The sequence below is a fragment of the Capricornis sumatraensis genome, chromosome 5, assembly GCF_032405125.1.
Source record: "Capricornis sumatraensis isolate serow.1 chromosome 5, serow.2, whole genome shotgun sequence".
Taxonomy (NCBI): Eukaryota; Metazoa; Chordata; class Mammalia; order Artiodactyla; family Bovidae; genus Capricornis; species Capricornis sumatraensis.
Genome location: NC_091073.1, coordinates 30,108,042 through 30,180,130, shown reverse-complemented (window position 1 = coordinate 30,180,130; position 72,089 = coordinate 30,108,042). Strand labels below are relative to the sequence as shown.

The following is a 72,089-nucleotide window of genomic DNA, read 5'->3' as shown; positions in this document are numbered from 1 at the left end:
GGTGCCGTTCTTACAATCTTATTCCTGAAATCAGTGATGAAAGAAAGTACCTTTAAAATAACAAGTGGTTATTTAAATGGCTACTTTTTATTAAGAATAGAGAAATATTTACTTGGAAAACTGATTCCAAAATTGCATTTAGTTAACTGGATCACATGTATTTAGTGAATCTCCTGTAAAGTAAATACATAAAAAATTAAATAAAATGATAGATATGGAGGACGGATAGATGGATACACAGACAGACACTGGACTATTTTCCAACAACCTTAGAATTGTTCAATTACTTTCCAAAATAGCAATTTCTCCGCCTAAATGTTATCAAATTCTTCCTATTTTCCTTTTTTTCTCCTCTCCTGACTGCCAAATTTAAACTTCCAAATTTCAAATATACATTTCACACAGTCTTAATTCCATGAGCTACTGAGTGAAATAAGGATAAGGGATACCACACCCTGTATCGTAGATATTCTCAAGAGCATAGCACTGACTCCTGAGAAATCCTGCACTAAGGAAGTCTGTTTAGGTACATTTAGTCAGCATGTTCTAAGCTGACGTGACCTTGGAGCTCTCTTTTGGTGGATATTTTGAGAAAAATGGCTCTTTTCTACCTAACTTAGGTTTGCAGAGATTCACTTCTTTCACACCAAAGCTGTCTTATTTAAAAGGAAAACAACATTAAATACATTAGCACAGGTGTGGACACATGTTTTTTTTCTTTCTCCATGATTATTTGTTACTATTTTTATAAAGTAATACATGCTCACTGTAAAACAATTCAACTAATACACTGCAACTAAGGATTCCTGATTAAATTCCCTCCCCTGAATACCTTCAGATAAAATCTGATCTAATCAGGTCCATTTGGATCCTGGTCCCACCCTCTTCCAAACAGCAGTGTGAGCCAGACATGGTGTGCACGCTTTCCTGAAACCAGACAGCAAGGGAGGCAGTGCTCAGGGGCAACACAGCACAGCCAGGCACACCCCTGCGGCAGGTGAGGGGTAAACACAGAGATGCAAAAGGCAGACAGAGGAACTGACTGATTCATTTTCAACACTAATGAAAACACTTTGATTCAAATTGAACAAAGGAGCTTCAATAATCCAGCAGGGTAGGAAAGTCATCAGAGGGGCAAATTTCTTAAATACATATATATATGTTTTCCTCTTAAGCAATACCTTTATTTGATGATGATAATATTAATAACAAGAGCCTTTTATAATTTGTTTTGTTAAAGCAATATATGTATTTTTTAATCAAGCAGTATAAAAAGATCTTAAAATAAAAAGCAACAGTCTCACGTCCCACCCCTACCCACTCAACCCCACATACCACTTCCTATTTCTGCTTTCTGCTTGTTTTTACTACTTGTCATTGTTCCCTATACCACTTATAGCTTAGAGCATAACTTTTTGATGGAAACATTTAAGTCATTATCTATTTCTGCTCTAAGAGAATTTTAATTTAATTCTATGTTACCTCTAAATATGTTAATAGTTATCTTTAAATATTTTTTTATTCTATTATCTTAAACATTGATAATATTTTTGTTGTGTTCTTATCACTATTTTTTACATCTTTTCTATCTTGCCCGTAGGCCGGTTCTAAACACTGGAAATAAATTAACTGATATTATCCTTGGTAGGGGATTTTGCATCTAGCTAACATGCATTCCCAATCTGTTCTCAATCTGTCTGCTACTGCAGAGGTGGGACACCTCAAGCCACATTCCCCTGATGCCCCCTTGCCAAGAGGGTTCTAGAATCATTTTGGAGTGGTTGAGTAACATGTACTGAGAGAAATTTTGGAAGGCATAAAGGGAGAGAAAGCCCTATTTTTCTGGCAGAGGCGGTGGCTGGCATTAACAGGAGTTTGCAGCAGCCGGCTAGGGGCCATGGTTCCTGTTCCTTGCCAGTCCCCTGGGGACTGGCAGAGTTTCTATTAACTTCTGTGATGATTCTCTACAGCTCTCTCCCCTCTGGGGCAGCTGCAGCTTCCAGACATTTTGATCCCACTTGTCAATGGAGAACCAAAGATTCTACAGTGGTGGCTTCATTTTCACTCCTCCTGTCCTTTCAATGATGATCAAGCATCAAACTCCCTGCCTTAAACTCCATTCTTCTTAAAAGACTTTAGTATTTTTCCCACAGTAAAATCTGACTGGTACGTGTTTCTGTATATTTAATTCACAGAAGAACCAAGTAATGTGTTAAGAGTACAGTTACTTCTCTCCACAGGTCAATGTCATCACCTCTACACCACTCAAAAGAGAAGACTCTCTTCCTTCACTTCACTTGCTCAGAATCACAGCCTACTAATGTTTGCTGCACACTTGAGCCATGGTTTTGTGTATCCTGCAACTGGCCTATTTTCTTGAAGAAAATAGCATACGCTTCTGTCACCATGTCAGTATCATCTAGCATCTAAATCATGTTTCCATTTTCTTCTTTAATATAATATGATCCACTCTGTATAATTATTGTCCTCCAGGCTTGCTAATACAGCTACGATCCTACAACTAACTCACACCAATCAGTGCCACTATTTATCACATCCCTTCCAATTCTCCCTCCATCCCTTCCTCATTCCTCTTCCTTTTCTTTTCCTTTTTTTCTTTAGCACATTTCTTGAGGAACTTTGTACAAATAAAGGTGCCTGGAAACTACATTTTCTAGGTCCTTGTGTTTAGTTTGCTTTCTATGTGATTAATGGTTTGGCTGAACACAAAATTCTAGGTTCAGAGTATTTTTCTCAAATGTTTTATGGCATTCTATGTTGTTTTCTGGTGTCCGTGATTTCTAGGTGGTTCTGATTCTTCCTAACATAAGTGAGCATTTTCCCCCGAATCTCCAGAAGAATTTAGGACCTCTTTCTCCTTAGTATACAACATGTCACAAGTGTGAATCCAAGTGTCTTCACTGATTCAAGCCACCTCTAGCCCCTTTACTCTGCAGACTCAGTTCTTTCTTTAGTTGTGGGAAATCCCTCTCATATTTCTTTGAAAATATCCACCCCACGCTTTTCTTTGTTCCCCATTTCTGGATCTCCTCTGTTAAAACACACAGACTGATTTTTCTGTTTTATCTATTTTTCCAAGTTCCTTTATTTTTGTCACTGTTTTATTTTCTCGGCGATTTCCTCAGTGTTATCTTCAAACTGTTGTTTGGAAGATTTTTCTTTACTCAAGACATGTTCAATTTCTAAACTTTGTTTGTTTGTTGCTCTGGTTTCTCATGGGTCCTTAATCTCCATGATCCTCTGCAATCAAATTATCAGTTCCTATTAGAAGCTATCTAATTTCTTCTTCTTGGTTTTTCTCTTTCATGCTGTGGGTATTCTTCATATATTTTAGATGTTTTTCAAATTTGAGAATGAGGACCTGGGTTGTGCATTCCAAGTAGCTGGTAAGAATCCTCTGCCTGGGATGTGTTGACTTCCTTCACTTGGGAGTATAAATATATGCATTTTATATTTAACCCTAGTTCTTATCAGTGTGTAGGGATGTCTTAGGACTGTCTGGCTTTGCTTGGGTCCTCAGATGAGGAATCAAGCTGTATGTAAGGAAGTCTTTCAAACACCAGAATGGAAAGGGTTTCGATCTGGGACAGAGATACTCACCCTGGGACACTTTTATCTTAGAATAGAACTCCACATTTTTTGCCTGCTCTGAACCCAATGACAGGAATAGGGGAAGGCAAGGGACACAGGAAGCAAACAGATACAGAAAAAATTCAGCTCTAGCTAGTATGCATGTCTAGAGGGAGTTTGGGTTGGAGAGAACACCACAGTCAAAAAACCTCAGACATCCTCGATAGATATGGATGAGAAATGATGTGAAAAGAAAAGGGGTTCCCTATGCAACAAAATACGAGGAAGCACTCAACAATTTCAATATTCAGTAAATAATAAGCGAGCAGTCCCACTACACTTAGCCGTGTTCAACTGTCATCTATTTAACTTGATTGGCTCACTGACTATAGGCAAATAATTCTTCCTACTCCTGTCTTCACCTATCAAAATAAAGAGTTTTCTTCCTGTTTTCTGTCTCTCAGAAAATACAGCATGGCTAAATGTAGCCTAGACATGTCCTCACCCGCCAGCTTGACCCTGGCAACTGGTAGAGGCAGAACCTAGGCATGGTTGACATTTACATCACCATGGCCTTCAAAAATTGAGCTCAACAAGGAAGTTGGAAAAATCAGAGCCAGTCCAGGGAACATTCTTGATTCTGATCATGTCATGTGTACTTCCAATTACATGCACTATTGGTACACTATGCAATTATTTTAATGGCATATAAATGTGTAATGATTTTTATAAATGCTTTCATATACAGAAGGTCTCCATATTATATTTTTATTATAAATATATGTTTATATTATTTTGCTGACTCCTTAGTCCCTGGAAAACTGAATGGATATTTTTTAACTAAAATTTTTTTTTCCTAAGTCAAAGTTTTACAAAGTATGGTCTGTGACTCAAACCACCAGGGATGCCTGGTAACAAAGCAGTCTACAGGGAAGCTATTCCAAACCCCACACTATTAAAAATGAACCTCCAGGTATTTGCATTTAAACATGTTTCCCCATGGTGATACACTGGTTCTTAGATCTTCATGTGCACAATTAAGTACTGCAGGTGAGGCAAAAGAAAACTGTCCTGGAGCACCCCATGTGCTGCAGGGATGGACACTGGCAGGCAGAGCCCACCGTCATTTAACGTCAGTGCAGAAGGAGCGGCAGTAACAGCTGGACAACCTCCTGACTCCAGGGCCCTCAGGCATTTGAAGTCGAGATCCCAGTGTGGGAATGTAAACTCAAAGAAGCCCATTGGGATTGAGTGAGTGTTGGGTCCAGGTTTTGTTTAAGAAGAGCCTGGACAGCAAGGAGAAAAACCCTCGGTGAGTATTAGTGTTGCCAAGTTCCTAGTTAGGAGGCCATAGTTCCGCTTTAATACTTCACCTTAGTATAAACTACACACACACCAAGTAAAATCCATTCCTTGCTGTTTGCCAAGTGAGCTGGCATGTTACATTTTCCAAGAGCGACATGGGTAGTTTTCAGGACTGCAAGACGGTGTGTGTGTATATAAGTGTCTGCATATATACATGTATGTATATATACACATATAGAGAGAGATTGAGAGAATTGAGTAGCTATATGCGTGCTCAGCCACGTCTGACTCTTTGCAGACCCATAGACTATAGCCCGCCAGGCTCCTCTGTCCATGAGATTTCCCAGGCAAGAATACTGGAGTGGGTTGCCACTTGCTATGCCAGGGGATCCTCCCAACTCAGGGACTGAACCCGCACCTCTTGTGTCTCCTGTACTGGCAGGCGGATTCTTTACCACTATTGCCATCTGTGAAGCCCCAGTTAACTACATACCAGGGTGGACAAATACTCCAGAGGATAGCAAACGTCTGCAATTTTTGTTTATATGACCATGTTGATATATATTGATTTTCTCCCATAAAGAGTAGAAAAGAGGTTTGTTTTAAGAGCTTATGAGTGCTGAAATGTAAACATGAATGAATAGCAAGAAGCCCCCTAAAGGTGTAGTCCAAAAAGTATCAGCAAAAATGGTAGGTTATTTTAAGGTAGAATCTAATGGAAGTGAGTGAACATTTTAGAGTCCCAACAACAATATTATATATAAATAACTGGTCTTTTGAAAGCATTAGACTTCCTAGTTAACAAGTGTGGATTCTAATGAAACACAAAAGATTGTTTTTTTTTTTTTTCAAATTTTAATAAAGTATGAGTCACGAACATGATGGATAGAGGAAGAGAGGAACTGCGCTTAGGAGGAGAAACCAGAAGGAAAGAGGAAGCTGAAAGTCAAAAAGAGAAGCAGCTGGAGAGGAATGGAAAGCATGGAAAGAGACAGCAGAAGAGAAGAAGTAGCTGTGCCGACCCCCGAGCCCAGTCATCCCCCTAAGAGGCAGACACACACGCCCCAGCTGAGGCACCGGTGCGCTAAGGTCCAGATGCTGAAAAGTACATCCATCTCTGTGCCTTTCCCCCACGTCACCAGGAACAGTCACTAATTGCCCTTTTGGTTTAAGACCCACGGAAAATGGCACCATGAAAACATCTACTGTTTTGATGTTTTCTGACTCCGTAAAAACCTGCAAGAGCCCCCACGTAGAAGACTGGAAGTGCTCTTTGGTGTTGCTGTTCAACCTTATGGTTGGCAGGATCAAAGCAAACAGAGCTGAGGCTTTCTTTGCTGAGACAGTTGGGACACTTATTCCGATCTCCTCACACTGGTCCCCGAAGTTGAGAAGCGAGAAAAAGGCAACACAAGAACAGAAACAAGGGTGTAGAAAGCTCCATGTCTCCTCGTCCTCAGGAGTCTTTGCTCATCTGGTCTCATCACTGACTTTGCAATATTCTAATACAGATGTAAATTCTAATCTAATTTACTTGCTTTTTTTGTTTTGCCATCCTTCTAAGGTAGAAGTCACCACTTTTTTTTTCCCCCTCGACTTGTGCACAGAGAGAAACCAACTCATCCAGCCCTTTTTGAGAAATACAAGGCATATTTCTCCTGAGACAAATAAGGAAGAAATGAATTCTGTTTTTAGCTCATTTCCAAAATAAATTAGAGTACTATAGGGCAGAAAAAAAAGAGAAAGTCATATCAAACAAAAATTAACTCACAACAGATCTTGCGCTACCTTTTCCTATCAATGTAGATCACTATCTCCCCTTGGACAACCTTCCCAAACTAATAACATTACTAAAACTTGTGTTTACCCAGCTCTGCCCTGGTAACAACATAGGAAAATATCCTCCCACTAGTCAGAGTGAGGCAGCTGCACAGAATACCCAGAGAAAGGCAAGCTTCTGCCTAAAAACAAGCATGGCCACCCCGAACAGTTTAAAGTACATTGCACTCAGTGGTACTACTTAAACACAAAAGACATTATATTCTTCGTTCTGTTTCAAGCATATATAATCATAACCAGGACGTCCCTCATAGCTCAGATGGTAGAGAATCTGCCTGCATGCAGGAGACCCGGGTTCAATCCCTGGGTCAGGAAGATCCCCTGGAGAAAGGAATGGCAACCCACTCCAGTATTCTTGCCTAGATAACCCCATGGACAGAGGAGCCTGGCAGGCTACAGTCCATGGGGTCCCAAAGAGTCGGACATGACTGAGTGACTAACACACACAGTCATAACCAACTTAAAAATTCAGAAAATACTTAGCATCTCCAATGTTAAATTCAATTAAATAAATTAAAGAAGAAACCTAAAGCATTTGCCATCTCAATCTGTACCTTAAAAAAATGTTAATACTATTATTTAAATTTTAAATATACATATATATTGGACATGAGTTTGAGCAAGCTCTTGGAGCTGGTGATAGACAAGGAAGCCCAGCGTGTGCAGTCCATGGGGTCACAGAGTCAGACATGACTTCGTAACTGAACAATACACGTTTATTATACAACATTTTAGAAAATGTTTAATTTTATGTAAAAGATATTTGCTTCTGTCATATCAATGGGTAGTTTTATTATTATTCTGAATCCTATCCATGGTACATTCTGAAAGTAATGTTAAAATCAGAACACAATAACTGTTTAATATTGAGATTCCTAAATGAATTGAAGGGTTTGGGGGGAAAAAGAAAGATAAATTTCAAAAACTTTCTTCTGTCTCATGCATCCACTTTAGCAAGGGTGTCAATATTATATCTGTAGCTAAGGGTTCAGTGGAGAATGGTTGAATTATTGTCTTGTGATATTTCATTCTAATATCAGTAAAATGGGCTATGTCAGATCAAGACCTTCAGGAAAAAGGAAAGGATGGGATTTGGAAAAAAATACTTCGAATAAGGAAGGTAGAAGTAAACTCCTATTTAGGATGACAAGAGAGGGCTTGGAATAGGATGAGAGCCCTGGGTAATAAGAAATCACTGGAAAGAAGTTTCTGGAACACCGTCAGCTCTGAGGGACAGTGAGAATTAGAGAGGAAGACCAGGCTGGGAAAGACTATCTCAAAGAGCAGATAGGGAATTAACAAGTAAGATTCCAAAGTAGCCTGGACAGTCAAAATGCTACACACAGCCAACTTAGGGAAAGCATTCATTCTCTAAGGAATTTAAAGAGCAGATGAGGAAAGTCGTACCACCTCATTTATGAAAAGTTCCAGAATTTGTGGAATCAGATAGCAGAACACAAACATGAAATGCCGGTAACTCAGGTTGGCACCCTTCGGCCCAGAGCTCTGGTGAATGTCTACCTTTTCTGAATGCTCAGCATGGCTTTTTCTGCCCACTCTGAGCCCCTTACATGTTCATCTTGAAGCGTTTACCTCTTTGGACCAGTGTCTAAACTTCCACCACCAGACTTGTATATTCGGGGGGCTTCCATGGTCTTCTATCTCTGGACGACCAGCCTTTATGACAGAGGGAAGTGGTGTGTGTTTGGTGTTAGTGGTATCCTTAAAACGAATAACGGAGAACATTATATCTTACTTACAAAGAAATCTTTAGAATTAAATGTTTGCTATTCAGTAGATGTCCAATGACTGAACTGACTACTTTGACTGAATCTAGTTGAGAGATTTAAAAACCTAAGTGGGAGAGAGAAAAAGGTATGTGCACCGCATCAAATTCTTGGTAAAGTTAAGGTGATGGGATCAAGATATGGCAAGTACTATATATACAGTGTCATCTTCTCATCCAAGTGCATTTAAAAAGTGAAAGAGGGAATATCTGTGCATACATACCAGACTGAAAAGGAATTTGAGAAAATAAAATTTAGGTGATAGGACTTTAAAAATGTAGTTCTTTCAAAAACTGATTTGGCCACAAAACATCTCAATTACTACCAGTAGATGAAAGGGTAATAATCACTAATGTATTTATTGCTAAGACTCCCTGTGTGTATGATTCTGGCAAAGTCTCAAAGTCTTTGTACACATTTTTAAATTCATCCCTTTAACAAACATTTTCAGAGCACTTTTTCCTGGGCACTGTGATTCATGTCAGGTTCCTACATATAAGCAAGGCAGACACAAGTCCTGCTTCCTTGCTAGAGAGGGAGACAGATGATGGTTATGAATTCTCACTGATTCACTCGTGTCCCAGCTGTTCACTAAGTCCCTAAGAATCACCTCTATTGGATCCTTGAAACATAGCAGTGAACAGAACAAACTCCTTTCATGGAACTTAAACTCTACAGAAAGAGATAACATCAAGAAAATGTTACAAATAAAATATGTGTAATGTTTTAAAATGCTATGAAAATAAATAGGGCAATGGGACAGGAAAGGGGATCCTGGGAGAGTCTGGCGTGAATTTATGTAGGATGGTCAGGGAAGCCCTCCCTGATGGAAGGAAAAGAGGAAAAAGCACAGTCAGCAGGGCAAGAACATTCCAGAGACGGTGACTGCGACAGCACTAATGATGACTGACAGGTATTAACTGACTGGCCTTGTCATATGCCAAGTGGTGATCTACACCCTTCACATGGATTAACATTTTTAGGCTTCACAACAACCCTTTGAGGTAAATATACCCACTTCACAGATGAAGAAACTGAGGTGTAGAGAAGTCACATGATTAGTCAAGGTCCACAATTCACAATACAGAGAACGACAATCTGAACCCAGAAGTTGCTCAGTCATGTCCGACTCTTGGCAACGCTATGGACTGTAGCCAGCCAGGCTCTTCCGTCCATAGGATTTTACAAGCAAGAATACTGGAGTAGGTTGCCATTTCCTTCCCCATTGAACCCAGATAGACTAAGACAAATTTCTTATAAAAACAAGTAAACACAACAACAGAAATCATTACAAGCTTTGCTAAAAGGATAAATGTTGTAGGGGGAAAAATACAAAAGCAAACATCTGAAAATAACAGGGAAACCACTGAAGATAAGGTAAAGGGGAAGGCCTCTCTGAGGACACTGACATTTACCTGAGAATGGAAGGAGGAAGAGAAAGAGGAAGCGCTGGGGCAGGGCTTTCCAGAAAGAGAGAAGGGCATGTGTGGATGTCCCACAGCCAGAGGATCTGGGAAAACCAGGGTCTCTGGAGCGGAAAGAATAAAGAGAAGGGTCCAGAGAGAACGGGGAAGAAATACAGGCAGAAGCCACACCACGCTGGCTTGATAGGGAGTGTGGATTTTATTTCGTCACCGTGCGTGTTAGTCCCTCGGTCGCATCCGACTTTGCGACTCCATGGACGGTAGCCCACCAGGCTCCTCTGTCCATGGGATCTCCGAGGCCAGAACACTGGAGTGGGGTGCCATTTCCTTCTCCAGGATGTCACTGAGAAGCCATTTAACGGGGGTTTTATCTGGTGTTGCTTTTGTAAAAATATCACTTTGCTTCTTTGTGAGGAAGGAATTCAATTTTCATGGAGAGTTGACAGAAAATATTCGGGGGGTGAGGTTAAAGCTCACATTTTCTCCAACAATGGCACCCCACTCCAGTACTCTTGCCTGGAAAATCCCATGGACGGAGGAGCCTGCTAGGCTGCAGTCCATGGGGTCGCGAAGAGTCGGACACGACTGAGCGACTTCACTTTCACTTCTCACTTTCATGCATTGGAGTAGGAACTGGCAACCCACTCCAGTGTTCTTGCCTGGAGAATCCCAAGGATAGGGGAGCGTGGTGGACTGCCATCCATGGGGTTGCACAGAGTCGGACACGACTGAAATGACTTAGCAGCAGCAGCATACAATACAAAGATACGGAAAAAGGCAAAGAGTTTCTCTGGTTATCAGAGATGCATACACATAATATCTGAATCCTGGTGTCCAATATTTACTTATAAATAGATCAAGACTGTTATTAGAAAAACTGCTTGGTTGCGCTCATTCTGTGCTTTTAAACAGACCTCATGCAAGAGAGATACTCTGCCTATGGATTTCTGAATCCCTGCCACGGTCAGATATACTGACAGCGGAAGGGAACGTTCTTTCTTCCTTGTGAACTTTATTCTTTAATAGTGACCATTTTTCTAACCAGAGAAGGTCATTAGAACTCAAGCTACGGTGTGCTTAGTGTTAAAATACCTTTCGGTCACAGGTTGTATTTCTAATTCTGTTTGTGACAAGAGGGTGTTGATGGAAGATTGTTCTGGAACAGTACAAATGGACTCCACCTCAAACTTTTCTCAGGAATGTTCAATGCTGTACAGCACACTGTGGTTTTGAATTTAGGATCAGCTTTGGAACTGAACCAGAACTAAAATGTCACAGCTGTGACGATGGGTGTTTGTTTGTTTTTTTTTTTTTAAGAACAGAGGGTTGCCCTGCCATGAGCACCACCAAGTGGCCCGTGTAGATCTTACAATCTTCCCAAGACGCCACTTGATTACAAGGTTCTAGTCAAAGACTTTGACCAGTTGTTTACATGGAGAATTTTTTTTTTAATTTTTTACACAATTTTTAATTTTACTACCAAATATTGGCTCTATTACTCCCTGCGCTGCACAATGCAAGCATATCTTTTGAGAGTCACTCAGAGAATCCATCTGTTAGAATTTCTCAAAATTCAACCAGTGAACAGAAATCACTGCTGGTGTCTGAAGTCCCAGACAGAAGTCCCAGCAGTGAACAGAAATCACTGCTGGTCACTGGTCCAGCAGCTGGTCACTTGCTGGTCACTGTCTGGTCACTCACTGTATTATCAGAAGTAAGGATAGTGCCCAACACTTTGAGGGGATCTCACCCCTCCTACTGATCCAGGCACAGAAACTCATTCCTGTCACTTCCAGGGGAATAACCCATCTTTCCTGAGCAACTTCAACCTAGCAACAAGAAGATGAATTTGCATGTTCTCGGTTCACATTATAACATTTCTCATACCAAATATGGACACATATAAGGTTTTGCACATTTTTCACTTGATATCTTGTCTGATTTTTTTCTTCTTCAGTCTCCAAAACCCAGGTTCAGAAACACTGGAAAATGTAGTCTCTGCTCTGGAGAAGATGGTCTGCAAGGGGCAATACAATACTGTCATCCCCTTTTCTGGTCATAGACGTCAACTGGGTCGGTCTGGGGTGGGAGGGGCTATTGCCCGAGCTCTGGGTGGATTTAGATGAAGAGTGTTGACTTGAAAGCAACACCTCTAAGACTGTCTCCTAGAGCCTCAAATCCTCAGCTCACTCCATTCACACCTCACAAAATTAAAACAAACTTGAATAGGTCAGGATTTATTCAATCTTTAGGAATATTTTTTTCTAATTTAGGGTCGAAGAATGTTGTTTGGAAATTACTTCTGTAAGTCATCAATAAAAGATTAAGATTTCAGGAACCAACTAAAAACAAATGTCCTTATAGTCAAAGAAAAGCATGTCACAACGTATGTCCATCATATAAGAGTCTGAAGCATTGCAGTCATTAAGAAAAAAACATATATGCCAATGTACGTGTATATGTCCATATAAACATTTCTAAATAGATGGCTGATTGAAAGTACCCTCAGACCCCAATAAGGAACTGGCAGCCTAACAAGTGCCTGGTTCGCCTGAGGACAAGGGAGCAATAGACTCCTCTAGGCCACCTTTACATTCATGTGGGGTTTTGCAGTTTATAGGATGCTTCCAGCTCGTTTTCTTTCTTTCATCTGAGCCTTACAAAAAAGGGATGCATCATCACCCCCACTTGGAGCTAAGGACACCATGATTCAGAGAAAAATAATTTGTTAGAGGCTGAAAGCCGTGGACCAGAAACAAGCTGGATGTGTTTCACTCTACAACAATCTGCAGTGACATTATCATTTTCAAAACACTATAGAGCTTCATTTATTTCTCCCAGGGATGTCGCGAGATAGGAAAAGAGGACATCATTCCTAACCAATAGGTAAAATGACTGGCATTAAAGGGGGAAGTGGCTTGCCCAAGGTCGAGCAAAGCTAGAGCTGGGATGAGAACCAAGTCTCTTGCATTCCAACCCAGTTTCCTTCTTTTGATTCTCTCATGACACCTTCTACATTCAAATAATGATCTGGTAGAAGAATCAAACTGAAGAGACTGAGCGCCCCAAAGAAACAGGAAAACATATTTGGATGACAGTTTTCCAAAGAAAAAGTGGGCCCAGGAAAGCGGATTATTTACTTTCTGAATTATTTACACGCCGTCATCAGAAGGAGCCAGAGAAACACAAAATGCACAAAAGTCATACTTTAAAGAAGCATCTCCGGGAAGAGTTGCGAGTTGGAAGACAGTAAATGAGAGGAGTGGGAGGTTTGAAATTCTATCAGTGAATTTAGACCTTAATTGCTACATGTCATTTTAATCGCTAGTACTGACCTGAGACATAAATACCCTGGTCTCTAAAAAAGCAACCAGCCTGGAGACTTTAAATTTAGTAGCAAAAGTATTGACAAAAGATGGAAATTCCAGAACTCCATCTTCCCGTCTCATGGATAACTAGGTTTGAAAGTTACACTTGCACTTTCGTGTAAGGCAAAGGAAGCTGATGACAGACAGCCCTGGACAGTGGGAAGACCCTCGCAAGACACTCACCGTGAGACAGGGCTGCAGAGATCTTTCATAAACATGGTCAGACATTCTGTCCCCAGCTCAGCTCTGTCACTCCAGAGTTAGTCAAATATTCTCCGCCTCAGTCTCCCCAGCTATAAAGTGGTGTAACTCCTGAACATGATAGCAGTGAGCTTATTTACCACCCAACCCTTCCCCGGCATTCCCTCCATCACTCTGCATACCGCCCCATCACGCAGGTACCATGCTTATCCCCATTTGGCCAAATCAAGGTCTAGAGACCAGAGGTACCACTGGCCTGATTTCAGAGACCACTCCCTTCACCCATCTGATTGGAAATGACAGTTTTTTTGTTTTGTTTTCTTTTTTCATGGTAAAATTGTACACTGGCACTCTGATTTTACATAGGAGCCTTCCACGATTCTTGTTTGTAATCCGGTCCCTAAAAGTCCAGCTCCGAGAGTCATATCAAATTTCTAATGCTTCAAAGCTCAAGACAGAATCCAAAACTATGGTAACAGTGAGGCTATTGTGTAATTGGCCAGGGAGCCAGTCACTGGAGGCAACGCTCTAGGCCTATTTCCAGTTGAAATTTTGGCATCTTCCATCATCCCGCCATCACCTTTTATAAACTGTAGAGAGAGGAGGAAAAGTGGTGAGGTCCAAGCTGAGTTCCCATTCCCAGGCTGGGTGTGTTAGAACCCACATTTATCATACAGAATTGCCGAGTTAAAGAAAGTCAGCACCTTGAACTTATACTTTTGATTAAATATCCTTGAGACCTCAAAAGCGATCATAGGAAGGACAGAAACAGATTCATTTGCCAGAAAGGGAAATATAAACTCAGCTTTGGGACGGACCCACGCTACCATACTGTACCTGCATTGCTTAGAGAAGGGATCTAGGCTGAGGAAAGCAGAACGTCCTGGTGCTACAATGAGGCATGCTCAGACTATCCACAGGCAAAGACCACCAGCTCCCTTCTGTTTGCAATAGACATGGATTTACAGACCAAAGAAGTCCCCTCCCATTCCTCCTACGAGAGCAGAGAGAAAGCCAAGTTTTGCACGCCCTGTTCTGGAGTCAGGTAGGTGAAGTGTGGGGAGGACAAAGGTGGCCAAACTGAAATGATAGGTGATATGTGTGTCTGTGTGTGCATATATTTTAAAAAGTGTTTATTGGGCTAGAAATCCTGTAACTCTGGGCAATCAAGGTGGGGTGATATACAAGCAGAAAAGAACTTAATCCTTCCTGAAAGAAACACTTTGAACCTATCAGGTATTTCAGGTAAAATGCATTTCCTAACACTCCCTAGGCAAATATTTAAAACAAATAGAAAAAAAAAGTGTTTTAATTTCCCTTATATAGATAACACTCCACTTGATTTCTTCAAGACAGGGTGGCTGTAGAAAGGTCTAACTAGTCAGAATGCCATACAATTTGTATAATTTGACTGTTTTCTTCACAGTTTGGGGGCTTGGGCTATTTGTTTGCTTGTTTGTTTTTTTAAGGCAAATTATGTGGGAAATTATCTGCTTCAGAAATGAGTTACCCTCATTCCAAGCGTAACTTCTGGGACTCATGACTATGTACACCCTTTCAGAAAGAGAGGAAGCTGGACTAGCATAGGACACTTTGCCTCATGCAGGATGACATGCAGGATGTCCTGTCAAATATTCATGAATCCACAGGTATGAAGGACTCGTGGGGTGGCCTAATTGCTTTTAGAACTGCTTAATTCCTGTGAGTAAGCCACTCCAGAGGTAACTATTTGCCAAGCTATAGCTACTCTGGGTTCGACCGTTCCTGGCCCACTTTCAAAACAGCAACAGTATTGTTTGCAAACCCCAGTCAAATAAGGCACTGAAAGAAATCTCAGAAACTGAATGACATTCACTTGCCTACACTGAGCCACTTACTGTTTAAAAGACTAAAACCCCTTGGTCTACAGGGTCTAAGTTTTTCCTTATTATGACTTTGGCATAGACCAAATAGCAACCGTCCCCCAAAGATATCCACCACCCTCATCCCCAGACCCAGAGGTATTATCTTGTGTGGCAATAGGAACTTTGCAGATATGATTGAGGGAAGGGTCATGTGACAAGAACAGTGTGCTGATTATCCATGTGGGGCCAATGTAAACACAAGGGTCCTTAAAAGAGAACATAGGCAATTCAGGTCGAGGAGAAGGCAAGCTGATGATGAAAGCAGAGAGCCGAGTGATGTGACCTCAAGCCAGTGAATCCGTCAGCCCTTAGAAGCTGGATGAGCCAAAGAACAGATTCTCCCTGGAGCCTCCCCAAGAAACCAGCCCTTCCAGCACCTTGACTCTGATTCTCTAAAACCCATCTCAGACTTCCAACCTCCACAGCTCTAAGATAAGAAGTGTGTGTGGTTTAAAACCACTGAAAGTACGGTCACTAGTTTCACAGCAACAAGAAAACGAAACTGGATCCACTTGGAAATGTCTGAAAAGTTGAAACATTATAGCCAACAGCCCATGAAACAGCCTCAGCCACTTTGAGCACAGTGCTCAGACAACTCCTTAGGTAAAGCTGTCCACTGGCTTGACTACATCTGATGGGACCACCTACAGCTACATGGAAGAAGGCCCGAGTCTATAAGGAAGCCATGGGAAAGGAGTCTGCCCAAAGAGATGCTCTATTATGGATGCGCTGCGCTAAGTTGTTCAGTCGTGTCCAACTCTGCAGACCTATGGATCGCAGCCTGCCAGGCTCCTCAGTCCATGGGATTCTCCAGGCAAGAACACTGGAGTGGGCTGTGATGGCAAACTCCAGGGGATAGTCCCGACCCACAGATTGACCCAGAGTTGCTTACATCTCTTGCATTGGCATTGGCAAACAGGTTCTTTACCACCACCGGTATGGATGGTGACCAAGCAGGGAATCAGACTCTCTCTCTGGGAGTTTTGAGTGCAAGACACCCAGAAGGCAGTAAAACTACAAGGAAAAGAACAGGAGTGAGTAAACTGGGGAAAGGAAACAGAGAGGAGCTGATGAACAAAGAGGACAGATGAGCAGAAGAAGGAGCAGTGGACATCACTCTGGGGACCAGGTTGTCCCACGTCTCCAAGGTTCCCAGCGCCTACAACTGCCCTGCCTCGGGAAGAAGTGGGGCCCTCAAATAACTGAATGGATGAATGGTCATCAACTGCATCTCATTCTTCAAGAGACCAGGACTGCTGCTCAGATTGGTTCTTGGGCTTCCTTCCCTTCCTAACTTGCAGTTACCACAACCTGCCTGAGATGACTAGAGTAGTTTTCATCCTCAACAATCTTACAGAACCTAAACGCAATTCTGTCTACCCTAACCTCATCCTTTGAAAAGAGCATGGAGGGCAAAGGGCTTGACATTTCTTCACAGAAAATATAAAAATGGCCAACAAGTAGCACTTGAAAAGATGCTCCATGTCATTAGAAAAATGCAAAATCAAAACTGTAATTGCTTCACACCCATTAGGGCAGCTACACTCAAAGGTGAAGTATGTAATGAAACTGGAAACCTCATACATGGCTGATGAAATTTAAAATAGCACAAACCATCACAAAAAACAGTTTGGTGATTCTTCAGTAAGTTAAAGAGAATTACAATATGACCCAGCCACTCCACTCCCCAGGTATGTACATAAAAGAATCTAAAAAATAGATGTTCAAACAATAACTTACACATGAATGGTTATCGTGTAAGCTATATTCACAATGGCCGAAAGGCAGAAACAACAAAAATGTCCACCAGCACAGATAAAGGATTGTTGGTATGTGTGTACGATGGAACATTATTAATCCTTGTTGATATGTGCCACGACACAGAAAAATCTAAAATTCATTATGTCAAGTGAAAGGAGCCAGACACAAGAGGCCACATATTATATGAATCCCTTTGTATGAAACACCCACAGTAGGGAAATCCACAGATACAGAAACCAGATTAGTGCTTGTTTGGGGTAGTGGAGAAATGGGAGCAAGTGCTCAGTGGGTACTAAGTTTCCTTTGGGAGTGATAAAAATGTTCTGGAACTTGACAGTGGGGATGGTTACACAACTCTGTGAATGTACTAAAGGCTTCAGAAATGTGCATTTTAAAATAGTTAAAATGATGAATGTTATATGAATTTTACCACAATAAAAAGATTGCTGATGAACCGATCTGCAGGGCAGCAACAGAGACACAGACATAAAGAACAGACTTGTGCACATAGAGGGTGATGAACTGTAAGTGTGGCATTAAAACATACATATTACCTATATAAAACCAGACAGCTAGTGGAAACTTGCCGTGTGATGCAGGAAGCTCAAATCCAGTGCCCTGTGACAACCTAGAGGGGTGAGGTGGGATGAGAGGGAGGTTCAAGAGGGAGGGGACTTACGTATACCTGTTCATATATAGGTATAGGTTGGTTTCTGCCATATATCAACGTATATATCATAAATATATCATATATTTCTGCCATATATCAACAATTATCATAAAGCAAATATCCTCTAATTAAAAATAAATTTTAAAAAATATTATTGGAAATATATTTCTTGTAACATATTCATTTATTTGCCACATTTTATAGATATTCACTTTAATTTATGGTGATGCTGGCAGATACTCCAAATCCTGCTCTGGTTGCAAAAGGCTTTTGGAGCTGGGTTACTCCTTCACTATCAAGGGTCCCATGTGCGATGTAAAACAGATATCTCTGTGCGACTTCTCAGAATCGGACTCAGGACTCCAACCACATGGACATCTGTTGTCAGCCTATACTCTGCTGTTAACATGCAGCTTGCTTTGTAATGACAACAAAAATGTCAAAAGCGAATGAATGCCATTTGGCCAGATTAATCTGACCTTGGACGAGTCTCTGAGTGAGCAGGAAAAACCATACAAAATTTAGGTTCACACAGACCTTCCATTTCTAATATAAGATCAAGATACCTTAAAATAAAGAAACTCATCATGTTGAGATTCATTTTCTCTCTACCCTTCTAGGTTCTTGACTGAGACACCCCCTCATCTCCGATAAAAGATTAATAGGAGAAAAACAAACAGAAATTTAATAATATGTATGCCTACTGGGAGAGACCCAGAAGAACTGAATAACGTCCCCAAATGGCCCCAACCTTCACCTTAAGTACCTTCTTCAGCTAAAGGCAAAAGAAAGATGTTTGGGCAGGAAGGGGACAGTTAATGGGAGGTGACCAGGAAAAGCACCATCAACCGGGGTAAGGTTGTCCTGCAGATCTAAGACTGTGTCTTCTCTAAAGAGAAGTGTTTCTAGAGACAAAGGCATTCTTCTCTTCCTGGTACAGAGAGAGGGGCACTGCTGTACATGTAAACGTCTCCTGCTGTTGTTCAGTCAGTCAGTTGTGTTCAACTCTCTGCGACTCGATGGACTGCAGCACACCAGGCCTCCCTGTCCTTCACCATCTCCCAGAGCCTGCTCAAACCCATGTCCATTGAGTCGGTGATGCCATCCAACCACCTTACCCTCTGTCATCCCCTTCTCCTCCTGCCCTCATTCTTTCCCAGCATCAGGGTCTTTTCCAATGAGCTGGCTTCTTCACTTCAGGTGGCGAAAGCACTGGAGCTTCAGCTGATTGTCTCTTCAAAAGGGTAATTTCTACACGGTTTTCATGGCTTCTCTGCTGTCCATTGTTTCTTTAAAGTGACTAGGAGAAGGAAATGGCAACCCATTCCAGTGTTCTTGCCTGGAGAATCCCAGAGACAGCGGAGCCTGGTGGGCTGCCCTCTATGGGGTCGCACAGAGTCGGACACGACTGAAGCAACTTAGCAGCAGCAGCAGCAGCAGCAGCAGCAGCAGGCTGAAATAATCCTTATGCCAAGGAAGTAATTTGGAAGTGGCAGATTCTGCCCCCTTCAATCCCTTGCTAATAACAGTCAGTCACTAAGTGGATTAAGAAGTTAATAATGACACCATTAGAGAATCATTTTCTTAGAGACTGTGACTGATACTTCCAAAGAATGTTATGGCTATATGTCATCAGACTCTTCAATAAAATTAAATTTTCCAAGTGAAGAAAATGACACATGGGCCTACCCTTGTTTAAAAAAATACAAAAGAAGACGGTTACATTTCTTGCTTCGCAAAATATTCTAGAAGGGTTTGTTCTATCAGCAGATGGCGCTGCCAACATATTGCTGAAATTAAAAAGATGACAATGGCCATTTTCTTTAATCCCTTTATTAAATAGTAAATTTGGAATAAGTTATTAATTTTTTGTCAATGTCATGCTTGGAGTAATTTTTGTCATTGTCATGCTGTATCACTCTTGGTATTAGTGGGCCACCTCCAAAGTTCTAAAATCCTAAGTTTAATTAAATTATTAAATAGAATGGCCTTTTAAAATATTATCTTTATTTTTATTAATATTAAGTAATAGTATCTTTATAATGTATCTTTACTATGAACTTAAAAATTATTGCAAACTATTATTAATAATTAAAATATTTATTAATGATAGTAACATTATCTTTATTATTATTAATATTGACTACCATGGATGGGGTTATTTTCTAAGGGGTAGGGACATTAGTGGGTTTTCACAGAAGCTTCTTATTTAAGCTGAAATGGTGTTACTACCTCCATTTCACAAAGGAGAAAACTGAACGGGAGCCAAGGTATATTCTTTGCTCAAGGCACACATCTCTGTAAGAGATAGAAACAGGGTTCAACATGAGGTCTGATCCTTTCAAAGCGCATGTCCTTAAGCATGCTGACCCCTGTGACACAGTGCCACGGTGCTACAGTATTCCCAGGACTGGGGGAAAGACACCTAAAAGATAGGTTTATAGATAAACACAGATCATCTTAAACCAAACACACAGATGGCCCTGAATCACATCATTTAAAAAGCAATTTAACTCCTAATTCCTTGTATCCAGAATCCATTCAAAGCTTAAAACAAGTCTGACCCCATTTCTGTTTTGAGAAAATTAAGAATGAAAGGTGATATCCCATTGAGTCAAAGAGAACAAAGACCGTGAACAACATTCAGCATAAAAGGCAACCCGAAACACAGAAATACTGCAAACTCTATTCAGTGCGTGAGCAGAAAGGAGCCGAGTTAATGAGACAGTCTGCGTGGTAGTGCAGAGGAAGAAGTAGGTTGTTTGCATATTTAAAATTTGACCTTTTCACAATCAGATATTTTTCTGAACTGCAAAAGGGAAAAACCAGAACTTGCCTGTTGAGATACTATTCTGAGTACAAAGTTAAACAGGTAATGACAGAGCTGCAGAAAAAGCAAGCAAGACCCAGGCATAAGGATTCTATGTTCTTCTCACAGACAAATCCTACATGTTGATGTATGAAGGTTATCTGATAAAAACAAACTTAACACAGCAAGAGTTTGTTCTTCAATCTCAAAAAAAAAAAAATTATTAGTCATATCTAAAGTCAAGATAAACTGGAGATATAGAAGCCAGCCCTCCATATCCCATTCAGTTCTATTTAAAACCATCATCTCTTGGGATGAGAAAGAACACTCCCGGGTCATGAACACTATTTTACTAAATTGAGTAAGGTTTTCTTCCAAGTGCCTGGGATGGACCCTGGTGTGCTAGATCAGAGCCTGTAGTTCCTCTCATCTCCCTGTTATAACAGAAAAACCAAAGGACTCCCTTTATCAGAAGCTGTAACTGAACATTGGCCCCTGGCATTTTACCTTTTCAGGAGCAAATCAAGACAAATCTGAGATACAAGAAATCTCTCTCAGGCTTTTCCTGAGGATGAGACCATTTTCTGCATGACGGATCACATAGATTGCTTAGGAGAAATGCAAGGACAAGGACTAGAGAGGCCCGTCACACAAAAGCATAGCTCGTGATTTATTCAGCCCTCAAACTGTCCTCCCCACTCCAGCTCCACAGCCGAGCAGCTTTCTTCCTTTCCTTACTGTTCCTGGCATGCTTACCAAGCACAACTTATATTCAAAGACACAACTTTCTTTTGCGCCCCTCTTGCACTTTCAGGTGTGTCCAGCGGGGACAGTCCTTCCCTGGGCTTCTCGGTGGCTCAGATAGTAAAGAATCCGCCTGCCAATGCAGGAGACACAAGTTCGATCCCTGGGTTAGGAAGATCCCCTGGAGAAGGGAATGGCAACCCACTCCAGTATTCTTACCTGGGAAATGACATGGACAGAGGAGCCTGGCGGGCTACAGTCCATGGGGTCGCAAAGAGTCAGACACAACTAAGTCACTATACAACAACAAACCCTTCCTTGTTCCTGGATAAAGAGCAAGTCCTGTGCTTTTTCTGCTCACCCTTAGGTAATACACAGTTCTACACACATTGGAAGGTGCCAACAGATTCATTTTAAAAATGAAAACTTCCAGTTCAACATATTAATCAGAACTCTTTTGATCAAACATCAGAATCTTCCCCTCTTCCCCTGACCAGCTCCAGGAGTATCGTACATAGGGGAAAGAAAGAAAGCACAGCTGGAATCTTCCTCCTCCCAGGGCACATCTCTCCTTCCCTGTTTCCTAGCTGTTTTCTCCTTCCTTCTGAGAGGGGTGAGCGTGGGGGGGAGAAGGATGTGGACAGGATGTGACAGCAAAGTATAGAAAACGCTTGGGAGATCTCTCACCTGAACTGCAACTATTTTAAGCTGGCTTCCCACACTGCAGGTCTGGCAGTATTTTAGGGTTAACTCTCTCACAGGGACACGGTTGTAGGGTCCTCCGACAGGCTCCTCACTGGTGCTTTCTCCTCTGAAGTTCCCTTGACTAAGGCAGGTACTTCTCCATGCTTAGGTGGTCACTCTCAACTCCTTCCTCAACCCGTAGGTGTTGGGTTTCTCTCCCAATGCCTTGCTGCGCCCCTCCAGGTTGCTCTCTATGTACACAAGATGCCTTAATCAGTTGAGCCCATATCTAGACCATCTAGGCCACAGGAAATGACGATGCATTCCATGTCATCCCAGCAAACCCTGGGGTAAGGCTGGGCCTATTGCAGCAGCAGCCTCAGTGTCAAGACACAGACCCCATCCAAATACGTTGTATTCATGAAGGCACCAGGATTCCAGAATCACAGAGCAGGTTCTGGCCTATTCGGTACCCACAGTCTATGGTGCATGTAAGCAACATCACACATTTTAACACTCTGTGACAATGCTCTGGGAAATATTGTAACCAGTTCTTCAGTTCTTCATAGTAAACAGTCTTGGCTTCTCAGAAATTGTTGTAGTAACATAGTGAAGACTGAAACCACTCTGGCTTTCAGATTCCACATTTTTATTTACTTCATGAAATAAGTCAGCATCATCGGAGCAGTAAAGGGAACATCTTTAATTTCAGCTCAAAACAGTAACAGCTACCAAAGTTAACACAGTTGAAACCTTGTTCTACTTTACCGTACCTTTCACAGACATTCTTCCCCAATAACTTAGATCCTAAATAACCAGAATCTTAAAATAGAGACTTTGAGAATTATTGTACCTCAAGAGTATCTTCTGGTGACAATGGAGCCCTTGAAATGCGAATGCAAATAGTACAAGGCAGTGAACACTTGGGAATAGCTGAAAGGACCTAGGCAGCCCAGTTTTCTTGATGATGGAGCTGCTCTTCAGAGCTAGAGGAATTCTCGCTAACATCAACAGAGGCCGTGACCCTGGAGAAATGTGTGCATGGGGATGGAATGGAGGAGGGGTGGCACTCATGCAGTGTATTTACCATCACCAATCTAGAAGCTGAGTATACGGTCAGATACACACAGCGGCAGAGAGTCTCTGCTGCCCTAGAGAGATGATCAGAGACAAAATACAAAGGAAAAGGAAGAAAGACTAGGTTTTGGGGTTTTGCCAGTTTAACAATCAATCTTAGTTTTCCATGGTCTCCCATCTGTAAACTTAAATTAACCTGGAGAACTCTATCAAGAGATATGACAGATTAATATAATATATATCAAAATACTAAGGGTAACTGGACAGCTACATGTGAAAGAATGAAATTAGAGAGCACTCCCTTACACCATACACAAAGATAAACTCAAAACGGATTAAAGACCTAAATATAAGATGAGACACTGTAAAACCCTTAGAGGAAAACATTGGCACAACACTCTACAACATAAATCACACCAAGATCCTCTATGACCTAGAGTAACAGAAATATAAAAGCGGGGCCTAGTTAAACTTAAAAGCTTTTGCACAGCAAAGGAAACTATAAACAAGGTGGAAAGACAACCCTCAGCATGGGAGAAAATAATAGCAAATGAAACAACTGGCAAAGGATTAATTTTCCAAAATATACATGCAGCTCATGCAACTCAACACAATATTGTAAAGCAATTATCCTTCAATTAAAAATAAATAAAAAATTTTAAACCCAGCATTAAAACAATCTTAAAATTTGTAGGAAACACAGAAGACTCCAAGTAACCAAAACAACCTTGACAAAGAAGAAGAGAGGTGAAAGAACCATAATTCCTGACTTCGTACAACAAAGCTGCAGTAATCAAAGCAATATAGTACTGGCACAAAAACATACGCATGGATCAATGGAACAGAACAGAGAGCCCAGAAATAAACCCACGATTAATGTATAACAAAAGAAGAAAGAATATATAATAGAGAAAATACAGGATCTTCATTCAACAAGTGGGGCTGGGGAAGCTGGACAACTACATGTAAAAGAATTAAATTAGAACTTCTCTAGCATCATACACAAAAACAAACTCAAAATGGATTAAAGACCAGAATGTAAGACTGGATGCTATAAAACTCCTAGAAGAAAACACAGCCAGAAACGTCTTTGACATAAATCACGGCAGTTTTTTAAATCTGTCTCCTAAAGCAAAGGAAATAAAAGGAAAACTAAATGAGACTTAATTAAATTTAAAAATATTTGTATAGCAAAGAAAATAAACAAAACACAACCTATAAATGGAAGAAAATATTTCAAAAGACATGACCAATAAGGGGTTAATATCCAAACTATATAAATAGCTCACACAAAAACATCAAAAAACTAAACAACTCAATTTAAAAATAGGCAGAAGACATATTAATAAATAGACATTTCTCCAAAGCAGATACACAAATAGCCAATGGGCACATGAAACGATGCTCAACATCATTAATCTTCACAGCAATGTAAATCAAAACCACAAGATATTGCCTCATATCTGTCAGAATGGCAATCATCAAAAGGAACACAAATAACAAATGCTGGTGAGGAGACAGAGAAAAGGGAATTCTCATACACTGCTGGTGGGAATGTAAATTCATGCAGCCACTGTGGAAAACAGTATGGGATCCAAAAACAAAAAACAGAACTACCATATGACCGAGCAATTCCACTCCTGGATATATTTCCAAAAACACTCATTCAAAAGAATACATGTACCCCAATGTTCATAGCAGCATTACTTAAAACTGCAAAGGTATGGAAGCAGCCTAAGTGTCTATCAACAGACGAATGAATAAAGAAGATGTGCTATACATACGTTACAGAGCTGTTAGGCATAAGGAAGAGACATTATGAAGGCAAAAAGGCAAAATGGCTGTCTGAGGAGGCCTTACAAATAGCTGAGAAAAGACAAGACGTGAAAGGCAAAGGAGAAAAGGAAAGCTATATCCATCTGAATTCAGAGTTCCAAAGAATAGCAAGGAGAGATAAGAAAGCCTTCCCTAGTGATCAGTGCAAACAGAGGAGAACAATAGAATGGGAAAGACTAGAGATCTCTTCAAGAAAATTAGAGATACCAAGGAAACATTTCACCCAAAGATGGGCATGATAAGGGAGAGAAATGGTATGGACCTAACAGAAGCAGAAGATATTAAGAGGTGGCAAGAATACACGGAAGAACTGTACAAAAAAGATCTTAATGACCCAGTTAACCACGATGATGTGATCACTCATCTAGAGCCAGACATCTTGGAGTGTGAAGTCAAGTGGGTCTTAGGAAGCATCACTACAAACAAAGCTAGCAGATGTGATGGAATTCCATCTGAGCTATTTAAAATCCTCAAAGATGATGCTGTTAGAGTGCGGCACTCCATATGCCAGCAAATTTGGAAAACTCAGCAGTGGCCATAAGACTGGAAAAGGTCAGTTTTCATCCAATCCCAAAGAAAGGCAATGCCAAAGAATGTTCAAAGTACCGCACAATTGCACTCAATTCACATGCTACCTTCCCTGGTGGCTCAGACAGTAAAGTGGTAAAGCATCTGCCTGCAACACGGGAGGCCCAGGTTTGATCCCTGGGTCAGGAAGATCCTCTGGAGAAGGAAATGGCAACCCACTCCAGTACTCTTGCCTGGAAAATTCCATGGATGGAGGAGCCTGGTAGGCTACGGTTCATGGGGTCACAAAAAGTTGGACACAGCTGAGTGACTTCACTTTTACTTTCACATGCTAGCAAAGTAATGCTCAAAATCCTTCAAGCTAGATTTCAAGAGTATGGGACCTGAGAACTTCCAGATGTACAAGCTGGATTTAGAAAAGGCAGAGGAACCAGAAATCAAATTGCTGATATCCTCTGGATCACAGAAAAAGCTAGAGAATTCTAGAAAAACATCTACTTCTGTTTCATTGACTACACTAAAGCCTTTGACTGTGTGGATCACAACAAACTGCGGAAAATTCTCCAAGAGGTGGGAATACCAAATCGCCTTACCTGCCTCCTGAGAAATCTGTATGCAGGTCAAGAAGCAACAGTTAGAACTGGACATGGAACAACAGACTGGTTCCAAATTGAGAAAGGAGTACGACAAAGCTGTATATTGTCACCCTGCTTATTTAACTTATATGCAGAGTACATCATAAGAAACGCTGGGCTAGATCAAGCACAATTTAGAATCAAGATTGCCAGAAGAAATATCAATAACCTTAGATATGCAGATGACACCACCCTTACGACAGAGAGCAAAGAGGAACTAAAGAGCCTCTTGATGAATGTGAAAAAGGAGAGTGAAAAAAACTGGCTTAAAATCCAATATTCAAAAAAATGAAGATCATGGATTCCAGTCCCATCACTTCATGGCAAAGAGATGGAGAAACAATGAAAACAGTGAAAGACTTTATTTTCTTGGGCTTCAAAATCACTGTGGGTGGTGACTGCAGCTATGAAATTAAGACACTTGCTCCTTGGAAGAAAGGAATGACAAACCTAGACACTGTACTGAAAAGCAAAGACATTACTTTGCCTCCAAAGGTCTAAAGTCAAAGCTATGATTTTTCCAGTAGTCATGTACAGATGTGAGAGCTGGACAGTAAGAAAGGCTGAGCACCGAAGAACTGAAGCCTTTGAACTGTGCTGGAAAAGACTCTTGAGATTCTCTTGGACAGCAAGATCCAACCAGTCCATCCTAAAGGAAATCAACCCTGAATATCATTGGAAGGACTGATGCTGAAGCTGAAGCTCCAATACTTTGGCCACCTAATGTGAAGAGCTGACTCAATGGAAAAGACCCTGATGCTGGGAAAGATTGAAGGCAGGAAGAGAAGGGGACAACAGATGATGAGATGGTTGGAGGGCATTACTGACTCAATGGACACCAGTTTGAGTAACCTCCAGGAGATGGTGAAGGGACAGGGAAGCCTGGTGTGCTGCAGTCCATGGGGTCACAAAGTGTTGGACACGACTGAGTGGCTGAACAACAACAACAATCACAAAGAATCATATCAATAAAATTGATGTAAATTATATAGTCACATTCCTTGAAATACACAAATTACAATGACTGACTGAAAGGATAGAAAACCTGAAAAAATTACACCAATTAAACAAAACTGATTTTGTAATTAAAAACTTTACATTCCACTTTTGGAAACATGGAATAGAAATACTCTTTTCCATTGTTTCCACTAGGCACAACTAAAAACTCTGCATATTATAACAGATAAGCTAATGAACTCAGGCCCTGAGAAATGACATGGTAATAAGTTTTTTGGATTTTCTCTTTGCCTCTTGTATCACAGACATAGTGCCCAAGAAGTTGGCAAGCAAAAAACACCAAAAAGTATAAAGCAAAAAGAGTCTCAACAAAAGACCGTTCACTCCAGCCAAAAGCAGTAAAGGGGAAACCTGGCTAGAAGGAAAATACCCATTTTACTCCAGCCAAACATCACAGAAAAAAAAGGAAAAAACAAAACAAAACGATTCCTACCAACAAAAGCTGAGTGAGGAATTAAACCATGCCAGACAGGAAAAAGGTACCTCACCTCACCTATCAGAGTGATGTTAGAGAAAGCCAAGTAGGGACCTGGATTTTGATATCCATGAAGTGATAATGAGGCTCATTCCTACAGTGTTGGTGGATGTCACACAGGGAGTGCGGATCTCCATACCCACCAGGTGGTAATAAACTATTCCTCCCATTCCCTGTGGGGTTAGTGTCAGAGGCCTATAGTCAGGACATTCACTATCACCCAGTGGTAATGGGTCCATCTCCCCTGGTGCATAACTGAAAACCACAGGAGGAGATGCAACAAAGACCTCCCACTCTTCCCAGGCAAGATGGTATTAGTGGAGGCATTACGGAGAGCTGGTCCTCTCAACTCAGTTGTCAACTGGAGAAACTGGACTTCCATCTTTCCCTGGAAAGAAGGGGCATTATTCCTGAACTCCTGCCCCCTTTTGGAATGGAGTCAGATAAAAATAGCTAGAGCAGAAAATTGAATATGGTGAAGGTTCTCAAATACCAAATACATCCAAGTTTCAGAAACAGGGAAATATCTACCTGAATTAAAACAATCCAAAGAACATCACTGAGATGACAAAGATGTTAGAATTATCTGAGAATGATATTGAAGCACTGAAAATTATTCAAACGGCAATAGCATGAGAAAACAAGCAGAAAAAGTAGAACTACCTAGCAAAGAAAGAGAAAGCCTCAATAGATAAATGAAACAGAGAAAAAACCAAACCCAAATGCTACAGTTGAATATTACAGTAGTGCAAATAAGAACTAACTGGAGAGCCCAGTAGAGCAACATGGAGAGAAAGAGGAAAGAATCGGTCAACTTGCTGACAGAATAAAAGTAACTAATCTGAAATACCAAGAGAAAATGAACTGGGAAAAGAAAAATGAACAGAGCTTAAGAGATTGTTGAGACCATAACAAAAGATCTAATATTCATGTCACTGTAGTCTTGGAAGAAGAGGACAAAGAGAGTGAGGCTGACAAGTTTTCAAAGAAACAATGGCTGAAATTTTTCAAAAGGGGTCAAGACATAGATTCAAGATTCTGAGTGAACCACAAGCATAGCAGGCCCAGAGAAATCCATCCCAAGACATACTGTAGTCAAAGTTCTATACAGGGACTTCCCTGGTGGTCCAATGGTTTAAGAATCCGCATGCCAGTTTTCCCATACAGCTTCAATGGAAAACATCAGCTGTTCCCAAAGGAAGCTCTGAAACTGGGGTGACCCCTCTGTCCCATGCTGGGGTAAGAAGGCTGGGCCTTTATTCCTCTGTGTAGAACAGTTATGTGATTCTGGTTGCCAGGGAATAAGGATGCTAGCAAGCAAGCAAGTGAAAGTTGCTCAGTCATGTTCAACTCTTTGTGACCTCATGGACTATACAGTCCATGAAATTCTCCAGGCCAGAATACTGGAGTGGGTAGCCTCTGCCTTCTCCAGGGTATCTTTGCAACCCAGGGATCAAAACCAAATCTCACATATTGCAGGCAGATTCTTTACCAGCCAAGCCACAAGGGAAGCCCCCCAAGGATGCTGCTGCTAAGTTGCTTCAGTCGTGTCCAACTCTATGTGACCCCATAGACGGCAGCCCACCAGGATGCCCCATCCCCGGGATTCTCCAGGCAAGAAAGCTGGAGTGGGTTGCCATTTCCTTCTCCAACAAGGATGCTAGACTTGACAAATAAAAACACTCAACACGCAGTTGAATTTGAACTTCAGATCAACAAGGATTTGTTTTTTTTAGTATAAGTGTATCCTATATAATATCTGGGGCACACCTTTATGAAAAATTATTTCCTGTTGATCTGACATTGAAATTTAACTGGGTGTCCTTTATTTTATCCGGCAACTCTTCCTGAGGGGGAGCATGGTCATTCAGAAAAGGAGAGCCCTCTGGAAGAGGGTGGTATCTGAGCAGGGCCCTGATGGGCAGGCTGGATTTGGACAGGCAGAGAGCACAGCAGAGGGTGCCCGGGGGTCACTGCACACTTGGGCCAGGCACACATTGCCTCAGTGATTCCCAAAGAGGCTGACAGTTGAGGCAGGAACGTGGGCAGCACTTCCAGGAGTAGAGGGGCATAAACCCTTCAGCCTTTAAGAGGATCTAGGGGCATGTTACAGCATCCACCACAGACACACGTCGCTTCCCACTGTGTGCTGTCGGGAATTATCTGTACCTGAGAGTCAGGTTGGTGGGCACGGGCTTTTACGAATCAAATCATATTTCACAGGAATAAAACAGAGAGGTTTTATGGTTTCTCTCACTTCAAAAAAGAAAAAAAAAAGGACCCATTCAAGTTGAGATTGGTGAAATGACATCCCCAAATCCAAGCCCTAGAAAAAGATCATCTCCTGGATGCTCAATATATAGTTTTATTATCAACAACCATGACAACTTGATATGGTTGACAACTTGAATTGACAACTGATTCTGTTACATAATAGTTTCAGGAAGAATTGCTACAGAGCATCATTTATCAAATTAATGTTTTTAAATACATAAACATCTATCCACATTTAAATTCCTAATGGAAAACATCCCTATCTAGCAAGCTAACTCATTTGCTTACTTCAGTGTACATTTTGTGATTAGAATATACTGAAAGGTTCTCTCACTTTCTGGGAGTCTTACTAAGATGTCATGTGGCTCAGATGAACACATGGGTATCCTGCTTTAAATTTTTTCCAAGTGAAGATCTTTTAAGGCTATTAATCTATACATTTGGGGCCAACATCATATTGTTGTTCAGTCACTCAGTTGTGTCCAACGTTTTTCACCTCCATGGATGGTAGCACATAAATGTCTTTATGTTGACATGGGCACCTAATCTCTTTCAGAGAAAAATCTTGGCTCTGGCTGGGGTTTATCTCTTGGCCTGTCTCTGCAAGTATCAAAACTTACTTTCAGGAATACCTCCTTTTTAGACTTCTTGTTCTAATTCCTAACTCAGCTTAGTTGAAACAAACCATATTGCTGAATCCTTAACAAGAACATAGAAGAGCTGTTTGCAACTGCTTTCAGGAAATATAACCCCAACCTGCAGCTTCATCATAAATCCTTATTTAAGAGTTGTCCAAAAACATGCAATTTATCGATTGCTTTAGGTGTTTTGAAATTCATATCTTGACTGCTGAAAGCTACATTCTCATGCCACATTATTTTGACTTCCACAAAATTGCTTTTACAAAACTGTGTTTTAATTTTATCCTCTGTTCATCTTAAAGAATATAATACAAAAGAATTCTGTGAATTCTGCTAATAACAATATGTTGATAATAATAATGGTAATACTCATTATTAGTTATGTGATGACAATTCATGAATTCACTCATTCAATAAATATATATTAAGCAAAAGAAAAGAATCCTCCTGCCAATTCAGAGGACATGGGTTTGAGCCCTGGTCAGGGAAGATCACATGTACTGTGGGACAATTAAGCTCATGCACCACAACTACTAAAGCCTGCACGCTCTAGAGCCCTTGCTGTATAACAGGAGAAACCACCACAATGAGAAGCCCCTGCACCACAACTTAGAGCAGCCCCCACTCGCTGAAACTAGAGAAAGCCGCACAGAGCAATGAAGACCCAGAGCAGTCAACAAATACATAAACCAAATACAAAGAAAAAAAATCTTTAAAGGAGAAAGGAAATTAAACATCAGATAAAGGTTAAAAAACTGAAATGACAGCAGACTTATTATCAGAAACCATGGAAGTCAGAAGGAAATGGACATCTTTCAAGGAAGAAAAGAAAACTATTAGTCAAGAATCCTGTATCCAGTGAAGTACCCTTCAACAATTAAGGAGAAATCAAGACTACCTCAGATAAAAGCAAAGTAAGAGAATTTGTTGCTGGTGGACTGACCTTTAAAGAATGCCTAAAGAAAGTTCTTCAAACAGAATAAAAATGATTTAAAAGAAAAAAAGGAATATTAGAACATCAGGAAGGAAGAGAAAACAACAGCAAGAGAAAGAATACGGCTAAATGCAACAGACTTTTCTTTTAAACTGAGTTTTCTAAGTTACATATGAAGGTTAAAACATTACAAAACTTCATGAAGTAATTCTCAACTTACTTTTAATATAATTATTAAATTAATATAAGTAGGGAGGGGAGAATAAAGGGCTATAAAAGGAGATCAATGATTGGATACAGACAAGGAGAGCCCTCTGTGACTACAAAAGGGCAGCACAAGGGAAATTTTTCTGATAGGATATTTCTGTACCTTGACTGCAGTAGTAATTACACAAATATACACAAGTGATAAAAGTACACAGTACTATACTGCACACCTTATATGCCATGTCAGTTTCCTGGTATTGACACTGTACTATAAGTAAGAAGATGTGACTACTGTGCAAAATGGGATGAAGGCTACACAGAGCCTCTCTGTACTTTCTTTGCAATTTCCCATAAATATATAATTACTTCAAAATAAAACCTTGAAACATTCTTTAAACTTTCCACTTAAAAGTTCCAGGTTCAGGAGGATTTATGGTGATTTCTACCAAATATTTAAAATGGAAAAACAATACCAGTTGTTTGGGAAGTTTTTCAAAAAAATAGAGAAGGGAATATGTTGATTCTTTTTTATGTTCTACTCTACACCAATACTAAAAGGAACACAAAATTACTAATCGTTACACCTTATAAGTATAGATGCAAAAATTCTTTAAAATATATTAACAAATTGAATCCAACAATATATAAAAATAATATATCATGACCAAGCGGAGTTCATACTAAGAATGCAAGGTTGGTTTACCATTTGAAATTCAGTGTCACATATTTAACAGAAGAAAAAAACAATACACTTAATGATCATCTCAATAGATGCAGAGAAAGGTATGTGAAAAATTTCAACACTCATTCCTTATGTAAAAAAATTCTCAGGGAACTAGTAATAAAAGAGCAGTTTCTTAATCTGATAAAAAGTCATCTATAAAAAATTTATAGCTAACATTTTAATTATGAAAGACTATATGTTCTACCTTAGATAAAGAGCAAGATAAACATATCTGCCTTCACAGCAACCATGCAAACACAATAAAAAAGAAAAGGAAATAAAAAATTGAAAAGGAATAAATAAATCTGTTTTTTTCATAAATCAAATATTTATGTGGATAATTGAATTATCTACCAAAAAGCTACTAAAATTACTAAGTGAATTTGGCAAGGTCACAAGGTTATAAAGCCAATATCCAGAATCAACTGTATTTCCATATTCTAACAACAAGTAATTGGAAAGTGAACTGATTTTTAAAAATGTTTTTCCAATGTCATCCACAAATATGATACATTTTATATGTGTAACAAAATACATACAAGATCTGTATACTGAAAACCGAAACATGAGCAGGTAAACACATCGAGGTATTTTATGTGATGGAATAATATTCATCAATAACAATCACCCGAGGAATTGAGGAAGACTTGAAGATACACAGATGAACAATGTTTCTAGATAAGAAGATTCTATTATTTTTTAAATGCCAATCCTTCCCAAATTGATGCATAGATTCAAGGCACTCTCAATCAAATCCCCACAGGTTTGTTTTGACTTGAAGTTTTGCTTTGCTTTGTTTTTTGTATGTGTGAAAATTGACAACCTAGTGTTTATATGGAGAGGTAGTTTCCAGAAAGGCCAAAACAACTTTGAAAAGAAATAAGATTTACAGTGCCTGATTCCAAGACTTACTGTACAGGTACTGCAATCGAGAGTATAAACATACAGGCCAGCGGAGCAGAACGGAGGGTCCAAAGACACACCCGCGTCTATAAGTTCAATCCATCTGCGACAAACATGCCAAATTCAACAGAGAAAGATTAGTCTTCAACAAATGATCCTGGAACAACTATGCAAAGAACATAAACCTCCACACTTCCCTCACACCAACTCAAAATTCAACTCAAAATCGGTTATGGATCCAAACATAAAAGTTAAACCTATATAATTTCCAGAATACAGAAAAAATTTGCAATAATGAAGTAGACAAAAGATTTCTTAGAAAAAATACAGAAAACACAAAAATTTAAATAGATTAGAATATATAAAAATTAAAACTGGTTCTAAGTATGACATAGGAAACAAAGTGCAACTACCCACTCGAAATGGTATTTCCTCTGATAAAGAAGCTGTATTCAGAAAATAAAACTACTCTTAACAACTCAATATTAAGAACATAATTTTTTTAATGGAGAAAATATTTTAACAGACTTTTCACCAAAAAAGACACATAATCAAAAAAGTACATGAAAAGATGTTTAACATAATTATTAGAAAAATGAAAAGTAAAAATACAATGAGACTTCATTAAATATCTGTGGAACATCTAAAGTTAAAGATTCACAGGTGTTGACACGCGTATGCAAACTAGTTCAACAATTTTGTAAAACAGTTTGGTAGTTTCTTACTAAGTTAAATATGCTCTTATCCATATAACTCTGCAATTCCACTTGGAGATATCTGTCCAAGAGAAATAAAAACATATCCATACCAAGCCCAATACTGGATACTCATAGCAGCTTTACTTACAATAACCCAAAACTATAAACAACCCAAATGGTCAACAACAGATGAGCAGGTAAACACATCGAGGTATTCTATATGATGGAATAATATTCAGCAATAGTGAGGAGAGATTTGCTGATGTGCTCAAAAACATGGATGAATCTCAAAACCATGGTGGTTAGCAAAAGAACCTAATCTATAGTGACAGAAAGCTGAGTAGTAGTTGCCTGGGACTGGTGGTGTGAGATCAACTGTAAAAGGGCATAAGGGAATTTTCCAGGCAGATAGAAATATTCTGTATCTTAATTCTGAGGGTGATTATATACGATAATAATGTCCTCAAACATCACTGAAGTGTAACTTAAAATGGACACATTTAATCATTTGCAAATTTAATCTCAATAAATGTGCAAATATATACATGAATTTCCAAGGTTCAAATCATACCACCTCCAGTTTAATAGCAACAATAAATCAGTCACCCATTGCTAACACTTATACTGGTCCCTCAAGTTTTCTGCCTCATACAGACAAAAGCCATTGCTATTTGGCAAGAGCTACTGATCAGACGTTTCATCCTTGTCCTGCATACACTTCGTTGACTCTGGGCACCTTTCTTCTCTTGAGTCCCCTCGCCCATCTCCAACTTCAGTTATCATAAACCTGCCATTAGTAGATAGAGAGTGATGTCGCAGAAAGAAGCAGGAGGTATGGCTGTTGTATAGCACAGACTTAGATACTGTGGTCCTTCTTCTCCATTTGACTCCCATCCCAATCATGTTAATTTATGCCAACTCTTTCCCCTTGCTTCTCTCTCTGTTGATTCAATAAACCGTGTAATCTGAGAATCTGAGTTTGGTCGGTGAGACTTTTCATATTCTGAGCTCTAAAACAGTTTACTAGTAGCACGCTCTGAGCTACCATTAGCATCAAGGCACTTTCACATCATGACAAGAGTACCAACAACTTACACTGTGAAATTTATAAATGTACAATGGGATCAACCTTATGAAATGGAATTGTCGAGACACTGGAACAAATGGCATACATGTATCAATGAGATTCAGAGAAAAACACGTAAGTGAAAGTGGGTAAAGAATGCTAAATGATGGGGTTTAAAGTAATTTCACATAAAGAGGAAAAAAATACACTTATTGTGCCATCCAAAGGTGTGCACATGGGTGAGACAAGGTCCCCAGACACCATGATAATCGTTAACTCGAAGAGTCATGGTGTCACCGCTGAGGTTCACACTTTTTAAATTGTATGACACATCCATATTTTGGCAGTGAACATAAATGTTGAAACAGGCTGGCAGAGGCAATGTGAGACATATGGAGATAAGTCACTTCTCCCTTTTATGGGAAATTATGTTTTAAGTCGTGCTAATATAAAGATTAATGGAAACTGGCTATTTTAGCGTAACTTTGCTTGTGAATCATCAAGATGATACAAGTGCCAGAACAGCTTTAGTAATCAGATTCCACAAAATACTAAAATCACTGGTCTATGTCATACATTCATTTCTTTTCCAATGAGGACAATCAAAAGAAAGCAAAAGTATCAATTTTCAAATTGATTGTCCAATTGTCCAACAACTGGACAATTACTGTGGACTCATAATCTCACCACTGCCAATGAGGCAGAAACACCTTCACCACGACTTCTGCCTGCCCACCCAGCCTGTACAAATTCAGAAGTCTTTCCTGTTCATCCAATGTAAATACAACAGTTTGTATATGATACAAGCTGGTATATTAGTTACCAAGCAGAACAAAGAGATCAGTGTTGACATTTTAGAACAAATAAACATGTTACCAATACTATACTGACGGAACCCCACACCTGCCCCCAATATCAGCACACTCCCTGTGAACATCAAGATAATATGGTTATGTCAGATTTTAATCATGATGCCCTTCAGAATCATGACAGAAGATGAATCAAGGGCTTGATCACAACTTGGGAAAGGATGATGTAGAAATGTATAGACCAAGCTTCTTCCTGTATCTTTCAGTTTTTCCCCGATTGCAACCTTACCAATGCTAAAGCCATTCCTATGCAAGGCAGTAGGGAGCATTACCAAAAGAGGAATCAGACTTGACTTTGATACCTGTATTTTGAGTCTAACCCAGAGATCTTGTGGGCCCTTGATAAGCCAAGTTATTAATGCATATGTGTGTGGGAGGGGACTTGATAGTGAGCAATGGAAACAGCGCCTGTTTATCAGCTAAGGGAAGAGGTGTTTCAACACTTTAACAACTGAAGTGATTGTATGAGTACCTGCTAGTTGAGTATCAGCTTTGAGTGTATGTGTGTGTGTGTATATATATATATACATTATATTTGTATATTTCTGCGTATATATGTATATATATATGCACACACATTAGATTTGTCAGTGCCTATGGTATATCAATTGCTAAATACTCTGAATCTATTCCAACAGTGTGTGCCAACTCATATACATGGACAAATACCTTTAACGCATCTTTTGGGAGGATGGACAGCTCAGTATGTACTCTAAGAATAAAAGCAAACAAGGTGGGCACCATGCTCTCCAACTGTTTGCATATATTTTGTTTAAATAAACACGTATGAACACACCTGGCAACTACACTTAACACCCAAATGTCAGTAATGCGGAAGAAACAAAATAACCACTTCTTTCCAAGTATGAAACAAATTTCTAATTTAAACTCACTGAATCTGTTGATTCTTCACATTTTTATGAAACAAATAGACTTGGGAAACATCTGGTAAATTCTATAATTGTTTTTTATTGTTCTCATAATTTAAAATTTTTTCTTAAATATAAATTTATTTATTTTAATTGGAGGTTAATTACTTTACAATATTGTATTGGTTTTGCCATACATCAACATGAATCCACCACAGGTATACATGTGTTCCCCATCCTGAACCCCCCTCCCTCCTTCTTCCCTATACCATCCCTCTAAAAACATTTAAGGTTAAGCTTAAGTTCATCAGAGCTAAACTCTCCATGAACTAGTCTATAAAAATCTCATTTGTAACCTTTTGGGATCATTTCACTTTAAAAACCCTTGGAGGCCCCTATCAGTTTTAGCATTTCTAGGGGAAGAAATAGCAAGATATGACAAGTAGTTATTAGTTGTTTCTAGTCAGACAGGACTGAGCAACTGAACTGAACTGAACTGAATCAACATTTAGGAAAATGGATAATGTTGCCATACATGTATCGAGATGTTCTTTTTCACCAAGGCAATGTGGACCTGTAGGTTCTTGTCCAGCTACTTCCTACCACAATTTAAATGTGTATTTTTTCTCCCTGCAGGTTCAAGGTCCACTTCACTGCTTATTTGAATGCTCTGTTTTTCTTTGATTGTAGTGACACCTAACGTCAGAATCAGAGAGTACCTTCAGCTCAGCCCAAGCTTCCCAATTCACAGGGCTTTTCAGATTACAACCTCACCTTCTCCACAGATGGATTTTGCTAGAATAATCTGTGGGGCCATGAAAAACATGACTAAGAGTTAAACTTGTTTAAAATGAAAGTACAATTGTATGTGAAACTGTAAGAATCACACATTCTCAAAATGGGCCATTTCTTGAGGGAAGCCTCCCTTTTACAAAAGCGTACATTTTTGGAAAATACCTAAAACATGACATCATGATTATACAGTGGAAGTGAGTAATAGATTTAAGGGTCTAGATCTGATTGATAGAATGCCTGATGAACTATGGAATGAGGTTCGTGACATTGTACAGGAGACAGGGATCAAGACCATCCTCATGGAAAAGAAATGCAAAAAAGCAAAATGGCTGTCTGGGGAGGCCTTACAAATAGCTGTGAAAAGAAGAGAGGCGAAAAGCAAAGGAGAGAAGGAAAGATACAAGCATCTGACTGCAGAGTTCCAAAGAATAGCAAGAAGAGATAAGAAAGCCTTCTTCAGCGATCAATGCAAAGAAATCGAGGAAAACAACAGAATGGGAAAGACCAGAGATCTCTTCAAGAAAATTAGAAATACCAAGGGAACACTTCATGCAAAGGTGGGCTCGATAAAGGACAGAAATGGTCTGGACCTAACAGAAGCAGAAGATATTAAGAAGAGGTGGCAAGAATACACGGAAGAACTGTACAAAAAAGATCTTCATGACCCAGATAATCACAATGATGTGATCACTAATCTAGAGCCAGACATCTTGGAATGTGAAGTCAAGTGGGCCTTAGAAAGCATCACTACCAACAAAGCTAGTGGAGGTAATGGAATTCCAGTTGAGCTATTTCAAATCCTGAAAGATGATGCTGTGAAAGTGCTGCACTCAATATGCCAGCAAGTTTGGAAAACTCAGCAGTGGCCACAGGACTGGAAAAGGTCAGTTTTCATTCTAATCCCAAAGAAAGGCAATGCCAAAGAATGCTCAAACTACCGCACAATTGTACTCATCTCACATGCTAGTAGAGTAATGCTCAAAATTCTCCAAGCCAGACTTCAGCAATATGTGAACCATGAACTCCCTGATGTTCAAGCTGGTTTTAGAAAAGGCAGAGGAACCAGAGATCAAATTGCCAACATCCGCTGGATCATGGGAAAAGCAAGAGAGTTCCAGAAAAAGATCTCTTTCTGCTTTATTGACTATGCCAAAGCCTTTGACTGTGTGGATCACAATAAACTGTGGAAAATTCTAAGAGAGATGGGAATACCAGACCACCTAACCTGCCTCTTGAGAAATCTGTATGCAGGTCAGGAAGCAACAGTTAGAACTGGACATGGATCAACAGACTGGTTCCAAATAGGAAAAGGAGTACGTCAAGGCTGTATATTGTCACCCTGCTTATTTAACTTATATGCAGAGTACATCATGAGAAACGCTGGACTGGAAAAACACAAGCTGGAATCAAGATTGCCGGGAGAAATATCAATCACCTCAGATATGCAGATGACACCACCCTTATGGCAGAAAGTGAAGAGGAGCTAACAAGCCTCTTGATGAAAGTGAAAGAGGAGAGTGAAAAAGTTGGCTTAAAGCTCAACATTCAGAAAATGAAGATATGGCATCTGGTCCCATCACTTTATGGGAAATAGATGGGGAAACAGTGGAAACAGTGTCAGACTTTATTTTTTGGGGCTCCAAAATCACTGCAGGTGGTGATTGCAGCCATGAAATTAAAAGACGCTTACTCCTTGGAAGAAAAGTTATGACCAACCTAGATAGCAAATTCAAAAGCAGAGACATTACTTTGCCAACAAAGGTCCATCTAATCAAGGCCATGGTTTTTCCAGTGGTCATGTGTGGATGTGAGAATTGGACTGTGAAGAAGGCTGAGCGCCGAAGAATTGATGCTTTTGAACTGTGGTGTTGGAGAAGACTCTTGAGAGTCCCTTGGACTGCAAGGAGATCCAACCAGTCCATTCTGAAGGAGATCAGCCCTGGGATTTCTTTGGAAGGAATGATGCTAAAGCTGAAGTTCCAGTACTTTGGACACCTCATGGGAAGAGTTGACTCATTGGAAAAGACTCTGATGCTGGGAGAGATTGGGGGCAGGAGGAGAAGGGGACAACCCAGGATGAGATGGCTGGATGTCATCATGGACTTGATGGACGTGAGTCTGAGTGAACTCCGGGAGATGGTGATGGACAGGGAGGCCTGGCGTGCTGTGATTCATGGGGTCGCAAAGAGTCGGACAAGACTGAGCGACTGAACTGAACTGACGTCAGTTCATCCTGTTGATAAAGCATTGTCTCACTTAGTTACTGGGCTTAGTGGGCTCGTGTGAGTAATAGTTATAGTAATAATGGAACTAATACTAATGGGGAAGTCAATCATCATTTTAAACTATTTATTTTTTCTTCCCCCCCCTCCAAAAAGAAAGCAGCTCTCACTGACATATATACACGGCCATGGATGAAACAGATAGCTAGTGGGAGTCTGCTGTACGGCAGAGGGAGCTCAGCTCGGTGCTCTGTGATGACCTAGGCGGGTGAGATTGTGGGGGTGGGAGGGAGGCTCAAGAGGAAGGGCATCTGTGTATACAGATAGCTTATAGATTCACACTGTCGTATAGGAAAAAAAAAAAAAAAACTAACAACATTGTAAAGCAATTATATTCCAAATTGAAATAAATTTTTAAAAATAAGAAAAAGAAAGCAACTCTCTATACTGTCTTATTTCCAGTAACTACAAGAAAGTCTGATAGTCACATGTTTGGAAAGATACTATCTATTTTTCTGTTCCTTTTCATGTTTTCTCTAATTTTCACAACTCTGTAAGATGAACATTATCATCATTTCTATTTCCATTAATAATTCATTTGGCTACTAATCAAGCACGTGAACTCAGACATCAGGTCTCTAGAGCATAAGGACAACTAGAGGCTGTTCTGGAGAGGACAAATGGGCCATGATCACTGATCCTGAAGTGACTCCTCTAAGTAATATACCAAACCATGACAACTGTTAAGGAAATGATGACAGTGTTAGAGGGCACATTATAAAGTACATGATTAAAAATCAAAAAGAGAAGATTCCCCTTTCAAGTTCTTGCTTTCCCTCCGTTAACACTGGAGAACCAGTTCCCCATTCTGCCTCCTCATGGGATCCCTCTTCCAAGCTATTAGAACCAGCCTCTCCTTCGCTGGGACTCTCACTCTTCACCTCCGTGTATGATGCCTCCCTAAGTGGGAAAAACACATAATCTGTGTTCAAAAGATCTAAGTTTGAAACCAAGCTCTGTCACCATGAGCTTGGGCAAGTCACTGAATCTATCTTGGGCTCAATTTAAGGGCAGTAAACAGTAGCTTTTGGCCCAAGATGGCAACCTAGTAAGTCCACATTCTTCTGAACTCTCCTTTGAATGGAGTAGGGAAAAAACTATACCTCCTTGTATACCAGCAGTCCCCAGTCTTTTTGACACCAGGGGCCAGTTTCGTGGAAGACAATTTTTCCATGGACCAGGGTAAGGGGGTATGATTTTAAGATGCTTCAAGTGCATTACATTTATTGCGTATGCGTGCTAAGTCGTTTCAGTCACGTCCGACTCTTTGTGACCCGATGGACCATGACCCACCAGGCTCCTGTGTCCATGGGATTCTCCAGGCTAGAATACTGGAGTGGGATGCTGTGCCCTCCTCCAGGGGATCTTCACAACTCAAGGATGGAACCTGCATCTGTTACTCTACCTGCATTGGCAGGCAGGTTCTATACCACTAGCACCACCTGGGGAGCCCACATTTATTGTGCACTTTATTTCTATCATTATTACACCAGCTCCACCTCAGACCATCAGGCATTAAATCTCAGAGGCTGAGGACCTCTGTTACAAACTATAGAAAGCCATACTTACTCAAACTGAAAATTCAAAAATACAGGTAGGATCAGAGTGAGAAAGGACTGGTATGCCCATAATCTAAAACATATAAAGCAAAGCTTTCAGGGGCAGAAGGGAAGGGACCCCTCCAGCAGCTCTGCAGTGGGGCCTAAAAATAAGGCTAAGTCACGGGATGGTGGGTGGGAGTAAATTTCAACTTTGCTGGAGTTTCTAGGAAGTGCAATAAAACATGGAGTCTTCATAGAGTAGGGGGCCCCAAAGGCACTCACAGTAAAATCAGGTAAGACACTAACTTCGGAAAGTGACATCATTCCCAGGGTTTAGTATCTGGCTGGACACACCTCTGGAAAGGCATCTTGGCTTGCATACACTGCAACAAGATTTGCAGTCATACACAGAACACTTTGAAAACAGAAAGGAGGTTTATAATTGAAAAGTGTGACCGCTAACGTTTTAACTGTAATAGAAGCAATAAATACTAAATTGAATACGACAGGAATCAAATCAACAAGTTAGAAAACAATCTTGAGAAATTCAGGCCTCCAAGGAAGAGGCTAAAGAGATGAAAATCATCAAGAACACATGGATAACAGTATCTGAAATTTAATATGTGCAAAACAAGTTTTCCAGAAAGAAAAACGTAAACAGAATGAAAACCAATACCCAGCTACAGAGCAAGAGAAAACACTTCTAGGAACTCAATGCAGACTTAGGTGTTTAAACAAATTTATCAAGTCCTCAGCAAAATTAGGGAGTATAAATTTATAATACTTTTTTTTTTTCCATTTTAAGAACAAGCAAAAGACTCCCATAAGTATCTGGACAGAAAAATAAAGTCAGACTGGCCTCAAATCTTTCCTCTACACTAAACAGAAAAATACTGTACACTAAACAAGCAGAACGTTAAACAGCTACATCTAGAATTTACTGAACCACCAATAACTCAACATCCAAGCAAGCTCTCATTAGCATGAGAGTAACAGACATTCTAGATTTACACAGATCAGTAAATATCACCCACACACCATTGCTCTAAAATACCATGAAACAAAGAATTCTGATGGAAAGATATGACAAAAGAGAAATGTCATAAGAAACGAAACCAATATAACTGATTGTCAAAAATGGTCAAAAGTTTCACTATAAAACAGATAAATGCTAACTAGTTTTGTCAAATAGGATGCTATTGACTAAAAGTAACAGGAAACTGACTTGGCTATTTTCAACAATAAGATAAATATATTTAGAATGAGCCCTAAATTTTAATGACTCCAAACTGGTTAAAACGGTAATGATGATGTTTAAACACACACACACACACACACACACACACACACACACACATACACACACACACACACTTTCCATCTCTATCAGGCTCTTTTAAGATATAGCCACTTTGTCCTCCTTAACTACCCTCATGATACCAAGTTGGCTGCCGTAGTTCCATGCATTACATCCAAATGTGACGATGTACAGTGAAAAAAGGAGACATCTTCTTTACATTCATTCGTTATCATTAATAAGAAAAAAAACTTTTCTTAGACTCCCCCTCCTAGTTCTCTGGCCAGAATCACATCATAAGTTTATGCTAAAACCAAGGCTGGTTGAGAACGGGACCACCATGACTGGGTTAAAACAACCTTGGAGTTCTCAACGTCAGCACTTTTGCCATTTGGGGCTGGATAAGTCTTTGCTGTGAGAGCCATCGTGTGCATTACAGGGTATTTCAAATCATCTTTGGCAGTTACTCACTAGATGCCAGCAGCACCCCCTCTCAGTTTAGTCGCTCAGTCATGTCCGACTCTTTGAGACCCCATGGACTGCAGCACGCCAGGCTTCCCTGTCCATCACCAACTCCTGGAGCTTGCTCAAACTCATGTCCGTTGAGTCAGTGATGCCATCCAACCATCTCATCCTCTGTTGTCCCCTTCTCTTCCTGCCTTCAGTCTTTCCCAGCATCAGGGTCTTTTCCAATGAGTCAGTTCTTCACATCAGGTGGCCAAAGGATTGGAGTTTCAGCATCAGTCCTTCCAGTGAATATTCAGGACTGATTTCCTTTAGGATGGACTGGTTGGATCTCCTTTCAGTCCAAGGAACTCTCAAGATTCTTCTCCAAGACACAGTCCAAAAGTATCAATTCTTCGGTGCTCAGTTTTCTTTATGGTCCAACTCTCTCATCCATACATGACTCCTGGAAAAACCATAGCTCTGACTAAATGGACTTTTGTCTGCAAAGTAATGTCTCTGCTTTTTAATATACTGTCTAGGTTACTCATAGTTTTTCTTCCAAGGAGCAAGCGTCTTAATTTCATGGCTGCAGTCACCATCTGCAGTGGTTTTGGAGCCCAAGAAAATAAAGTCTGTCACTGTTTCCGTTGTTTTCCCATCTATTTGCCATGAAGTGATGGGACCGGATGCCATGATCTTAGTTTCTTGAATGTTGAGTTTTAAGTCAACTGTTTCATCTCCTCTTTCACTTTCATCAAGAGGCTCTTTAGTTCCTCTTCACTTTCTGCCATAAGGATGGTGTCATCTGCATATCTAAGGTTATTGATATTTCTCCCAAAATCTCAATTCCAGCTTGTGCTCTTGCCTCTTCAATATTCTTGCCTTGAGAACCCCGTGAACAATATGAAAAGGCACCCTTTCTAGTTTGTCAATGAAAAATGTCTCTAGACAGTGCCAATGGTTTAAAGTCACAGGAATAGAGTAATCAAGATTTCCCTTTGGGGCTACTTGTGAAGTCTACCCCTCCTAAATATATAGCTGCACAGAGACAAGGCAATATCTGAACTAACAAGTTTCTTTCAGAAAAGAGACTTGTATTAGAGAAAATAATCTTAAGAAAGCAATTAACAGTATTTAGTTCAGTAATCCTGTAAAAGGGATATGTATGTTAGTCACTCAGTCACATTCAACTCTTTGGGACCCCATGGACTGAAGCCCACTAGGCTTCTCTGTCCATGGAATTCTGCTGGCAAGAATACTGGATTGGGTAGCCATTCCCTTCTCCAGGGATCAAATCTGGGTCTCCTGCATTACAGGAAGATTCTTTACCATCTCAGTCACCAGGGACATAAGCAAATGAAACACAAAATTAAAATCTTGTATTATCTGAAACAAAACAGAGGAAAGATGAACGAAGAGCTTTAGCAGGGCTGAGAATGCTAGTACATTGTTTACTCATCAAGCACACAAAATATCCGTCCCTATTAGAAGAACTACAATATGCAATTTACTTGCCTTAAAGAAATTTGTCTCTGAATATTAATTTTCATTGTGGATCTGTATGTTCAATATTTAGCCCTAAGAACCGTGACCAAGAACTGGCTATGTGAAGGGGAAGATCAGCTGTATCCTTTTCAGGGAACACACCTCAATTAATTCCTTCTGAAATTATACTCAAAGATGTATACTTCCCCTAGAAACCTAATTTATTCCTTGTCTTGGTGCTTTCACAACTGCAGCTTATAAATATAATTTAGATTTTACAGATCAAACCATAAGCTGTGAATCTTATTTATCCTATTACAAACATTATGTCTGCTGTCTTAAGACCCTTTGTCCTCTAATCTCATGATAATAAGGCCATATCTGCACTTTCTCCAGTTTTTCAAATGAAGCCAGCTCTCCCAATATGATCCAAGAGCCCTGCCCCTATCCACCCCAGACCCGATGGTTACTTCTCTCCTTCCCTGGGTCTGTGACTCACTCACTCCTCTTTCTTCTTCCTACTCTCTGTATCCGTTCTTCATCCATTTGAAAACTCTACTTAGATTCCTCTGAAGTCGTGCCATGTCTGCCTCCCAATTTCGCACGTTCCATTTTAACTTCATCCACAATTTCCAAAACAGGTTCTCTCCAAACTGGATCTGGGGACCCAAGTGGCCAGTCTAGGTCTCAGATCTCCCTCCATCAGAGAAAAAATGTGTTGTCTCTTTGTAGGCGGAGGAACATTTTTATGGATGATAAGGAAAAAGGTTGCCTTCAAAGGTTACAGGTAAAAGCCATAACTGAAGGACTGAATTGTAATGCAAAAAGCAACCTTTGTAATTGTAATCTTATGTAACCCACAGGACAAGTACTAAAGAATAAATCCCATTTATATCCATACTGTGAAAACACTGCGTGTTTATCAAGTGTTTAATTGTAGCAGCCTCAAAGTTCAGAGACTTGAGATACTTAATGGAAATGAAAGGGGTATTGTTTTGCATTGGGAAATGTAACTGCTCTTGACAGAGCAAGAATCTGCAGAAATTGACCAGGAGAAGCTCATAAACACACTATGCTTTTAAATGTCTGACATAAATTAACATGGCTCAATAACAAATTCTGGAGATACCTATTCCTTTAAAGCAAAGGTGCTTTTTTCTAGCAATCAATATTTTAAAAATAAATATTTGCCTCTACAGGATTTAGAACATAAAGACATATAAACATTTTCCACAGTAGATTCTTTTCTCTTTGAAACTGAATGGTTTCAAAACTTCCTCTTCTTATATGGTACAATATTCAGTATTATTAAATGAAAAAGAGAGAATTAGAAATATTGATAGAATGGCAATATTTGTTCTAAAATAAAAAATACGTAGATATATACAAAGATGATAGATAATAAGTGGAATGGGGACATGCCTGAATATTGAGAAAATATTTCTAAAAAAAAAGCTGAAGAAGCTGATAATAATTATTGCCCTAGGAAGATGGAAAATGGAGACCTACTTCCAACGTATCTGTACTGTTTATTTTTTATATATCCTCAGTGAAAGACAACTGAAACACAGAGAGACAGACACACAAATGCATGGGCACACACACACAAAATGGACAGATACCCCTAATCCTGAATTCAATTTACGATTTATGTGACCTATTAATCTTGTAAAAATATGGGTCACTGCCCTTAAAAGAATTAACAAGGGTAGACTATCTTGACTGATTAAAAGTCTTTTAATTAGATAAATGTATATACTATTCCCAAGTGGAATGAAATGGTGGTGAAGAAATGACCTGAAACAAAAACTTAAAAAAGGTATTTGAGATTTTTCAACAAAATTAAATTATAAGATTAAAAATATCACGTGCCATTGAAGTAAATTTACTCATATTTAACAGCTAACCAAGCAACTACAGAAAGAGTTATTTTCTTAAAAACAGGATGGTCTACAGAGAAGTAGCAGTTGAAGCTGATGACAATCCTAAATATACGAATCATAAGGGCAACTTTGAAAATGATTGCAGGCAATTTTATGAAAAAATATAAGATCACACTGAAAAATAAAGACCAATAATACCAGAAAAACCTTCAGAAAAAATACCAACCACCTGGTGTCTGAGACAAGTATACTTAAGAAACTGATTAATGTTTATTAAAGAATTTTTTAAATTTTGCTATAATGTACATATATTTTAAGTATTTTTACTTGAGAGAAAAATCTTCAATAGAACTATTTGTGATCTACTGTACAACAAAATCAATTTTGGCTGACGTGTATATGTTTCAAAATACCATCTAAAATTACCTAATTCCAATGACCTTTATTAGCTCCTTTTACTCTCAACGTTGTCCTAGTTTACAAGATACACTACATGGTCACACTAATCAGCTCAGACACCTTGGGACTTCATTCTATTACTCCTCAAGTAGCTGACTTTCTTCTTCTCACTATCGATTAAAACCGATCATCTCTGGGGCATTTAACAGGGATGTCCTCAGAATGTTTTAAGATTTTTCTATAAACCACTACCAGTCAAGAACAAGGTGAAAGCTCTCCCATTCTACTAAGAGGAAAACTTACGGATGCCTGGCCCGCTGTTTCTCTGCTTGTAAGTACTGGATGTAAAATGGACACTATACCTCAAGTTTCTGAATCTTCAGCAGGAAGGATTCTATTTCAATAGCATGTTCCAAGGAAGGTTCCCTTTGAGGATTCTATGGAAGAAAGAAAGTACAATTAAATGAACACATGAATCAGAAGTATACTAAAAGAATAATAGAACCTGGCTACGTGGGGTTTCCCTTAGGATCACAAGGAAATTTTAGCAGGAAAACTATAAACTTACTATACAAAAGGAATACATTTACCATGTAAATTTACTATCTCACATATATATATACATACGTCTTCATAAAACAAAACTGAACATTCCTGCCTTTAAGAGACATGATGTAGGAACAATGACTACTTTCTTAACATGATAAAATCAAGCCAGTACTCTATCCGAAGTTAAAATACTAGTAGGACACTCTTTAATGTCAGAAGATAACCACCACCTCCACTCTTTAGCAGTACATTTATTAATATAGTGAATAATCAAAAAAAAAAAAAAAGAGAGAGAAAGACAGGGAGGGAGAAAGGAAGACAAAAATTTGTTGAACAACCACCTAGATTAAAGAGCAGCCAACTTTTTCTACAAAAGACCTGAGAGTAAATATTTTAAGACTTCACGGGTCATACAGCCCTTGTTTCAGCACTGCACTTCTTCATTAGAATGCAAAAGTAACCAGAGATAATAGCAAGGCAATGGACATGGTTGTGCTTCATCCAGTCATTTCTATTTATAGACACTGACATTTGAATTTCATACAATTTTCACATGTCACAAATTATGATGCTTCTTATTTTTCACCCAAAAACATTTTAAAATATAAAAACCACTCTTAGCTCTTGGTCTGCACAAAAACAGGTGGGTCAGGTTTGAAGACTCTGCCCTAGATCACTTTAACAACAGTTAAGTCCAAGAAGTAGAACGTGGCAGGGTAGGTAGATGTGTGTCTGTTGGGGAGGGGGTGAACAGAGAAAGACAGGCAGTACTGGGGAAGGGCAAGAGAAGCTTACTTTCTTTTTGACGCAACTCCATACTTTAAAAATGCTTTTCTGTAATCATAGATTAATTATAAGAAAAAATTTTAAACTAGTAGATAAATATAGTATCTAATTACCCGCTTTCCTTTTTTTTTTGGGGGGGGGGGGCGCATGGTAAGGTAAGGGATTTTATACAGAGTCAAATTCTTAAAATGTTAAATTTTAAAACAGCATATTTCTCTTTTCCTCTTTCTCAGAAAAGAAGGGGGGATCTGCTCTCTTCAGCTATTAATTCTAGTTCTGTAAAGAGAGTAAACCTTGGGAATTCCTGTTTTATATCTAATCTCAAGCCTCACTGACCTTTCATCGAGAACAATAGTGCGCACACAGTTCCGACATTCAGACCAGTTCCTCCCCTCCCCCACCCCCCTCCCCCACCTTTTCCTGGTGTTGAACTCTAGCCAAACATTAAATTACCCTGGGAAGTAAAAGGTGGATAAAAAAAAAAAAAAGCACAAAGGTGGTATTTGGCCTCATTCTATCAGGACACTCGATCTCAATTTAGAGAAAGAAGACTCTTTCTTTCTTAGTGTGAGAGGCTAAGAACTGGAGAACAGCACAGATTTTTCAGACAAGCCCATTTTTGTAAGTTTGCAGGTGGACTGTGCTCTTGTTTCAAGGCAGGTGGGGCTCTAGTTCAGGTGTGTGTGTGTCTATAAATCCACACCCATTTTTAACCAGAAACATCCAGAATACACTTCCAGCAAGAACACTGACTATTTCAGGTAAGCAAGCAAAATTTCCAGATTATTTAATCAGTGGTCAAGCTCAGTTATATTTAAAGGATCACCTTTTCACTGTATAAAACTGAGGCCTTCAGTAAGTCAGAGGGAAGTTCAGCGAAATCTTTCTTCTTTTAATAAATGAGATTTTCTTTGTTGGCTTCATACTTTCGTCAGGCGAGCGTAGGCTCCTCGGTTTTTGTCTCGTCACAAAAATTTGGAGTGATGCTTTTATTCTCTACTTGTATTAATGTTACTATAATAAATTAACATTGATCAAAAGTGACCCTTTAAAAATTATGCTTCAAGTAACAATTGTTCCTCTGTTTTCTTTTTTTAATTTGCTGACTTACAGTATGCAAATTTCTGCTGTACAGCAAAGTGATTCAGTCATAAAGGACATATACGTAAGGAATATAAAGAATATATACATATATATATATACATTTTTATTTTAAATATTCTCTAAGGGGCTCTCTTCCCCAGGAAAGAGAACAGAGGGATGGAGTGAAAGTTTGGGCTTAGCAGATGCAAACTTACGTATAGGATGGATAAACAACAAGGTTCTACTGTTTAGCATAGGGAACTAATTTTAATATCCTGTGAAAAGAATGTAAAATTTCACTCCCTCTTTTCTTTTACAGAGAATTTTTAAATATTTAAGTAAATGACATACGTTAAATTACTTTTGAAAAGTAAAGTACTGTCAGAAAATGCTGCCAGTGTTTATAACACCTAAGTGTAGACATGTGGTTGTTGGCCTCCGAGGGCAGTGTGAGCTGCTCCCAGCACATGACCACATCATGTTCATCTGTGTCCCCCAAATAGATTAACCCAGGCATCTGATACTAGAGGATTGTAAGTCATTCATGTTCTATTTACCAGGGAAATGACTACTCATCCAAAACAGTAATATATAAATTGGCTGTCTTCATTATAGAATATATTTAATACCTCTTTTACAATTTATCAGTGTCAAACAGAAAACAAATATTTTGATTTTTTTAAGTAGAACACTCTGACAATTATACCTAATAACTTGAAATCTGAAAAAAAAATCAGTTCCTATTTAAATTTGGCAGCTTTAAACTAAGAAAAAGGTGAAGTTATAACTTCTTTTGCTAGAGAGTCTACCTACTTATCTCTGTCTGTATCATGAAGAATTTTTTCTCATGCTTCCTCCAGATTAACTGCTTCTTAACTCCTTGCTTCTAAAGATACCTGGAAGAATCTTAAGGCAACTGGGGGCTTTCTTCCCCAGAAAAGAGAACAAAGGCTCATAAAATTTTGCAGTCAAATTCAGAGACTTTGAGACTTCAGGGGCTCAATCACAGATCACCTAGAAGCTCCCTGGACCCAAGTTAAGACCCTGCCTTAGATGGTTGCTTCCATTTCTACAGCCACTTTCACCCCAACAAAGCCTGCCCTCCCCACATTGGACTCTGTGTTCCAGACTCAACCATCTTTATCCCCTCCTGAAATCTACCCTTCCTTTGTTCCAACCTTTACAGTACACGATGACAGCCATAAGGTAAAAGATGGCATTTTGAAATGTTTTACAGTATTACCAAGTTATAAGAACTTAAACTGTGATACTTATCAGCACCATGATTATTGTTTAACAGAGTTTCTCAATACAAAGATATTTACAAGTGAATCCTTTCCAGATTAGGAAAGAAAATAATTTAAATAGAACCAAAGCAACCATTTTCAATCCAGGAGAGAACCGAAGGGATGCACCACTGGCAAGAGAAAGATACTGAAATGAGAGGCCTGATTTTTAAACAGGGCAGAGTTGCACACTGAAGGGCAAAAGGCTGAGTAAACGATGGGAGGATAAAGATAAAGGACTATCAAGGAACTGAAAAACAAGAACCTCCATATTCCATTTTTCCTCCCATTTCCATTTTAAGCACTAACTGTTCATGCCTCATCTTACTGTCTTGGTATAAAGTTAAAATGGTGTTTTAATCAAAAGGCAAAGATTATTAATGCATGACACTTGTCACCTTCCCACTGCATCAGCAGGGGCAAGCCCTTTAATCAACATGATTTTATCTGAGATTTAAAGCAGCACTGTAAGCACTCAAAGACTGTCAGAAATAGGCTTTGGGTGACTATTTGGGTGTCAACATCATTGTACCACCCACAGGAAGCCCAAACACTGTGGCTTTTCATCAAGTGGACTTTTATTGAATTGACTGCATTTTTACAATAATTTAAAAATAAAATGTGAAAGTTCTAGATGGTTGTACCATGTCAACTCACACAAGCAAAGCAACCTGTCAGCCTAAGTTTGGTCTATCTCTTAACAAATGTCTTGATGACAGCCTGAGGTAACCTACTAGATTCTGACATTCTTTACCATCCAGTTCTGAAGGATTCTTGAGAAGACATGATGTCACACTCAGCTCTGGTCCTCTGCCTCTTATTCACCACAGTTTCTTCCAACCTCGCCGTTGCGATCAAAAAGGAAAAGAGACCTCCTCAGACACTTTCAAGAGGTACTGGAATTTCATTTTATTTTCTAAACTCAGTCATTTGGATTGTTTAAAAATTCTTCATCTCTTGCCCACAGTCTAGTAATAAAACCAACTCAATTAACTGGAATTTTTTGTTGTGTGATACTTGAAAACAGGGGAAAAAGAACTCTAGAAATTATCAGTTAATTTTAAAGAGTGAGCCAAATCAAATGAAAAAAAAAATGCTGCATCTTCTATAGAAATAGTGGGAAACTGGTTTCATTGCCTATAACTTTGGTAACCAGAGTCCTAGAAAATTCTGGAAAATTCTATTGATTGATATATCATATTGATATCCTAAATGTAATCAGGATTTCCATAGAATCTGTTCCAGTGTTCTGTCTAATATTTATTCAGGCAAGAAAATAATTTGGAATGATTTTATACTGGGATCCCTCAAAATTATTTTATCTCCATCCTCCAAGAATTCTGGTTAACCAAGTGTTTGCTATGCTGACTCTGGGAAACTGCTATAGTATTTTTAGACAACACTACACTGTTTAGAAAACATCTATTTTGTACCAACTGCTTTACTTCGGCCTAAGAAACAATTATATCTTCACCTGTAAAGATATATAAATAAGATCTCAAAATTGATTCCCACATTTCCAGCTACCAGAAGTGTACAGAAAATCATTCATCTGCACATAGCTAATTCTAAATTAGTAGCACATGCCAAAAAAACCTTGACCACTAGTTGGAATGGCAATGTGAACTAAGTAATAAACAAATAGAGATAAACTATAGCATAATTTCAAATTTGAAAATATTGACTTTCCTTCCAAGTTAATTTATCCCTTAATAAATGTACTGGATGCCCGCCAACTGCTCACCAATATTCAGCCAAAATAATTAATTCTACTTTAGTTTAAAATCACAGAAAGTCTAAAAATATCAGTAAGCTTTTATAAAATAAATAAAAGGGGGAAATATTTTCCTAAGTGTAATTTATCATGTTATCTCCATATATACACATACAATAGTCATAAAACAATGAGCTCATTACCTTAAATTGCCAAAGTCCAAACTAGTCACTGCCCTTAAAGACCCTCGAGGGCTGAATTAAACACCATGTGTAACACCGAGTAGCATGTGGAGCTGCTTGGAGTGGGGAGCAGCACCAGTTAGACAGAGACATTGTTAGGGAGAAGAGGGAATATTAATTGGAAAAAGGTAAGAAATTGTTCAATATAAAAGTGAACCCCAAAACCTTAATTTTCTTTGGAATCAAAAGAACTGCTCTGCAACCAGCACCTAGCATACAGTAAGTACTCAATAAACACATATTGAAGATGAATGAAATCTCAGATGAGAAGTAAACATAGCCAGTACTGAATTAGGAATTATGGTAACTAAAATCGTGGCATCCAGTCCCATCACTTCACGGCAAATAGAAGGGGAAAAAGTGGAAACAGTGACAGATTTTATTTTCCCGGGCTCCAAAATCACCGTGGATGGTGACTGCACCATGAAATTAAAAGACACTTGCTCCTTGGAAGAAAAGCTATGACAAACCTAGACAGGATATTAAAAAGCAGAGACACCACTTTGCTGACAAGTTAAAGTTATGGTTTTTCCAGTAGTCATGTATGGATGTGAGAGTTGGACCATAAAGAAGGCTGAGTGCCAAATGATGCTTTCTAACTCTGGTGTTAGAGAAGACTCTCTAGAGTCCCTTGAACTGCAAGGAGATCAGACCAGCCAATCCTAAGGGAAATCAGACCTGAATATTTATGGGAAGGACTGATGCTGAGGCTGAAGCTCTAATACTTTGGCTACCTGATGCGAAGAGCTGACTCATTGGTAAAGACCCTGATGCTGGGAAAGACTGGAGGCAGGAAGAGAAGGGGACAACAGAGGATGAGATGGTTGGATGGCAATATCGACTCAACAGACATGCATTTGAGCAAACTCCAGGAGATGGTGAAGGACAGGGAAGCCTGGCATGCTGCTGTCCATGGGGTTGCAAAGAGTTGGACACGATTGAGTGACTTAACAGCAACAACAATGAACAGAGACCCTGAAGACAGTTTAAATTCTGTACCACCTCTGACCTATTGTGATTATGAGGTAAAGTGTATAAAAACAATTATAATACAATATGACTATCTTGCCAAGCTATGAACAAACTGAGAGCAGGGACTATACTCCCCCACCTTTGTACACCCAGTGCCAAGTGGAGCAAGGCATATAGCAGATGTTCCTTTAATGTTTGCAGAACTAAGTTCACCAAGGGCAGAGACCAGTAATTCTTCCCATTGCCGACATTGTGGCATTGAATGGTATTTGCAAAGGAATAGGGAAATTAAGTAGGAGCCTAGTCTCAATGGCTGTTTCCAAAGGAACTTTTATAGAATGCTAAATATAGCATAAAGTTACTACATAAACTCAAGCAAAGAAAACCTTCAGGATTACTACAGACAGGAATGATTCCTGCTATGGTGGGGGTACTAAGCTAACATAAGTTGGTCTTCCAATGCCCAGCTTCTAAAATCAGGCAAAACAAACCAACAATATTTCTGGTAAGGGAGTATAATAATACAGTCACTTTGGAAAAAGTCTGGTAGTGCCCCCAGAATGGTAAATGTACAGTTACCATTTGATCCAGCAATTCCACCTCTAGGGATAAACCCAGGGAAGATGAAAACATATGTTCACACAAAAGTTTTGCACCCATGTGTTCACAGCAGCAGTATTCATAAAATCCAAAAAGCAGAAACAACCCAAATGTTCATCAAATGATGAATGGATAAACAAAATGTAGTAGAGTGTTACAGCGGAATGGCCCAAGAACGAAGTCCTAATACACGCAATGACGTGGATGAGCCTTGAAAACACTGTACTGCATGAAAGCATCCAGCCGTAAAATACATCACATCTTATAGGATTCCACAGACACAAACATCTGGAATAAGCTAGCCTACAGACAGAAAGTGGGTTCGGTGTTTCTTAGGGTTGAGGAAATGAAAGGATTAGGTGGTGATATCTGAGTGGTAAAGGGTTTCTTTCTTCAGGTGATAAACACGTTCTCTAATTATTGCGGTGATAGTTACACACCATGTAAATATGCCCAAATGGTTGAATTATATTGTTATTAATTATATTTAATAGTCTATTAACAAACAAACTAAAACCTGAGAAAAATCATACAATCATATTTATCTTGCTTCATAACTCTGCTTCATAAGTCCTGGCCGTCTTCTAAGCCATGGTATCAAAACAAGAAACTCCAGTCTGACACACTTGAAGCATACGAAAAAATCTGAGTACAAACTAGACTGCAAATATTTCTATTTTCAAATTAATTCAATCGTTTCCATGTAGACTAAGACATTTCCAGAAAATACTTTGAAATACTTTGTGCATTCTCCTCGACAGTCATTCTTCAATCGCTGGTATACATCCTCTACTCCTCCCATCACCTCTTTAAGGACCAGTAGGTTCTCTCTCTACTCCTTGTATTCGGTTTCCCTCTCCTCCACTCTTTTGGATGCTTCCAAAACAACTGTGTTTTATTGGTTTATCTCTCAACCATGAAATTTCCACAGCAGAAGTTTTTACCTGTTAAAACTCAAAAGCAAAATTTGAAATTCTGTTTTTTCATGATGTATTCTGATTTTAAAGGCATCCACATCTCTCAGTACTCAAGCCTCAAGGACCCAAGAGAGTATAGTCCAATATATTCCTAATAGATTTACAAAGTATGCATGGGATTCCCAGGGGGCGCTAGTGGTAAAGAACCCACCTGGCAATGCAGGAGATGCAAGAGACTTGGGTTCCATCCCTGGGTCAGGAAGATCCCCTGGAGGAGGAAACGGCAACCCACTCCAGTATTCTTGCCTGGAGAATCCCATGGACAGAGGAGCATGGCGGGCTACAGTCTACAGGTCACAAAGAGTCGGACATGACTGAAGTGACTTAGCACCAGCACTTACAAAGCATGCAGGTTAACTAGTCTTCTCCTGTATAATCTGAAAGCCAGAGTTTTCCTGTGGTCCAAAGATCTTATCAATCACCACTAACCATAATAGCATCTACTGAACATTTACTAGGTTCAAGGCCATGGGTGTTGAGATGTGAAGCACAGTTACGAAACCTCAGCACTACCATCTAAAAGGATACAACCTCTTCCTATCAGAGTTATAATCATGCCCTCTATATCAAAGTTCACATGCACATTTCAGAACTCTTCAGGGGTCTTGAGTTGATACACAGATTTCCCTCTTCTGTTTTAGGATGGGGAGATGACATCACTTGGGTGCAGACTTATGAGGAAGGTCTCTTTCATACTCAAAAAAGGTAAAATACCTCTCATTCAGCTTTGACAGATGATACACAGACCTCATCATTGAGAGCCAAAAAACTAGCAAGTTAGCTTTTGAAAGGACACGGTAACAATTTGCTCTGATATTGAGTGCTGTTTAAACTAAGAGTTGCTATTAGAATTTTTATAAACAAGAGTTCTAAATATCCTTGTGTTAATTCTTTAATAACCCAGGCAAGCTTTTATACTGAGGAATAAGTGACTTAACATTTTATTAGTGTCAGACATACAAAATAATGATTGGATATTTGTATATATTGCAAAATGGTACAGCAATAAGTCTAGTTTAGACTTATTAAAGACTTATTTAGACTTAAACAACATCTACCAAGTAAACTTTTGAATATAAGCTGCATACACAAAACACCTTTACACACTGGGCATTATACAAGCTTAGAAAGAAACCTGGTTTACAGCAGTGCTTCTCAAGGCTGTCTGATTATCAGAACAATTCAGAGAGCCTTGTTTAAAATCCATATTCATGGTCAGCCAGTCCAGTACTTACTGAGTACCCACTGCTATGTGCCAGGCATTGTTCTATACTCAATGACCAAAAGTGACATGATTTTTATCCTTGAAGATCTGACTTTGAGGGGATAGAGCTGAGACACTTACATTTTTAAAAGCACCCCATGTATACTATCATGTAAGAATCGAATCGCCAGTCTATGTCCGATGCAGGATATAGCATGCTTGGGGCTGGTGCACGGGGAATGACCCAGAGGGATGTTGTGGGGAGGGAGGTGGGAGGGGGGTTCATGTTTGGGATCGCATGTACACCCATGGTGGATTCATGTCAATGTATGGCAAAACCAATACAGTATTGTAAAGTAAAATAAAGTAAAAATAAAAATTAAAAATAAATAAAATAAAATAAAAGCACCCCAAATGTTTATCAACTATCAAAAGAGCATTCAACTCAACTCTTCAAAGAAAAAGGAAAGATTCCGAATAATTGAGTAACACTCTCAACACTGGACAAACATTACCAAAAACCACAGAAAAGTTTACAGAATAATCTTATTATCAAAGAGAAATGCAAACAGTAAACAACATATTAGCAAAGAGGAGCCAGCAGAATACTTAAAAAACACACTCTGATAAAGTGAAATTCAGTTTGGGAATGCCAGAAGATTCAAGATTAAGAAATCTGTTAAAATAATCTAATATTCATAAGGACACAAATCATCCAAATGTCTCCTATCAACATCAATGGTGAAGAGGCATTTACAATAATGCCAAATCCATACTGGAGCTTTTTAAACTTTTATCCAACAATATCCATTTATTTTTATTTATCCTAACAAAGAAATATCCATCCCAGTAAAAAAAAACAAACAAACCTAAGAACCCAGTATCACACTTACTGGGAAAATCAATTAAAGTATCCCACTGATGGGATTCTTTAATCACCACAATTACTAACATTGTTCTCAAGACACCAGTCAATGCAATTAGATGAAAAAAACTTAAGAAGAGTGTGAAAGTATCTTCATTTGCAGACGTTGACTGTGTACATGAGAAATTTGACAATCAACTCTAAGTATTTAGAAGTATGGAAATTAAGTTAAATTGTGAAGTCTCTCAGTCGTGTCCAATTCTTTGTGACCCCATGGACTATAGCCTAATACCCTGAAACCAGTGGCATATATATATATGTAAATAAAATTAAAGGACTTCCCAGGTGGTGCCAGTGATAAAGAACCTGCCTGCCAATTCAGGAGATGTAAGAGACATGGGTATGACCCCTGGGTCAGGAAGATCCCTTGGAGGAGGGCAGGGCAACCCACTCCAGTATTCTTGCCTGGACAATCTCATGGACAGAGGAGCCTGGTGGGCTACAGTTCATCGGCTGACAGAGTCGGACATGACTAAAGTGACTTAGCACACACACATAGAAAATTAAAGTGGTTAAATAGCAGAAAAAAAGACAAAACATCTCAGGATAAATGACAGAAAATGCACGAAATCTATTATGAACTGAATGGACTACTGAAAAAATTACAAAGCTATGACAAGAGTTCGGTGTTCTTATATAGGAAGACTCAACATTGTAAAAATGTCAATTCTCTTTATACTTCAAATTTTTTAAAGACAATCACAATATATTAGTACAATTTTGGTTTAAAAATTAATTCTAAAATTGAAATGGGGACATAGACGCAAATAGGAACATTCTGAAAAAGAAACCAGTGGGGACTAGCCTTTAATCAATATGTAACATTTTACCAAACTACAATAAAACAATATGTTACTGGTAAATGAACTGAACAGAAAGGAGACAATAGAAATAAAACCAGAGACAACAGAAACTGTGTATGTGGTAAAGTAGCATTTTAAATCAGGAATAGGGGACACAGCGTATGTAAAACAATTACTGTTAGAATTTGAGAGTCATGTGGAAAAGAAACTTGGATCCATACCTCACATTTTACACTGAAATAAATTACAAAGATTAATTACAAGGATGAAAGCATTAAGGTAGTAGAATATACCATTGCAATATTTTATTTCTTTAACTTCTTGCAGTATGGAAGGGCTGATATCACGGTGAGGCATGAGGCATGTCTAGGACGCAGAAACAAAGCACTTAGTTTTTTGCCCTCGGTGCTACTCTTGCCTCACCTTTGTATTTCTTTAGGCTTGAGTATCACCAAAGTTAAAAAGGAAAAAAAAAATAGGAAATGTGAAGTTGGTAAATGTTAGCTTTCTGTGTTATAAATTTTAAAAGTTGTAGAATTTATTTTACCTGAAATTAATGTAAATTCTAAGTTTGAGGATTAAATGAAATTATTAACAACTCAAAGTTTGTTATTTTCTTTGAGGTCATATTTCATATAATTACCTCTGTTCTTTTAAAGATTTATGATTTATATTTTTACATGTCTCTTTTTGGACCCAACATCCTCTCAAAATTAAACATTAAAAAATATCTTATGTATCCAAATCATAATTCATTTATCCTTTACTATAGTCAACATTCTAACTTTTCTAAACAGCAGTCAATTAACTACCATAAAAAAATTTTTTTCCAAGAGTTAAAATCAAACTGACACTGACAAATATATAGGAAGGGAACTGTCACTGAGATTGCTTACAGAATTATGACAAGAGTGAAATTGGTAAAAATAACCAAATATTAATAGCCTTTTTGCAAACTAAAAACAGAAGAAAATAAGTAAAAACTTTATTCTCCTAAAATTTTATACCACATGTTCACTGGAAATGAACGTCTTGTTCCTATCCTTTCAACTTTGGAGACAGAATTGACTCTTTCTAACTGTACTCCAGTATATGTAAGAATGACCTGGTCAACTTCTTAAGCTTTGATTCCTGGACCTCACTCCCAGAGATTCTGATTGAGCGGACCCAGAGAAAGTCAGAAAATTTACATTTCTAATGAGCTACATTTCTGGTGAGGCTGATGCTTCAGTTCTGGGGTCATTTTATGAATACTACTACTATAGATTACAATGCTGTGATTTGTCAACCTGAGAATTTTAATGTCTTACAGAAAGTATGAAAACCTTAAATCTAGTTTCCCTGTACAGTTTGACTTGAATGAATCACTTGACTCAATTTAACACTCTCTCTGTTTAGTAACAAGCCTCTGATGGTTATTCATCACTTGGAAGACTGTCAATACTGCCAAGGTAATTTATGCTTTTAAGATTGTATTGTATTTTCAATATGAAGTAAGAAAGTGACCTAGTTACAAATTAAGAAGTCACTCGAAATTGAAAAAATAAAAAAGACAACTGATAGAGTACCACCATTTTACTAAGGGGCTTACTAACTACAATGATTGTTAGCAATCTACTGAATATATTTATATTATGTGTCCTTCAGGATTTTACATCTCTCTGCATCCCCTGCCCCCCAGAAAGGTGGGAAAACTGGCTGAAAAGATGATGCTTTAACCAATGAATTAAGTGACATTATAAAACTGGTGATTTCAATGTGATTATCCCTTGATGTTCCCCCCAACCTTGGATAGACTGTGTCCCTCATTGCTTTCCAAAGAGAGACAGAGCAGCAATGAGCCAATCAACTATTAACATCCAAGTTATAGAAGCAAACAAATGCAAAATACTAGCTTTATTTTGCTACATTATTTTAAAGTAATCTTGATCCTTGAAACTAACTGGCATTATCTTTCCCCACAGCACTAAAAAAAGTGTTTGCCCAAAATAAAGAAATACAAGAAATGGCTCAGAATAATTTCATCATGCTGAATCTCATGGTACATGATCTCTACAATTTTTTTTAATATTTCAATTCAATGGAAAAGTTTAATCTCTTCTAGTTTTTATTTAAAGGCTAAAAGAGCTATGCAGTATTAGTGGACATAGAATGTTATATAGAATTGTAAGAGGCTACAATATACAATTTACTGAAAATCTGTTTACATAAAGTATTTTTAAATCAACTGTTAAAAACAATCCAATCCAATAACATTTTTTTTTCTTCTTTTGCTAGCATGAGACCACAGATAAGAATTTATCACCTGATGGACAGTATGTGCCTAGAATCATGTTTGTGGGTAATTGTGTAATCTCTTTCCATCAGATTTACAAAATCAGTAGCCTTCTTGCTTTTATTTACTTTCAAATGTTAGTTCATTTGAAACTATTCCTTTTAATACTATTTGAAGTACTATTCCTTTTAAAGGGGAGTCATTAGTAACCCAGTCAACAACAGCTCTTGTTAGCTCAACAATCAAACTCATTATGTCTATATTTGCAACTTATAAATATTAAAATTTTATTTTTAAATTAACTCATGCTATTAAATCAATCCCCCAAATACTTTCAATACAGTTCTCTAAACTATGTTGATAGAGCTGTAGCACACCAAAATGGAAATTCTGATTAATTCATCATGAATTAACATGTATGAAAACTGATTTAGCTTGTAAATATGCTTAACGTTTGTTTCAGAGCTAGAGGCATGATTGATTTTCAGAAATTTAAAAAAATACATAAGTAACTTATTTTCTGTGGGCAGATCCTTCATTAACAGTCAGAGCTGATATAACTGGAAGATACTCGAACAGATTATATACATATGAACCTCAGGATTTACCACTATGTAAGTATTCTCAAATTATCTTAAACAGTGATGCTAGCAACACTTGACTGTTAGAAGGGTGAGTGATGCCCTCCATCAGCACTTTCCCTCAAACAGTGCTTCCCACCCATCCTAGTTCCTGGGACTGGCAGTGGTGGTTGTGGTCAAAATGTAAACTCTTAGCTCCAGTTGACATCAGAATTTCTGGGACAACTTGGAATCTCTTTTCTCAACAGGGATCTCTAACAGTCCTTGTGATCACTAAATGTTAAGACCATCAAACAGGATAGAGTACACACTAAAATTACACTTTAAGAAAACCAGTCCATTCTCTTATCAAAGATCATATATGATTCCCTCAAAGTGATTAACAATTAAATCTCTTCCTCAGTCTAATTTGGGACTTTCATTCTTAACAACAGTCACTATTAGCTATGCTTAATAAGATAGTTATGCTTGTCATATCCAACAGAACTAATACAAAATAATCAGTTAACAAAACAGATACCCCCTCAATTCCCTCTGATAAAATTCTTTAACATAAAGTTAATTAATCAGCTTTTAAAGGTCTAATCCCTAAATTTATGTGTATACTTTTCCATAATAGTTTTTAATATTGCAGATAAATCCTCATATCTTTATAGTTGTTAAACAGGTTGATTTTAGATTCATGGTTAATTATAAAATTTTATACTCTCATTTACTGATAATATATATTTACTTCATTACAGTGATAGAAAACATGAAGAAAGCATTAAAACGTATTCAATCCGAGTTATAATATATTACCTCTAAGAGGTCAAAAGTCATGAAGAAAATCTTCTGGTTAACTGACCAAAACTAAATGGGTGGGTATATGAATTCTGTAACATTATCATTTAGATTCTTAGTGTGCTTGAATATTCTTATGAAGGTAAAATGATATTTCAATAAAAGTCAAAACCTGAGCATGACAATGTTGTCGTTTGCCTGCCCTGGTAGCAAAGAAAGCCTTTCATGAGCTGACAGTTACAGTGGAGATCTAAGAAAAAGGCATCTGCATTGGTTGTTTCTATTTTCTGATCTATCATTCCTTCCACCAAGTAACCTACTCTTATTTCTGACCCCTCTATCACATAGAACATGCAAGCTTAGGTCATGCTTGATCTTCATGTCCCCAAAGCAAACGGATTCATCTCTATCCACTTATTGTTTGAACTTTCAGCAGCGCAGCTCTTAGAATTAACCATTTACTTCTTTTTATCTCTAATTATAATAAATTTAAATAACATTTTAAACTTTAAATACGTTTTTATTAGGTGGATATTTACCACTTAAAAATTTTAAGAAGAACAAAACTGTCTCCAGAATATTAAAGAATTCCTCCAGCTAACTAGCTGAAGAGCAATCTATATACTCTAAAATTATCAAATGTTCAACCACCAACTTAATTCTTCACAGGAAACTTCTGGAGGATCATATCCATGTCTTCTATTCCTTCAAATAACAGTCCCCCTAAATCCTAATTTTTTATGGACAAAATTTCCATCATCAGTTGGAGTAATTCTAGTTACTGATGAAAATCTCTTAAGCAGCTGAGATTAATATTCAGAAAGGTGTGAATGTTTGAGATGGGCAAAAATTATCCTAATCCATAGGATTTGGCTGCATTTAAATAACTTGATCTTAGATACAAAGGTACACTATCTTATGAGACAGATATACAACATTTATGATGTTGATATCTAATTAATTCCAATGTTTCATGAGTCAGAGAAAGAAAAGTAAAATTCTTTCAGATTTTACTTATTATTCAGTTCATTTTAAGCAGACTTCTAGCAACTGATCTATTTAGATATAAATAGGTTACAGTTCAGTTCAGTTGCTCAGTCGTGTCCAACTCTTTGCCATGGACTGTAGCATACCAGGCTTCCCTGTCCATCACCAACTCCCAGAGCTTGCTCAAACTCATACCCATGGAGTCAGTGATGCCATCCAACCATCTCATCCTCTGTCGTCCCCTTCTCCTTCTGCCTTCAATCTTTCCCAGCATCAGGGTCTTTTCCAGTGAGTCAGTTCTATGAATCAGGTGGGCAAAGTATTAGAGTTTCAGCTTTAGCATCAGTCCTTCCAATGAATATTCAGGACTGATTTCCTTTAGGATGGACTGGTTGGATCTCCTTGCTGTCCAAGGGACTCTCAAGAGTCTTCTCCAACACCACAGTTCAAAGGCATCAATTCTACAGCGCTGAGCTTTCTTTATAGTCCAACTCTCACATCCATACATGACCACTGGAAAACCATAGCTTTGACTAGATGGACCTTTATTGGCAAAGTAATGTCTTTGCTTTTTACATAACTATCAATATTAGATATCTATGTATCCCCTTTGCAAAAGAATATTAAATATCCTATTTTTATTTTAGATCAAAGTCTAGAGTTGTTTTTTTTAATGCATTCTAAGAGACCAAAGTATATGTGTATTCTCTATAGTAATTTAATATATGAAGAGTAATATAACTGATTTCATTGTTGCATAAATAGTACAGAGGCAGAAAATGTCAGTGGTTATTTGCAGCGAACTAAGAAGGAATTAGCTGATAGTTGCAGTCTTAAGAACTAATAAAATAGAATATTCACTTGTTTTTCTTCAAATAGTGTAAAAATGTTACTAAATGATAAACTGATTATTCTTTACCATGAAAATATATGTGTCTTTATATGTTTTCATATGTAAATTATATAATTCAAGTATGAATAGAATTACACATACAAGAACATTTACTATACATATAATGTAACTTATTTTCAAATAATGTGTACAATCAATGTAATCTTGCAACCAATTTAGTCTCCATCTCTACTCTAACAATTAAAATTTTATATCTTAGCTGATATTTCTGATTTCTTCATTTTATAAACTCAGTGGTTTAGACTCCATCATTCGTGGTTACCCGAGATTTGAAATGCAGGACTAAGCAGAGAACACATGTGTACATGTAACTTAACTTCCATTACTTTTAGCCTTGTAACCTCTAAAAAGGTATTTATTCCATCATTAATACACCCAATATTAAGAATTATATTACTTATGCTAACTATCTGAAACAATATATACAATTCCGTGTGTATAGGCATTTTCATAGAGAAGTCTGGGGAACTTTCATTTACATTTCAAAGAAATATAATAGTTTTTAAAAGTTACATATTCAAAAGGAGATTAGAATAGGATTGTCAGTAAAGAAATTCCAGTTGAATTTAAATGAGAGATTAGCAACCTTTTTTAAAAAATAAAAGTATATCCTATGCAACATGTAAGACACAGTTATACTAAAAGCATATTTGCTGTTTATGTGAAATTCACATTTAACTGGGTGACCTGTACTTTCATTTCCTAACACTGGCAACCCCTGTCTAGAGTTACTGTACAAGCTGCCCCGTCTCATTTTTTGCCGAAAATAGCAACATTCCTCTTTTTTGTAACATTTCTTTTATATTTCAAGTCAATCAATTCCTAAGTTCCAGAAAGTAACTTCAATTATTTTATAGCACTTAATCTGTCCCAATTAAGCATATACGCTGTACCATACACTGTGTTTGATACTATAGATCCAAAGATAAAATAGATAAAAATAAGGCAATTCTGTTCCCGAGAGTTCCTAATCTAATGGTAAGATCCATCATGAGGCTGGCCCTGACTCCAAGTGTGGCTGCACAGAAGATGCAGTGTCCATGCATCTCTATATATCCCACCATCACAGAAATCCACATGGTTAAACAATAAAACACATTATAGGGGCTAAAGAAATTATCTTCATTGGTTTTAACTTGAAAATACAAAAGTGTACCAGGTTTCCTTAGTAAGGTCCTTCAGAATTTTAGATTAGGTTAAGATTCTGTGCCAAGCTTCAGATGAACTTTAACATAGAGGATCACATACTATAAAGACTGAGACAGATGTGCTTGAGAATCTCCAGTAGCACTCCTTGAACAGTACTGCACTGAAAGTGACCGTAACAGGATGTCTGTGTATTCACAAACATCCTTACTGTGTAACAAAAGATAACCTCCCCTCCCCCCTCCTCAGTTTTAAACGTTGTTTCTAACGCAACGTTTATTTTTTCACAAAAGAAAAGCACTTGGCTGCTGAAAGGCAGCCTCTCTCACATCCACGCATGCACACCCCCTCATAAAATACATGGTGACTGCTTCAGGGGGAGGCAAGATGGTGGCAACCACCTAGAGTACGATGCCAGTAAGTGTGTAATTCCCCCGTGGTTACAGTGCTGAACTTTATGAACATCAGTTTATGAACGTCTGTTCTTAAAAGATGAAATGAACCCACTGCCCACAGCTTTGAAATCAGGCAACTGGATTTTTGGGGAGTAGTGAAGGACTCCTGCAACTTCTTGAAGTATCTTATAAGTGTTTTCAAGGACAGGATACTGTTACAGGTTGAATTGGATTCCCCAAAAATTCAGGGGTTGCAGTCTTAAATCTTCCAGTGTTTCCAAATGTGACCTTATTTGAAAATAGGGTCACTGAAAGTATTATTGACCAAGATGAGGTAAGACTGGAGGAGCGTGGGCCCCTAAACAAGTATGACTGACATTCTAACAAAAAAGGGGATTTTGAACATAGAATCATGCAGAGACAGAATATCACGTGAAGAGGAAGGCAAAGATCCCGGTGATGCTACAGAAGCCAAGCAATGCTGCAAGTTACAGCCAACAGCAAGAAGCCAGATGAGAGTGAACAGATCACCCTTCACAGCAATCAGAAAGAACCAGTCTTGCCAATCAATACCTTGATCTGGGACTCCTAGCCTCATCTGTGAGAGGATAAGTTTCTGTTGTTTTAAGTCAGCCTGTGGGTGGTCGGGGTTGTCAGGACAACCCTAGCAAACCAATCCACTTGCTGTCCCCTCCCCCTCCCCCAGTTTGGGGGTAAGGAGACACCAAAGCTTCTCCTACAACTGAAGAATCATTTCTCCCTGTAAATTTGCTTTACTCACCTACCCTCCAAACAAATTTCTGCCCAGCAAAATGTTACTTTACATAATTGGTCGTCAGGTTTATGAAATATGAAAACTAATGCTGCGGTTTTAATGCAGAAACAAAAGTCACACCCAGAGAAAGAGCTGATTATCACATTTGGTATTTTTAGTTATTATTAAAGCAAACATACTAAACTCTCTAGTTCCGGGCACTGAGCTGAGATCTTACTCATTAATACCTCATCACAAATGTGAAATACCGTGCCCCTCACTTATGATTAGCTGGGGCCTGAAGATGTTCAATAACTTGATGAAAAAAAAAAAAAAAAGAAATGTCACAAAGCTAATTAGCAGAGCCAGTACTCAAACCCCAGTTTGGCACCAAGGTCAACACACTTAACCACCATATTATTCCGCTTTAGAGCTGTATGTTGTGAAAAACAGGATTTAATCAAAACTGACAGTGTGCAATAACGGAAAACATGTAATGTGTATTCTTTATAAAAGAAGAGCAGTGCACATTGATTCCAATTAACATTTTATAGAAACATTACGCAGTCCCGCTATTCTCGGCTTGGAGATTTCACCCCCAACAAACCAAAAAACTCGCTTCCACCAGCTTTCGGTGATTCTGCATTTCATTCCCAACACGGGCATTTAAGGGAACCAAGAGAAACGGACAGGACGGTGTGATTTACGGTCCCAAACACACCTCCTTGTGAACAACGGCGGATATAAATGACCCGCTATTCCTACTTTGTCACACTACTGCACCGTACCCACAGGAAACTTTCCAAGAAAGCAGCTTCCTTTTGGCAGAATTCTTCATTCTTAAAGACGTCCTTCCAGGTACCACTACTACCGAGAGCGCAGCTTGCGGGACCAGCTCTCCGTCAGTCCTGACGCCAGCAGCGTTTCCCCCGCCCCTAAGACGTTTGTGATTAGTACTCCCACCTGTCGTCTCCACCCTTAACCCTGGAACACAGAGGCTGTTGAAGCTTTAGTGCCTCCAGGTACTAACAATAAAGGGGCTTTCAGCGAGTTATTAAGAACACCTGTCTACCTGAAACCTAGAAACTGTATTGAAGCGCTCTCTTCTGACTTCATTAGCCCTAAGAGGAACTTAAGAACTGCGTTCACATCAATCATATAACTTTCTCGTATCCTAAGAAAAAATGCTGAGTAAAGCAATACAGCCCCAAAGAGCCGATATATGTAGCTAGCTTTGATTTCATATCTAGATTTGGCAAATAACTTGTATATATCACAGAGGAGTCTTAGCCAATCATGTTTCTTAGGTCAGACATGCTAATACCAATCTAAAACCTTCATAAAAATTACATGGCTGTTGGTTTGTTTCAAAACCTTCAACCTCTAAAATACAAAAATTAGCCATCTTTCTGTGTCCATTTTGTATTAGAGTCTTTTCCAAAGGAGGACAATCTCAGAGGTAAGCCCTTCAGGGGAACACCACCCAGTGTGATCATCCTGAAATTTGTTTTCTGGAGGGAGGGGGCGAGGGACTGGGGCGTGGGCTGGTGGGTAGCTTTTCTTTAAGAAAGCAATGGCAATGTGCTGTACATCTGAAATCAACGTGGTATTCTAAATCAATTGCATGTCAATTAAAAAGGATATGCAAAAACAATAAAATAATAGTAAAAATAAAGCAAAGGCAGCTGCTTCAAGGAAAAACCACTCCACTACAAATTCATTTTCTAGATTCTGTAAGCTTATTGTTAAGTAGCAAGAGCAAGCTTTTCAGGAAGAACTCTTAAGGTCAAGTGTCAGCCAAATGTCTGTAGTTAAAATAAGGACTTCTACTTATTTCAAAAGATAAACCACTGTGTGTGGAGGGTGCTTTTTTGCTGTCATCCTCTCCACCAAGGATGATTGCTTTCTGTCAGCTAACGTGGGCCATCACACCTGTTGCTACTCAGAACAAGATGTGATGTATTTGTTGATTTTATCCCTTGCACCAGGATCAATCATTATCCTGAAGAATTCACAAATGCACCCACATACCCAAAGCTGAGGATCTTTTTTAGCCTCCGTTTGACCCCACTCCTGGAAAAACTTTTCTCTAATAGAACCTGAAAGCAATCTTTATGGGTTGCAACAAACGTACACACCCTTTGTAACTGGATCAGGCAATCGTAGCATGGGGCAGTGCAAACAAACCCAGGCTCCATAGCGTCAGCGACCTCCACTTAGGAGCTGGAGGAACAGGATGCCAGCCTGCATCCGTCTCCTTACAGGTGGGTGTTGGCTTACTTTAGGCAGATGGTGGGTTTATGAGTCTAATGTATTATATATTTCTCAATAGACAAATATTTGCACTGGACCAGAATGAATAAGAAAAAAATTCCTCAGTTTAGTTTCCAAAGTATATCTGAAGTTTTAGGACACCTCAGCATTTAAACTACTGTAGGAGGTGGGGGAGGGCTTCCCTGGTGGCTCAGGCGGTAAAGAACCCTCCTGCCAGTGTAGAAGCAGGTTCGATCCCTGGGTCAGGAAGATCCCCTGGAGAAGGAACTGGCAACCCAGTCCAGTATTCTTGCCTGGGAGATTCCATGGACAGAAGAGCCTGGTGGGCTATAGTCCACAGGGTTGCAGAGTCAGACACAACTGAGCTACAAAACAACAGCAGGAGGGCAGGGGAGCGAGTCATGAGCCCTGGCTTTCTTTTTTCTTCTGCTTAAAACCTGACCCAGTCAATAAAGGAATGGAAGGGAGCCATGTAGTGAGCTCTATTGGGGACTGACTAGATTTTTCCCATTTGGAGGGTTCTTTGATATGGAAGTACATACAAATTAATAAAAGGGTACCAATCAGGTTTCCAGCTTGAATCAGAAAGTGTGGCCTATCTAGTTGTCTTTCTCTAGTAATTTATGTTGTTCCTTCCACAGTATGACAGGGTCATTTTTTATCTTAAATGTGAATTGCACTGGTGAAGAAATCTGAGTAAATGTTCAACAGGTTTAACAGAATATTAGTTTCACATTACGCCTCTAGAGTAGGAATATACGTACCTGTCTCTTCCCTATAGGCCTGTGTTTTTTTTCACTTTTGTTTTTTCTATACTTACTGAAAAGATGGAGGTTAGTATTTAATTTGGGTTCCCTGCTGAACCTGAAAGAGCTTCCTCATCTGCAGGGGCAAGAAGACAGATGGATTTCAATGGATGATGACATTATGGAAAACACATCACCTTCTCCAAAGCAGCAACCCAAGAAAAGCCAGATTTGGCCACTGGAATGAAAATTAATTTCATAAATGCAATAAATGTTTTAAGTCCTCTAAATGTGGTGTTTTGACTTTTGAAAATGAGTCACAGTAGGAAAACATTTTAAAAAATACTCCCCCAGAAAGCAAAATAGTTTGACCCATAAACTCTTTCATATAGCATGACTGGAAAATTCGATTTAAGAAGGAAGATAATTTGATTCATCTGATTTTCTCCACAAGGAAAAAGCAATCAGAGTAAGATAAAATTTCCAAAGAGCTTCTTGCATTTACTTCCAGAAGAAAGGTTCAGAGAAATACAGTAATTGAGTTTTCCAATCATGAAAGAGTGTCCTGATATATGGCTTGGAGTAGGACCACAGACGAGAATCTGGGGAAAATATCAAGGAAGGACTTTTTTTCTCTCCCTTTTTTTTTTCTCTCTCTCTCGCTCTTATAAATTTAAAATAATTAGAGAACAAAAATGACTTAAAAGAAGTGTCATGACATGAATATCCATTAATGTTCTTTAAGAAGTATAAGTAAAAAATAAGAATAATTTTAAATTATTTTTGTTGGATGGAACCTATATAGCCTGAGAGTTATCTGAATTAGAATAATTATTTTGATCAAATACTCTGCTTAATTATGACTCATGATACATGAAATATCTTCAAAACATAGATTTTTTAAACTGTCTTAAATAAATGATAAAATTAATCTTTGACTATTGAGAGCCTTCTAGTATCTCCGATTTTCATCATACCCAAACAAATAGTTCCCTCTCTCCCTATTGCTCAAACTCTCAGGAGGCTTCCGCAGGCCTGAAGCCTCTCTTGAAATACTTCCCTACTTTTGTTATGTCAGCTCTCTCTTGTTGTCGTTCAGTCACTTAGTCGTGTCTGACTCTGTGACCCTGTAGACTACAGCATCGTAGGCTTCCCCATCCTTCTATCTCCCTATCTCCCTATCTCCTGGAGCTTGCTCAAACTCATGTCCATTGAGCTCTATGCCATCCAGCCATCTCATCCTCTGTCGTCCCCTTCTCCTCCTGCCCTCAGTCTTTCCCTGCATCAGGGTCTTTTCCAATGAGTCTGCTTTTTGCATCAGGTGACCAGAATGTTGGAGCTTCAGCATCAGTCCTTCCAATGAGTATTCAGAGTTGACTTCCTTTAGAATTGACTGGTAACTCTCCATACTGCAGATTTTCTACCTGCCTTTCTAGTCAACCTTTTCTAATGTACTCCCTAAATCTCTGATCAACCTCCCTACTTGGCAAGCACTAGGGCTCCATTCAAGGACCTTCTTTACTTTTTATGTATAATCTCCCCATAAGTGATTTCATCTAATTCTATTTATTTAAAACCCACACATAAACTGATGACTCACACATTTTATCTTCTGACCTGATTTCTCCACCGGCTAACAGACTCCTTATTAGTAAATGGCACCATCTTAATGGTTCAAACCAAAAACTTCCCATGACTTTGGAAGACTCACCCATGACTATCCCTATTCCTCATTCCCCCAACTAACCCTTCAACAAGTCCTATTGACTGTACTGCTGAAATACATTTATTTGCGTATGACCTTTCTTCTGTCTCCAGTGTTACCCTTCCGGTTTATTCATTATAACCTTTCACACAGACAACTGCAGTCGCTTCTGCATGATTCTTCTTGATCCAGTTTTTCTTTTGTAAGTCAATAAATCTGCTTTCTTAACCTAGAATAACCTTTTTTAAAAAAAGGAACAAGGGCAAACCACTCCCTGGCATAAACCCACTTAATCGTTTCCCAATGGGCCATGTCTCTGCATGTTAAGATAAGAAAACCCAGTTGAAATTGACGTAAATGATAAAGGGAATTCTCTGACTCACACCAGGAAGATCCAGAAATAGGGCATCTCAAAACCGTCATCAAAGTTCCATTTTCTGCTTTCTTCTGCCACCTACGGTGTTGAATCTCTTGCAATAATGGCTCATAAAATGTCTGTCAGACACAATCAGGATAACAAAATTTTTGTTCATGTCCAAAAGGAAGGAACAAGTGTCCATGGTCGCCCCTAACTGGATGTCTTGGGTCACAGACACACTCCTGACAAAAATGACTACAATTGGGAAATGACAGAATTGGGAAATGCTGAGAGGCCTGAGCCAACAAGGACCTGGAGCTGGAGATGAGGTCAGTTTCTCACTGAAGAATAAGGGCAATGCATGAAGATGTATAAGATTCACACATTCAGAAAAAAAGGATGTCTTAGTTTGGGTTGCTGTAACAGAATATCATAGTCTGAGTGACAATAATCATTTATTTCTCACAGTTCTGGAGGCTAGAAATGTGGGATCAGAGTGTAGGCATGGTTGGGTTTTTGGTGAAGGCTCTCGTCCTGCTCTGGGCTTCTCCCGTGGTTCAGTGGTAAAGAATCTTCCTACAATGCAGAAGACCCAGGTTTGATCCCTGGGTCAGGAAGATCCCCTGGAAGACAGCATGGCAACCCACTCCAGTATTCTTGCAGTGAAAACCCCATGGACAGAGGAGCCTGGAAGGCTACAGTCCATAGGATTGGAAAGAGTCAGACACAACTGAAGTGATTAAGCATGCACACACACTCTACAGAGAGCTGTCTTCTCCTTGTATTCTCACATATAAGAGACAGACAGACAAAGAACTCTCTTGGTCTCTTCTTATAAGTGCACTAACCTACTCATGAGGATTCCACCCTCATGACCTAATTACCTCCGAGAGGCATGCATGCATGTTAAGTCACTTCAGTTGTGTCCAACTTTTTGTGACCCCATGGACCATAGTCCACCATACTCATCTGCCCATGGGATTCTCCAGGCAAGAATATTGGAGTGGGTTGCCATGCCCTCCTCCTGGGGATCTTCCTGACCCAGGGATAAAACCTGTGTTC

The 72,089-nt window shown here is 38.9% G+C and overlaps 1 protein-coding gene across 1 annotated transcript; it reads left to right on the top strand.

The window, feature by feature from the left end:
- Positions 1 to 51,457: 51,457 nt before the first annotated feature.
- AGR3 (anterior gradient 3, protein disulphide isomerase family member) lies at positions 51,458 to 61,759 on the top strand. Its single transcript, XM_068973345.1, has 7 exons — positions 51,458 to 51,566; positions 55,820 to 55,883; positions 59,509 to 59,561; positions 60,075 to 60,151; positions 60,388 to 60,451; positions 60,916 to 60,999; positions 61,710 to 61,759. The coding sequence occupies exons 1-7, from the start codon at positions 51,458 to 51,460 to the stop codon at positions 61,757 to 61,759; spliced, it is 501 nt and encodes a 166-aa protein (XP_068829446.1).
- The last annotated feature ends 10,330 nt before the right edge of the window (positions 61,760 to 72,089 follow it).

Coding starts and splice junctions, on each gene's coding strand:
- AGR3 (XM_068973345.1), top strand. CDS start 51,458: ATGATGTCACACTCAGCTCTGGTCCTCTGCCTCTTATTCACCACAGTT. Junction 59,562..60,074: donor AGACTGTCAATACTGCCAAG/GTAATTTATGCT, acceptor CTTTCCCCACAG/CACTAAAAAAAGTGTTTGCC. Junction 61,000..61,709: donor ACCTCAGGATTTACCACTAT/GTAAGTATTCTC, acceptor ACTTCATTACAG/TGATAGAAAACATGAAGAAA.